The sequence below is a fragment of the Ranitomeya variabilis genome, chromosome 4, assembly GCF_051348905.1.
Source record: "Ranitomeya variabilis isolate aRanVar5 chromosome 4, aRanVar5.hap1, whole genome shotgun sequence".
NCBI classification, from domain to species: Eukaryota; Metazoa; Chordata; class Amphibia; order Anura; family Dendrobatidae; genus Ranitomeya; species Ranitomeya variabilis.
Genome location: NC_135235.1, coordinates 684,846,109 through 684,918,197, shown reverse-complemented (window position 1 = coordinate 684,918,197; position 72,089 = coordinate 684,846,109). Strand labels below are relative to the sequence as shown.

Here is a 72,089-nt window from a genome sequence, read left to right as displayed (position 1 = left end):
CTACATACCGTATGGACACCGAAAGTTGCAAATGCAGCAAGTTTTCCAGAGACACTACTGACTATGAACTAAACCAGGTATACCGATGGCGAGACAGCTCCACTACCAGATGACTACCGTCCCGCAGCCAAAGATCTTCAACGGACGCTTCCACTTCAGGATCGGAGCAGGAAAGGGGTACACTTCCTTCCAACCAGAGTCCTTTTTTAGGACAGAAACGTCGCTTCCCAAGAAGAAGACAAGATGGGGGCGTACACAGAGACAACAATCCAGACAGAATGAGAGTGACGAGGTCCCAGGTAGGGAATCTTTGGTAGTAAACATCTCATCTAGATCCCTGGGCATTGCCGAATTGAATATTTTACAGAAAGGCCTCTCATTCTGTCCCTCCTACAAATGTAAAACATTTGAGCTGGAGATGGACTTGCAACGATTTTTCTGTCTCCTTAGATTAAAAGTACATTTCTCTACCACTCCTCCACATAACCCCGATCCTGTTACCTCTTGCAATACTCTATTACTAATTTAGAGCTGCAAAACAAGAGCAATTTCCGGCCACTCCATGGGTCTCATGCTGTGGAGACGTTCATCAACTTTGTACAAAATTCTTTTTATACCATTTGTGAGGACATGGAAAAGGGGAGACTCTTCTTTCTTTCCAATTTATCTGTTGTTGAACACCAAGCCCTTAGGACACTCCAGAGGGATAGTAATCTCCTAATTAAACCAGCCGACAAGGGGGGTGCCTTGATAGTTATGGACAGATCTAGCTACCTGTCTGAAATTGCCAGGCAACTGGCAGATACATCCATCTATTGTAGACTCACTAAAGACCCTACTCATGACATCCGCAATAAGATCGAGGTTATTTTACTGAATTATGCCCATCTTGGAATCCTTGATTCCAAAACCATGGACTTCCTTAGGAAAAAGAACCCGGTTACAACGGTGTTCTATACTCTACCTAAAATTCACAAGAACCTACAGCACCCGCCCGGCAGGCCCATAGTGGCCTCCACAGAATCCATCCTATCACCAATATCAATTTTTTGGGAGAAAATTCTCACTCCAATGATTCAGAATACACCCTCTTTCCTTCTAGACACTGGGGCATTCCTCAATATCATTCGGAATCTCGACACTGTACCACCCAACACGATCCTGGTCACTATGGATGTTAAAGATTTATATACCTCTATCCCCCACATTGAGGGGATCAATTCAGTTCACCATCTTCTATCCTCATCCAACATGGTAACAGACCAAATAAACCAATGTATAGACCTCCTTACATTGGTACTGTTTAATAATTTCTTTCTCTTCCAGGACAGTTTATTTCTCCAGACCAGGGGGACTGCTATGGGCTGTAATGTAGCGCCCCCCTATGCTAATGCCTACATGGCACACTTCGAGGAATCGGTGATTTACAAACACCCCCTCTTTGTCACAAATGTCCTCCAATGGACACGTTACATAGACGATGTGTTCTGCGTTTGAGGGGGCACATTGGAGTCCCTTAATCTATTTTTCACCATCCTGAACGACTTTTGGCCAGGTATTAAGTTTACCATGAATTATGACGGGCATTCAGTTAGTTTTTTGGACACGATTGTCATTAAAGACTCAGAGAGTCACCTCACCACAGACCTTCACGTAAAGCCCACTGATAGGAACAGCATCCTACACTATCAGAGCTTCCACCCTCCTTCAGTTAAACGTTCCATACCAAGGTCACAGTTCCAACGTGTCAATCGGATCATCTCAGATGATGCGACACGTAGTCAACGTTTACAAGACATGACATCCAAATTCTGTAATAGAGGATATCCCGCCTCAGTATTAAATGGAGAATTAAATCCTCCATCCAGAACTCGTAATACTGATCATAATAAAAGGATACCATTCGTGCATGCGTACCACCCGTTCTCATTTATTCTCCACAAGAACATTAGGAAACATTGGCCGCTGCTATCAACAGCATATCCCAGTATTCCGGAGTTTAAAGTCCCCTTTTTGCCATGTTTCAAAAGACCCCCTAATCTCAGAGACAGCCTAGTCAAGGCGGACATAGGCCCCACACAAACTAAGAGACCACTTTTTTATCCACACCCAAAATGGGAACATTTCCCTGTCTACACTGTGCACAGTGTAGTAATGTACAAAAGGGTAGTACCTTCTGTTAGGGGTCGAGATCCCATCTCTGCACAGGGGGAATCTCGAGCCATCTCCGCTGCGGTCTATCATCCTTCTCCAGCTGCAGTGGAGCCTGCTCAGCGGAGACATCGGTCCCAGCGTCTTGCTCAGTCTGACTCTGTCCAAAGGGTTACTGCTGCTTTTCCAGATTCTGCCATTAAAGCCAGTACTAGGCAGCGGCGAGCAGACGCTTCTGGGACTAAGTCCTGCTTTTCTCGTTCTGAGCATGCCCAGAGTAAGATCTCCAGTGGAGATCGAGGGTCACATGTTCAGATACTGCAGCTAAATCCATTGGTCCTCCAGGAAGGTCCTGAAGGTGCTCAGGCTCTGTAGCAGCCTCTCATTGGTCCTTCTAGGAAGGTCCTGTTCTTGCTGCAGCTATTTAAGGTTCTCATGACCGCACGGCCATGCGCTAGTATTGAATCAGTTTTGTGCATGCGCCAGTGTGGTCACATTTATGTGTGTGTTCAGGGACTCCGCTGAAATAAGCCCCTAGAATGCCGGCACCTCCGGCGAGGAGATTGTGTGTGTGGATCTAGGGCCCCGGCTGAAATAAGCCCCTAGAATACCGGCTTCTCCGGTGAGGAGATTGTATGTGTGCGTGACCACAGACTGCCTTCAGCTCGGCAGTTAGCTGTGTACTCCTGTGGGGTTAACAGGGTACAGCGTCTTGTTTCCGTGTGACTCTGTGAAGTAGCAGAGTTCGCTTAAACCGCCATATAGTGCTGTCATTTGCTAGCAGCAGGTTCCTCCTGCACTGTGGACCCCGGGCTGCGAATGCACCAATAATAACATCTATTTTTACCCGGTGCATTCTGCTAGCCTTAACACCTTCTATCATCCATAATCCGGCAGGAGCTATCAGATCAGAGAATATTACACGTGTGAGGCATCCTTTATGGTATAGACAACACAATCTGTGCGGGACAGAATCTCAAAGCACGAATCGACAATTCGCTGTAAAAACCTTCTTTTACCTATACCGTACCTCTTCCATACACAGAGTCATTCTATTTCCCAATTGAAGTACCAGGTTATCGATTCTGTTCCCCCACCAAGACAGGGAGGTGACAGGGTATCTCTCCTAAAAAAACGTGAAGCGTATTGGATACACACTCTGGAGACACTCACCCCTAAGGGGTTAAATAGAGAATATGACTTGTTAGCATTTACAGTATATAGATTATGTTTGGATTGCATTTTGATTTTGATTTTATGCCATGATCATTAACTGTATTCTCTCTATTCCTTTAGAGTCATCTTTATTGATCTGCAGACACAGCGTTTCACGAGCACCTCCCTGACTTCACTGTCTATCGCACCATGTATGAGATTGAGTCTTCTAGTCACAATGAATATAATGTTATTTTTCCTGCACCTTCTCCACAATGATGTTAGCTGGTCCTTTTATCTCTTGTCGGTGACAGATAGTCCTACACTTTAAGATTATTCACTCCACATTACACAGTGGCCTCTCTACGCCTTTCCGACCTCTCCTTAAAATTTTGATGAAACGTGACACTCTTATACAGGGGTGGATTAAGGGTAGCCAGGGCCCCGGGCTGTTCAGAAACTGTGGGCCCCCCCGGTCATGTGACGGGGGTCATGTGACGGGGGTCATGTGACGGGGGTCATGTGACGGGGGTCATGTGACGGGGTCATGTTATACCCGAACCAGATTATTCCAGAAAAATGGCCGGGCCCTACTCTACTGTAACCTATTCAATATTTGTTAAAATCTGCAATACAATTTAGGTATATTTTGACCAATAATATCACATACAAGGAACAAATACCACCGTGCCATGACCAGACCACAAATTACAACCACAGTGATGGAATAATATCACATACAAGGAACAAATACCACTGCACCATGTCAAGACCACATATTACCACCACTTGGTGACCAAATAGCACATTCAAGGGACAAATACCACAACACCATTTCCAGACCACATATTACCACCACATAGTGACTGAATACTACAATACTGATCAGTAATTAAAAAAAAAAAAAACACAATACTATCACCAAAAGTGCCAGTATTCACAGGAGATCTGTACTTAGTATGCAGTGTCTGTGTAGAGGTAATACAGAGATCACTGGTGGTATTATACACGGGAGCGCTGTATATAATGTATAGGTAATACAGTGATCACTGGTGACATTGTACACAGGACCTCTGTATATAGTATACAGTGTATAGTGTCAGTGTATAGGTAACACTGACTCACCAGTGACGTCTCTAGGTGAAGTCCTTCATCTTTCATCCAGTACAGACCGCCATCATTTCTTCCAGCCAGGACTCGTTTCTGCAGGAAATAACACAGTTATCTCGAGCTCTGCTTGCAGAACACATTACTTAATTTTTCACAACTTCTACATTACACCACATGAAGAAAAAAAGGCGATATAGTGTCACTCTGCACAGTAACAGGACCCCCCCCCCCATTTAAAACAGTATACTCAAAAAATAAAATAAATACATCACTACAGTAATAATATCCCTTAATTAGCCCCTATGGTAATAATATTCCCACACCCTGGCCCCGTGTGTCTCATTCCTGGCTCCAGCCATATGTTCTCCCATCCTGCACTCATGAGTATTCATTCTACCCCATGTGATCTCCCCATCCTGCCCCATCTGTCTCCATCGTATCCATCCTGCCCCATGATCCAGTCCTGCCCCATGTCTTTCATTCTGCCCTGTGTCTCCAATCATGCCCCGTGTCTACATTCTGCCCATGCCTCCAGTCCTGCCCCCAGTGTGTCCAGCAATCTGCCCCAGTGTGTCCAGCATATTATCCCCAGTGTGTCCAGCAATCTGCCCCAGTATGTCCAGCATATTGCCCCAGTATGTCCAGCAATCTGCCCCAGTGTGTCCAGCATTGCCCCCAGACAGTGTCTCCAGCAATCTGCCCCAGTGTCTGACTCCAGCATATTGCCCCCAGTGTGTCCAGCATTGCCCCCAGACAGTGTGTCCAGCAATCTGCCCCAGTGTGTCCAGCAATCTGCCCCAGTGTGTCCAGCATATTACCACCAGTGTGTCCAGCAATCTGCCCCAGTATGTCCAGCATTGCCCCAGTGTGTCCAGCATATTACCACCAGTGTGTCCAGCAATCTGCCCCAGTATGCCCAATTGTTGTCACGGGGAGACTAGGTGGGCGAGAGCTAATACCCTGGGCCCCTGCAATTTCCCTCAGACTAGGGAATTCCTGACTGACCCTCTACCTGAAGTTTACACTGATGGTGTGCATGTCCAGGCCTCGAACCTCACCCTGCCTCCTGTTTCAACCCTAGGCTGAAAACCTCCGCACACCACCCAGTGAATGCAATAAACCAATACCGACAGTAAGCACAGACAAGGATAAAGGAAAATATACACCACGCCGCAGTCACTCAGGAATACACTATAAATGTGCAGGGCAAAATAAATACAAATATAGGAAGGAGTAAATAAGACAAAGGAAAATACACCACCAGCAACAATTCTCCAGCAACCAGCTCTCCACTCCAGACCGAGATAACAACGCACAAGACAGAAGCTAAAATCGGCGACGCCCAATGATCAGGAGAACTATTTAAAGGCAATGGGCATGGCCCAGCTTCCAATCCGAGGATCAGGTAAATTAACCCCGGAACAGCTAGATAAAATCTAGCCGACGCCAATGAGCAAATAGTGGTCAAAAGCGGAATTACCGCTGTCTGTCGGACGACCTGGTCTGAACAGCGTCCGACATGACAATTGTCCAGCATTTCCAACAGTGTGTCCAGCATTGCCCCAGTGTCTCCAGCATTGCCGCAGTGTCTCCAGCATTGCCCCAGTGTATCAAGCATTGCCCCCAGACAGTGTTCAACAATCTGCCCCAGTATGTCCAGCATATTGCCCCAGAGTATCCAGCATTGCCCCCAGTGTGTCCAGCAATCTGTCCCAGTGTCTCCAGCATATTACCCCCAGTGTGTCCAGCAATCTGCCCCAGTATGTCCAGCATTGCCGTCAGTCTGTCCAGCAATCTGCCCCAGTGTCTCCAGCATTGCTCCAGTGTCTCCAGCATTGCCCCAGTGTCTCCAGCATTGCCCCAGTGTCTCCAGCAATCATCTGCCCCAGTGTGTCCAGCAGTCTGCCCTAGTGTGTCCTCCAGCATTGCCCCATTGTGTCCAGCAGTCTGCCCCAGTGTCTCCAGCATTGCCCCAGTGTCTCCAGCAATGCCCCAGTGTCTCCAGCAATCGGCCCCAGTGTCCTCCAGCATTGCCCCAGTGTGTCTAGCAATCTGCCCCAGTGTCTCAAGCATTGCCCTAGTGCCTCCAGCATTGCCCTAGTGTCTCCAGCATTGCCCCGAGTGTGTCCAGCAATCTGCCCCAGTGTCTCCAGCATTGCCCCAGTGTCTCCAGCAATCTACCCCAGTGTGTCCTCCAGCATTGCCCCAGTGTGTCCTCCAGCATTGCCCCAGTGTGTCCAGCAATCTGCCCCAGTGTCTCCAGCATTGCCCCAGTGTCTCCAGCAATCTGCCCCAGTGTCTCCAGCATTGCCTTCAGTGTGTCCAGCATTGCCCCCAGTGTCTCCAGCAATCTGCCCCAGTGTCTCCAGCAATCTGCCCCAGTGTCTCCAGCATTGCCCCAGTGTCTCCAGCATTCTGCCCCAGTGTCTCCAGCATTGTCCCCAGTGTCTCCAGCAATCTGCCCCAGTGTCTCCAACAATCTGCCCCAGTGTCTCCAGCATTGCCCCCAGTGTGTCCACCGTTAGCTTATCAAAAAACAAAACAAAAAACAAACAAACAGAGTCTCCTCACCTGACCAGCGCTCCAGGCGGCGAGCTCCCTCCAGCAGCGCACACTCGCTGGCGACTGACAATGACGTCAGACGCCGGCGACGTGTGCGCTGCGGCCGACTTCAGTTGCCAGCCTCCAAATGGCTGGCGGCTGTTGTTAACTATTGATGTGCGGGCGCATGCCCGCACGTCAATAGGAAACTGCCGCAGCGCCGGAAGGGGCCCGGTGAGCAGATGAGAAGGGGCCCGATGCGGGCCCCCTCTCTCTGCCCACCGGGTCCGGGGGCACATAAATGCCAGCGGGCATTCACAGAACTCGGGCGGATTATCAGAGGGTCAATCTGTGTGGTAGCCCAGGGCCCCCCCACACCACTGGGCCCTGGGCTACCGCCCATATTGACCCTCTGATAATCCGCCCCTGCTCTCATATCCAGCCGTGACCAGACTATGGGTAGAAAGCATTCTGAGCGTCCTCGGAGTGCACCTCTATCTTGATTACATCACATCCGCTCCCAGCACTCACCAGTGCTTACCGGTTCCCGCCGACTTCTGGTCTATGGCGTCTGCACACTCTCCACCCCCCTCCATGTGTATATCATGGAGCACACCGACCGCATACCACAGACAAGCGGTGGAGTCCCCGTCTGCAGCACTACAGCCGGGTAAGACATTGTATGCCATCACTATCACCGCTCCCACTACTTAGCCAAGGAGCCATTACCTTAATAGTACCCTTCTTTCACTACAGGCTGCGCTCATAGCAGCGTCCTTTATTTTGTGCCTTCTTGTAAAGGGGTATGCGACGTACTACACCTGCACTGGTATTTTTACCAGAGTCATGTTTTCTGTCTCCTAACACATTCACCTTTATTCATTTTTTCAGCCATAGACATTACAGTCTGTTAATCAGAGCTAATACTCACCTCACCATTAAACACCATACGGTATGCAGCTTCACTCATTTCTTGCTATTCCTTATGTGACTGTGCCATGATGTATCTACTTCTCTCTGAACCAGGATCCATTATGTTTTTCTGTGCCATGTATCTCGTGTATACACCTCATTTTTTATAATATTTCTTTGATAATTTTGTAACTTACAGTAACTGATGAAGGTCATATGTTCATGACCGAAACGTTTTGCTGTTACTGCACTTCCGCTTGGAATAATAAAAAACCACCTACATATACCAAAAAATTGAGTGCCAGGTTTTGCTTTATATATATCACTAAGGTTTTGGAACCTACCTGGGCACCTTTTTTTTTACAGAGCTGTGCACACGCTTATTTTGATACGAAGGTTCAAACTTGTGACCAATCATGCCCCTCTGAGATGGTTAAGGGAGAAAAAGGGTAAGAATGTCTGGGTGAATAGTTGGTTCTTAGGCCTTTAGAATTTTAGGTTCCATGTAGAACACAGGCCTGGGAAGTTAAAAGGGAACCCAGTTGCCCTCTCCCAAATTCCCTGTTTGGTGTCTGAAGGTGCCAAAGCACCCAGATTTGGGCAGAGGGGGAAAATATGTGACAGGATCACTGGCACAGTATATGAGGGGAGATATGTGTCACGGAGATTGCTTTCCTCCATGATCTAGAAACCCATAATTTTCTTTTTAGCATGCTATGTGCTGAAGGTGTTAATCAGCCATGAGATGGGACGGTTTTCAGGTGAGTGGGTAAGAGATGGGTGGGATGCCTACTCACCATATCTCCATCGCAAGGGTGTGGCTGATGAATTACATGTCCAACCAGTTTTTTTTTTCCTCTGTCTGTGTTATGTGGAGGAAGGAAGCCTCCAGGCTGACACTCATGCGAGAGCTGCTGTATGTGTTGTCCCAGAAGGTGGAAGCCATACTGGGGAGGAGTTTATATGAACTTCAGCCAGAAAGGCTGTTTTCTGATGCAATAAGCCACCCAGTGACTTTAACCAAACGTGTTCCTGTGTCTACCTCAGGGAGCAGCTAAGTGAGTCGACCTTCCACAAATGGGGTTTCGGATGCTGGCAAATGTTCCATGAACACGGGTAGCAGCTGTGGACAAATTATATGTCCTGGTTTAAGGCGACTACAAAGATGGAACAATGGTTGGACAAAATGGAGGAGCTAATTAAGCACCTGATTTTGAGTCAACATCAGTGCCAGTAGTAGCAGTTCTGTGAGCAGCAGCAGGTACAGCAGGAGACAAATAAACTCCTGATGCAGCCGGTCCAACAACAACAGAGGCAGATGGAGCTCTTGCTGGGAGATGTCTGCAGCAGAGAAGCTGCTCTTTCCCTACATCAAGGTGATGACTCATGTGTCTGAAAAGCGGTAAGATGAGCCATGCAAAAGATGACCCCAGGGGATGGGCGGGACGACTACTCACCCTATCTCCACCTCCTCAAGACTGTGGCTGGGGAATTAAATGTCCAGCCAGTTTTATTCCTCTGTGTTGTGTGGAGGAAGGAAGCCTCCAGACTGACCCTCCTGCGAGAGCTGCTATATATGTTGTCCCAGAAGGCATACTGGGGAGGACTTTATATTTACTTTTATATGAGCCAGATAGGTTGTTTTCTGTTACCAGTTTTGTCTGTTTGGTTTATGATGCAATAAACCACCCAGAGACTTTAACCAAATGTTTTCCTGTGTCTACCTCAGGGAGCAGCTAAGTGAGCTGACCTTCCACACCTGCTTGACTGTAAAAGAACTTCAGAAGGATTTAACAGACTTGTGGTACATTGTTCTACTGTTCAGAAACACCTGCACAAATATGGCCTTCATGGAAGAATCATTGTCATGACTCTGGACAGGATGGTGCCGCCTCCATCCTGGTAAGGTCAGGGTTCATTTTAGTCTGCCTCTCTTTGGCTCTGGGGCGGCTATTTAGGCCTCTTTCACACTTCCGTCTTTTAGCTCCTGTCGAAATCCGTCGAGTTTTGAAAAAACAGGATCCTGCAAATTTTTCTGCAGGATCCTGTTTTTTTCCCATAGACTTGAATTAGCGACGGATTGTGACGGATTGCCATCCGTTTCATCCGTCGTACACTGGATCCATTGGAAAATTGCTGTCCGTCGGGCGAAAAAAACGTTTAGAGGAACGTTTTTTCTGCACATCGGAAAATCGCTCAGCGACGGGTCTTGCGCTGCCCGTCGTTGGCTATAATGGAAGCCTATGGACGCAGGATCCATCGGTGACCGTCAAAAACAGGAATCCAGCGACGTATCCCGTTTTTGTATTCTGAGCATGCCCAGAAAGATTTTCTAGTAAGGGGAAAATCTCTATCTCTCATTCTGATGGCCGCCTGCTGACGGAAGTGTGAGAAAAGCCTAAGGCCATGTTCACACAGTGCGTTTTTTACCGTGGAACCGCAGCTTTTTTCCATGCAGGGTACAGTACAATGTACCCTATGGAAAACAGGAACCACTGTGCACACGATCCTGAATTTCCAAAAAAAAGCCGCGCTGAATAGCTGCGGTAAAAAAGAAGGACCATGTCACTTCTTTGTGCAGAACTGCAGCGGTTCTGCACCCATAGACCTCCATTGTGAGGTCAAACCCGCAGTAAAACCCGCAGATCAAAAATATATCTGCGGGTTTTATTGCGGTTTGTGGTGCAGAACCGCTGCAGCAGGAAGTGCGGGGAAGCGGCCGGAAGTGCGTGGGCGGAAGTGCTTGGGCGGAGAGACATGGAGGCGTACCGTCGCATGGGGATCGTGTCGGCCGTTTGATTGATTTGGTATGTGTGTGTGTGTGTGTGTGTGTGTGTGTCCCCATGCGACGCTAGTGCCACCATTGTGCTAAGTCGCCGTATGGGACTACTACTCCCATCCGGTATTAGGATGGGAGAGTTGTCCCTGTGTCCGGCGACTTAGCACAGTTGTAAAGTTACACAAAACACACACACAATACACATACATGACACACAGTACATACAACATATAAAGAGTATATACTCACCAACAGCACACTGGTAGGCGAAGCCCTCGATCCCCTAGATAAAATCCCAAAATAAAAAATCAAATTCATACTCCCTGTCCGCAGAATCCATAAAACGAGTGTCCCACGCCGATCCCCTGCTCTCCGGCGATACACTGCCAGGAGCGAAGCTCCTAGCAGTGTATCGCGTACTGTCCCGGAGTTCAATGGCTCCGGCGTCTCAGTTAACGGCAGTACAGCTGCGTTGAACTTTCCCACGCAGCACTGCCGTTAAGCGAGAGTGCCGGGGTCAATGACCGCCGGTAAACTCGCTCGCGCATGTGCAGTGACACACCGACAGGAACTATGGCTCCTGTCAGTGTGTTATACGTTATATATATGTGTGATACGTGGCACTGAAATACGTGATACGTGGCACTTAAATACGTGATACGTGGCACTGAAATACATGATACGTGGCACTTAAATACGTGATACGTGGCACTTAAATACGTGGCACTTAAATACGTGATACGTGGCACTGAAATACGTGATACGTGGCACTTAAATACGTGATACGTGGCACTGAAATACGTGATACGTGGCACTTAAATACGTGGCAGTTAAATACGTGGCACTTAAATACGTGGCACTGAAATACGTGATACGTGGCACTTAAATACGTGTCACTGAAATACGTGGCACTGAAATACGTGGCACTTTAAATACGTGATACGTGGCACTTAAATACGTGGCACTTAAATACGTGGCACTTAAATACGTGGCACTGAAATACGTGATACGTGGCACTTAAATACGTGGCACTGAAATACGTGGCACTGAAATACGTGGCACTTAAATACGTGGCACTTAAATACGTGGCACTTAAATACGTGGCACTTAGGCTATGTTCACATTTGCGTTGTGCGCCGCAGCGTTGGCGCCGCAACGCACAACGCAAACAAAAACGCCGCAAAACGCATGCACAACGCTGCGTTTTGCGCCGCATGCGTCCTTTTTTTGATTGATTTTGGACGCAGCAAAAATGCAACTTGCTGCGTCCTCTGCGCCTGGAAGCGTGCGCTGCAGTGACGCATGCGGCGCAAAACGCAAGTGCGACGCATGTCCATGCGCCCCCATGTTAAATATAGGGGCGCATGACGCATGCGGCGACGCTGCGGCGCCCGACGTTGCGGCGCAGACCGCAAATGTGAACGTAGACTTAAATAGCTGGATAGAGCTGGATCCGCGGGCTGTGATCTGGCCTACGCTCAGCACTCTGCGGAGCGCTGTCATTCAAAACACGTCCACTCATTTTGGTGTTTAGTCCCAAAATGGAGGATGGAAGAAGAAAAGGGTTGGACAAGGAAATTACATCATTTCTTTTTTTTTTTTCCCCCACTGCAGTTAAAGCTTTATTTGTGTCAAACACAGACAATCTGCAGAGAAAACTGCATAAAAAAAACGCATCAAAAACCGCATCAAAAACCGCATCAAAAACGCACCAAAAACGCACCAAAAACGCACCTGCGTTTTCTGCCAAGAGCTGCGGTTTTAGTCCTCAAAAAAAAGGATTGAAATCAGGAACGTGTGAACATACCCTTAATGTTGGCAGTTCCTGTATTGTGTGTCGGCGATACTTCTGTATACTCGGCTTGTGGTTGCTGACCCAGGTTTACTCGTCCGTAAACTTTGTGCCTCTGTGCTTGTGTGCCTTGCTGTGTATGACTTGGTTCTGTTCCCTGACTTCTGCCTTTGCATTCTGCTTTCTACTGTTCTGTCTCACCTGGTAATCAGACCCTGTGGCCCCTTGTCCCTGTTTACTCTTTGTCTTATCCTTAGGTACTTCGCTCCCTCCTGGCTTTGACCCTTGGCTATCCTTGACTATGTTTTTTCTGTCTGTGCCCTGCACTCTGCGTGTTCTGTATCTTCCCTGCATTCAGTGTGGTGTCTCTGCCCCTGGCAACATGACTGCTCAGTGCCAGGTCCTGCTCACTGCATTAGTTTAAGGTCCTTAAGCTCGGCGTGCTTTGTTTCTGCACTCCCTACATTTATTCACATGCCTCCCCATCAGCGCCCCCTAGGCAGCGCTAGTGACACCTAGGGTGTCACGACAGTCATCAGAAAAAAACCTCTCCTGCGTCCTCACTATAAAATTCATCAACAGAAGTATGCAAAAGAACATCTAAATAAGCCTGATGCATTTTGGAAACAAGTCCTGTGGACCGATGAGGATAAAATAGAACTTTTTGGCCACAATAATCAAAGGTATGTGTGGAGTAAAAATGCACAGAATTTCAGGAAAATAACATCTCGCCAAGATACTTTGAAACGTGCTTAGGGGCGGCACGTTGGGGACCTTACAGTATGTATTACCAGTAAATAATAAGCCGCTGCATTAACTTTGTATTCTGCGCATTTTATGCCTACTGCGGCCTTTGCACTTGCAGCGCTTTATCTGTACATATTGTAGTATAGTGACCTATGTTGTAGCTAGGGCGCGCTGTGTGTGCTCCTTGGGATATGCATGGAGGCATATCTGTTGTGATAATGGTGGTAAAACAGTGACTGGCAGTGTTGTGAATGGCCGATATGTGTCGCAGAGGGAGTCTGCGTGGTAAGTCTGATGCAATGTTGTTGTTCTGGGACCTGTAGTCCCTCAGGAGTGTGTATATCTATGGTATAGTTGCAAGGGAGACTTACTAGGCTAGTGGTGTGAGATGGGTGGGACAATCTAGCCACACATCCACAGTCCCACCTGTGGGAGTGGTTAGTACTATATAATGTGACTGAGGGATGGTCACAGGGGCTCTGAGTGTGGATCTGAATGGTCTATGCTGGAAGGTCCTGGAGAGAGCCCCATGTGTTGGGAGTGTTGGCTCCCTGAAGAGCACATGACAGGGGCTCTGGACCTCGCACAGACCAGACTGTGGAACGGATGGAGATCCGTGTTGTACTAACCGGGGTCAGAGTGAGAATGTCTGTCTGAAGGATACCTCTGTGGAAGAGAGGTATCCGAGAACCTGTGCTGCAATGGCAGGTAACGAATGGAGATTTGTGTTGTACTGACCGGGGTCAGCGTGAAAGGAAGAGAGACACTGTGTATGGGGCACCTCTGAGGCCAAGAGGTGTCCAGGAACCCGTGAAGGTTACCAACGGGTAACGGTCTGAAAACTGTGTGTAATGCTGACCGGGGTCAGAGATGAACTGTGGTAAAGTTGAATATGTCCAGATACTGTTCAAGCTGTTACTAAGTTCCTGTGGATGTGGTTTATGTTGTGCGAAATAAACCTAAGAGACTGTGTTTTTGATAGAAAACCATGCCTGAGTGCATTAATCCCGTGCCAAGCGAGTGTCCCCCAAGACACGTAGTAGGCGCTATGCTACAATATGTATACACTTATGATCATATGCTGCCACTATTAACTTACAAGCAAATAGGGCAATATAGCACTTTATTTGTACATATGTATCTGGTTTCTTGAAAGGTCTTTTGCATAAAAATAGCAACTTTTTGGCTTAATTTAGCCTTTTGATCTATGTGACCATAGCACATCTGAATAGTTTGATTTTTTTTTTAACATAAGCTTATTGTATTCAGATTTAGTGGTTATTGTAATTTTGGACCTTTACTACTGGTTAATAATATGTTTAACTTTGGATCCCCTTATTCCTGCTTTGTTGGTGATATTCTGTAAAATATTTTAAATATTTATTGTTAATTATTAATACATTTATTTACTTGGCATGAGATACTCATTTTCTCCCTTTTTTTGCCTTTATAAGATTGTAGGAGTTTTGGTTTGTAATAGTAGGTATAAAAGATGCCCATGAGAAATTGGATGCCAAAGAAGCACATAATCTATATTTTTAGACTGCAGACGTGAGTGCCGTTAGGTTTAAACAAACGGCTGGATTTAATACTGCAGCTTGACTAATTTTTCCCAGGGTTTAGACTCTGTAAGAATAATTTTATTTGTTATTTTTTGTTAGTCCTAATTATTCCAGTTTTCACCAACAAAATTACCACCATTGTCAGGCTTGCTGGTTTTATTAGTGCGGATTTTGTAATTTACTGTTTAAATATTACAAGGTTTGTCAGTGAATGTTATATTCTTAAATTTCATGTTGTTTCTAAATGGTTAAATATTTGGGGAGTTTCTGATCACTCTCCTGATGTTTTTAATCAATGCACCTGTTTCCTGCATGCCTTTTTGTATGTAACACCAGCTGTGTGGGTCTGTTTTCATACCATGAATAAGACCTGAATGGTCGAAACGTGTGGGTTTGGACCACCAGGGACCCCATTCCCATGATGCATGAAGCTTAACATTGATTTTAAAATACGTCTCCAATAAAATTGATGTTTCAACACCATGAAAATCCACGCTGGAGATCTTACTCTTTTCATCATACTAAGATTGTTATATTATTTGGGAGATAGCTGCCAAGACCTCCATTTGCACTCTCTATAAGGCTATGTGCACACGTTGCAGATTTCCTGCGGATCCGCAGCCTTTTTTCCCGCACAGAAACGCTGCAGATCTGCAAGTGATTTACAGTACAATGTAAATCAATGGGGGAAAAAATGCTGTGCTAATGGTGCGGAAAATTCCACACTGAAAGCGCAGCAGATTCAAAAAAGGACCATGTCATTTCTTTTTGCAGATCTGCAGCGTTTCTGCACCCATTGACTTCCATTGATTCAGTCAAATCTGCAGCAAAACCACAGGATCTGCGGTTTTGCTGCGGAGTTGTGTGCGAGAAACGCTGCAGATTGGGAGGGGGAAGAGTGTGTGGGCAGAGACTGTGTGTGGGAGGCGACTGTGTGTGTCTGTGTGCGTGTGTTTGTGTGTGTCTCTGGTGGTCTGCGGGGCTGTGTGTGTCTGTGTGGGTGCGTGTGGGTGTGTGCGGGGCTGTGTGTGTGGAGGTCTGTATGTAGGCAGTCATCGTCCGATGGGACTACTAGTCCCATCTGGCTATACCTGCTACAGTGACAGGTAGCCGGATGATGGGACAGTATAGTCCCATCATCCGGCTACTGTGTTCAAGTTTAAAAAAAAAACAAACAAAAAAAACAACACATACACACATATACAGTACAGACAGTACATACAACATACAGTACATACTCACCAATCACCTAGTCCCCGAAGCCATCGATCACCTGTAAAAAATATTAAAATAATAAACCAACAGTATACTTTGAGACCCGATGTAATCCATGTAATAACGAGTGTCCCACGACTATCTCCTGTGGAGAGCTGTCACATTGGCAGATGCGACCGCTCTCCACGGGCTCCGGGATACAATGATGGAATGTGTCCTTCCGCACTGTATCCCTCCGCCGCTTAAAGTACTTTTTTCTGGCTGTCTTTTTTTAAACTTTTTCACTTCTATAGGATCAGTGATGGATAGGTGTCTTATTGACTCCTCTCCATTACTAACCGGGCTTGATGTCACCTTACAATACAAAGATGACATTAACCTCTTATTACCCCATATGCCACTGCTACAGGGCAGTGGGAAGAGAGAGGCTAAGTGCCGGAATTGGCGCATCATACAGATGCGCCACTTCTGGTGCAGCTGGATGCTGGTATTTGTAACCGGGGGACAATATCCATGGCCACTCTCTAGGCTATGAATATCAGCCCACAGCTGTCTGCGTAGCCTTTCTGGCTATAAATTATAGGGGGACCCCACATCTTTTTTTGGGGATCCCCCTATTTTAATAGCCAGTAAAGGCTATGCAGACAGCTGTGGCCTGGTATTCATAGCATGGGAAGATCCATGGGTATTACCTGCTTCCCAAGCTATAAACACCGGCCCCCAGTCACCGACTTTCTCACTATGGACTTGAAAATTGCACGGGAGCCCACACTATTTTTTTTCCATTTTTTTTAATTAAACAGATATTGCGTTTAAGGCCGGGGTCACACTTTACGAGAAACTCGCACGAGTCTCGCACATCAATATCCGGCACTGCCGCCGGCACTCGGGACCAGAGTGTGCGGCTGTATGTGTTTCTGTGCAGCTGAATGCTCCGGTCCAAGTGCCGGGCATTGAGGTGCGAGACTCGTGCAAGTTTCCCGTAACGTGTGACCCCGGCCTAACGCAGATTTTTTTCTATCTACAGACAGATCTATATCGATAGATCTATCTAGCGACAGATAGATCTATAGATAGATAGATCTATAGATAGATACATATATGTATAGATACATCTATAGATATAGATAGATATATATCTATAGATATATCTATCTATGTATAATGGAGTGTGGGTTGGACAAATGTTAAAGAGGAGGTTGGACCAGAAATGACATCATAATTCTTTTTTTTTGTTGTTCAATAATAGATCATTATTTAGCTTTCAAAAACGCATACAAATCTGCATGAAAAAAGCACATCAAAAATGCATCACAAACGGATCAAATCCGCACCTGCGTTTTCTGGCAAGAGAGGATAGAATCTGCACAGAAAATTCCACTGGCAAATCTGCAACGTGTGCACATACCCTAAAGAAAACCAATACAAAATTCTGATGTTCTGGTATCATACGCCTGACCTCTTACACAGATTGATCCCCCTACTATCATGTTGGAGTAGTGGATCTGAGGTGGGATCCTATTATCATATTTTTTGGTCCTGTTCAGCGATCATAAGCTTTTGGTAGGAAGTGAGAGTACTAATAAATAAGGTTCTATATGCCGAGGTCGGGTTTGATCCGTTTATATATATATTAAGTATTCATCCTAAGGGGATGAGCAAAAACTCACCAAACTGCTTCTGCATATCCTTACAGCAGCGAAGTGCTTGGTCGCCCTTCACTAGAAACGGGTCTCTCCTCCTTCCTATCAACAGGAATTGTCTAGAATAAATGATATTTACAGAATGGAATTATATGTCGGCTTTTTTGGGGGTGCGGGTGGATGGGTTTGACTCCGTCTGGGCCCCGTGGGATTACTACTGGTCTCAGAGAAATGGTTAGAATTGTCTGGATTACTCAGTTTCTTCTGGAGCCGTTGTCCTTCCCCTTCCCTACCATAAGTGTGTGTGTCCTATCTTTGCCTATGTGAGGTATAATTATATGATACCCAAGAATATTTTCTTATGCCTTTTTTTCTGTTTATTGTTGAATGATTATGGTTAAAGGTTGTTAAGGGTATGGGTGTACCTAGATTACGGTGGAAAAAAATGGAAGTTACTGCACTATCACCCATTTGGGTATTCTAAATAACAGAGGGGCTATCTTTCCAGGTTCTATCTCACGTGGCTTGGTCTTTGTAACCTCACTTCTTTTTTCTATTTTTATGAGATGTCTTTTGAATTTAAATGTATATTGGGACTTAAGTCGTTTTGTTAAAATTTTGAAAACTTTAACAAAAATTTACAGTTAAAAAATTATTTTGATTTATTTTCATTTTAATAATTTTTGGGACATTTTGAATAATTCCCCTTATAGGACATTGTTTGCTTTTTTTCTGATTGAACTGGGTTGGGTATTGCAGGATTTTTAACAGGGATAGAAACCAACCACTGGCTTACGACCAGAATTTCACACTGAAAAAATACATTAAATCCTTCAACTCTGCTTTCAAGGAGCTCACAAAAATGTATCAACATCAAATAAATTTATTCTGGGAAGATCACGGCATGGATCTCACCGCCTGAGAATTTCTTTTACTCCAGGATATAGATACAAGAGCCCTGACCTCCTCACTAGATGGAACAGGGAAACCACAAATAGTTCCTTGAAATTAATGCAGACTAGTTGGCCAGTGCAAAATTTTCACACATTGGTTGTCGGAGGCGCAGGCAATTTCAGGAAAATCAAGCTGGTCAAATGTTAATGTATTTAATGAGATGATGAACACAGAGAGGTATTTATATATGTAGATTGGTAATACAATAAATTGGTTTGATAAGTAGAGGTTGTGGTGCCACTTGCAGGTTATTGTTTTTTTCTGCAGGTTTCTGAAAATGTTTAATCTGTATTTATTGATCAAATCGTGAATGTGTGGTTTGTTTGTGTCTTTCCTTGCTGAAGGGGGCAAGTTTACCTTTCAAATGGTGTATTACTTGTGTGTGGGGTGAAGTAATCACCGAAAAAGCAGTGCATGTTTACAAATGTGTTTGCATATGTGACTCACCATTTGTGTGTGTGAGGCTCACCTGCAGTGAAGTGTGCAATCGTTGAATTTGCCTGAAATAGGCTGGGCAAGCACTTCAGCAAGCTGGAAAGACCCCAAGGCAAATGCCACCTGCAGGTAATTTGACCTTTGAAATGGTGTATCATTTGTGTGTGTCGGTGGAGTATAAACGGAGCAAGTGTGCAATTGAATAGGCAGTGCATGTTTACAAATGTGTTCGCATATGTGACTCACCTGCAGTGAAGTGTGCAATCCTCCAATGTGCCTGAAATTGGCTGGGCAAGCACTTCGGCAAGCTGGAAAGACCCCAAGGCAAATGTTAGGATTTGTTTGTGATGTCTGTAAACAGCTTTGTGGTAGTATGCTTTGGGGTAGTGTGGTGCCACCTGCAGGTCATTTTTCCTTACTGCAAGTTTATGAAAACTAATGTTTAACCCCTTCACCCCCAAGGGTGGTTTGCACGTTAATGACCGGGCCAATTTTTACAATTCTGACCACTGTCCCTTTATGAGGCTATAACTCTGGAACGCTTTGACGGATCTTGGCGATTCTGACATTGTTTTCTCGTGACATATTGTACTTCATGTTAAAGGTAAAATTTATTCGATATAACTTGCGTTTATTTGTGAAAAAAATGGAAATTTGGCGAAAATTTTGAAAATTTTGCAATTTTCCAACTTTGAATTTTTGTGCCCTTAAATCACAGACATATGTCACGCAAAATACTTAATAAGTAACATTTCCCACATGTCTACTTTACATCAGTACAATTTTGGAACCAAAATTTTTTTTTGTGACGGAGTTATAAGGGTTAAAAGTTGACCAGCAATTTCTCATTTTTACAACACCATTTTTTTTTAGGGACCACATCTCATTTGAAGTCATTTTGAGGGGTCTATATGATAGAAAATACTCAAGTGTGACACCATTCTAAAAACTGCACCCCTCAAGGTGCTCAAAACCACATTCAAGAAGTTTATTAACCCTTCAGGTGTTTCACAGGAATTTTTGGAATGTTTAAATAAAAATGAACATTTAACTTTTTTTCACACAAAATTTATTTCAGCTCCAATTTGTTTTATTTTACCAAGGGTAACAGGAGAAAATGGACCCCCAAAGTTGTTGTACAATTTGTCCTGAGTACGATGATACCCCATATGTGGGTGTAAACCATTGTTTAGGCGCATGGCAGAGCTTGGAAGGGAAGGAGCGCCATTTGACTTTTCAATGCAAAATTGACTGGAATTGAGATGGGACGCCATGTTGCGTTTGGAGAGCCCCTGATGTGCCTAAACATTGAAACTCCCTACAAGTGACACCATTTTGGAAAGTAGACCCCCTAAGGAACTTATCTAGATGTGTGGTGAGCACTTTGACCCACCAAGTGCTTCACAGAAGTTTATAATGCAGAGCCGTAAAAATAAAAAATCATATTTTTTCACAAAAATGATCTTTTCGCCCCCAATTTTTTATTTTCCCAAGGGTAAGAGAAGAAATTGGACCCCAAAAAATGTTGTGCAATTTGTCCTGAGTACGCTGATACCCCATATGTGGGTGTAAACCATTGTTTGGGCGCATGGCAGAGCTTGGAAGGGAAGGAGCGCCATTTGACTTTTCAATGCAAAATTGACTGGAATTGAGATGGGACGCCATGTTGCGTTTGGAGAGCCCCTGATGTGCCTAAACATTGAAACTCCCTACAAGTGACACCATTTTGGAAAGTAGACCCCCTAAGGAACTTATCTAGATGTGTGGTGAGCACTTTGACCCACCAAGTGCTTCACAGAAGTTTATAATGCAGAGCCGTAAAAATAAAAAATCATATTTTTTCACAAAAATGATCTTTTCGCCCCCAATTTTTTATTTTCCCAAGGGTAAGAGAAGAAATTGGACCCCAAAAAATGTTGTGCAATTTGTCCTGAGTACGCTGATACCCCATATGTGGGTGTAAACCATTGTTTGGGCGCATGGCAGAGCTTGGAAGGGAAGGAGCGCCATTTGACTTTTCAATGCAAAATTGACTGGAATTGAGATGGGACGCCATGTTGCGTTTGGAGAGCCCCTGATGTGCCTAAACATTGAAACTCCCTACAAGTGACACCATTTTGGAAAGTAGACCCCCTAAGGAACTTATCTAGATGTGTGGTGAGCACTTTGACCCACCAAGTGCTTCACAGAAGTTTATAATGCAGAGCCGTAAAAATAAAAAATCATATTTTTTCACAAAAATGATCTTTTCGCCCCCAATTTTTTATTTTCCCAAGGGTAAGAGAAGAAATTGGACCCCAAAAAATGTTGTGCAATTTGTCCTGAGTACGCTGATACCCCATATGTGGGTGTAAACCATTGTTTGGGCGCATGGCAGAGCTTGGAAGGGAAGGAGCGCCATTTGACTTTTCAATGCAAAATTGACTGGAATTGAGATGGGACGCCATGTTGCGTTTGGAGAGCCCCTGATGTGCCTAAACATTGAAACTCCCTACAAGTGACACCATTTTGGAAAGTAGACCCCCTAAGGAACTTATCTAGATGTGTGGTGAGCACTTTGACCCACCAAGTGCTTCACAGAAGTTTATAATGCAGAGCCGTAAAAATAAAAAATCATATTTTTTCACAAAAATGATCTTTTTGCCCCCAATTTTTTATTTTCCCAAGGGTAAGAGAAGAAATTGGACCCCAAAAAATGTTGTGCAATTTGTCCTGAGTACGCTGATACCCCTTATGTGGGTGTAAACCATTGTTTGGGCGCATGGCAGAGCTTGGAAGGGAAGGAGCGCCATTTGACTTTTCAATGCAAAATTGACTGGAATTGAGATGGGACGCCATGTTGCGTTTGGAGAGCCCCTGATGTGCCTAAACATTGAAACTCCCTACAAGTGACACCATTTTGGAAAGTAGACCCCCTAAGGAACTTATCTAGATGTGTTTTGAGAGCTTTGAACCCCCAAGTGTTTCACTACAGATTATAACGCAGAGCCGTGAAAATAATTTTTTTTTTTTTTTCTCAAAAATGATTTTTTAGCCCCCAGCTTTGTATTTTTACAAGGGTAACAGAATAAATTGGACCCCAAAATTTGTTTTCCAATTTGTCCTGAGTATGCTGATACCCCATATGTGGGGGGGAACCACTGTTTGGGCGCATGACAGAGCTCGGAAGGGAAGGAGCGCCATTTGGAATGCAGACTTAAATGGATTGGTCAGCAGCCGTCACGTTGCATTTGCAGAGCCCCTGATGTACCCAAACAGCACAAACCCCCCACAAGTGACCCCATATTGGAAACTAGACCTCCCAAGGAACTTATCTAGATGTGTTTTGAGAACTTTGAACCCCCAAGTGTTTCACTAAAGTTTATAGCGCAAAGCCGTGAAAATAAAAATTCTTTTTTTTTTTTCACAAAAATGATTTTTTAGCCCCCAGTTTTGTATTTTCACAAGGGTAACAGGATAAATTAGACCCCAAAAGTTGTTGTCCAATTTGTCCTGAGTACGCTGATACCCCATATGTGGGTGTAAACCATTGTTTGGGCGCATGGCAGAGCTTGGAAGGGAAGGAGCGCCATTTGACTTTTCAATGCAAAATTGACTGGAATTGAGATGGGACGCCATGTTGCGTTTGGAGAGCCCCTGATGTGCCTAAACATTGAAACTCCCTACAAGTGACACCATTTTGGAAAGTAGACCCCCTAAGGAACTTATCTAGATGTGTGGTGAGCACTTTGACCCACCAAGTGCTTCACAGAAGTTTATAATGCAGAGCCGTAAAAATAAAAAATCATATTTTTTCACAAAAATGATCTTTTTGCCCCCAATTTTTTATTTTCCCAAGGGTAAGAGAAGAAATTGGACCCCAAAAAATGTTGTGCAATTTGTCCTGAGTACGCTGATACCCCATATGTGGGTGTAAACCATTGTTTGGGCGCATGGCAGAGCTTGGAAGGGAAGGAGCGCCATTTGACTTTTCAATGCAAAATTGACTGGAATTGAGATGGGACGCCATGTTGCGTTTGGAGAGCCCCTGATGTGCCTAAACATTGAAACTCCCTACAAGTGACACCATTTTGGAAAGTAGACCCCCTAAGGAACTTATCTAGATGTGTTTTGAGAGCTTTGAACCCCCAAGTGTTTCACTACAGATTATAACGCAGAGCCGTGAAAATATTTTTTTTTTTTTTTCTCAAAAATGATTTTTTAGCCCCCAGCTTTGTATTTTTACAAGGGTAACAGAATAAATTGGACCCCAAAACTTGTTTTCCAATTTGTCCTGAGTATGCTGATACCCCATATGTGGGGGGGAACCACTGTTTGGGCGCATGACAGAGCTCGGAAGGGAAGGAGCGCCATTTGGAATGCAGACTTAAATGGATTGGTCAGCAGCCGTCACGTTGCATTTGCAGAGCCCCTGATGTACCCAAACAGCACAAACCCCCCACAAGTGACCCCATATTGGAAACTAGACCTCCCAAGGAACTTATCTAGATGTGTTTTGAGAACTTTGAACCCCCAAGTGTTTCACTAAAGTTTATAGCGCAAAGCCGTGAAAATAAAAATTCTTTTTTTTTTTTCACAAAAATGATTTTTTAGCCCCCAGTTTTGTATTTTCACAAGGGTAACAGGATAAATTAGACCCCAAAAGTTGTTGTCCAATTTGTCCTGAGTACGCTGATACCCCATATGTCGGGGGGAACCACTGTTTGGGCGCATGACAGAGCTCGGAAGGGACGGAGCGCCATTTGGAATGCAGCCTTAAATGGATTGGTCTGCAGGCGTCACGTTGCATTTGCAGAGCCCCTGATGTACCCAAACAGTACAAACCCCCCACAAGTGACCCCATATTGGAAACTAGACCTCCCAAGGAACTTATCTAGATGTGTTGTGAGAACTTTGAACCCCCAAGTGTTTCACTACAGTTTATAATGCAGAGCCGTGAAAATAAAACATCTTTTTTTTCCCACAAAAATGATTTTTAGCCCCCCAAATTTTTTTTTCCTAAGGATAACAAGAGAACTTGGACCCCAGAAGTTGTTGTTCAATTTGTCCCGAGTACGCTGATAACACATATGTTGGGGTAAACCCCTTTTTGGGCGCACGGGAGAGCTCGGAAGGGAAGGAGCACTGTTTTACTTTTTCAACGCAGAATTGGCTGGAATTGAGATTGGACGCCATGTCGCGCTTGGAGAGCCCCTGATGTGCCTGGACAGTGGAAACCCCCCAATTCTACCTGAAACCCTAACCCAAACACACCCCTAACCCTAATCCCAACGGTAACCCTAACCACACCCCTAGCCCTGACACACCCATAATTCTAATCCCAACCCTAATCCAAACGTAAATGTAATCCAAACCCTAACCCTAACTTTAGCCCCAACCCTAACTTTAGCCCCAACCCTAACTTTACCTCCAACCCTAGCCCTAACCCTAACCCTACCCCTAACCCTAACCCTAAACGTGACTGAAATACGTGGCACTGAAATACGTGGCACTGAAATACGTGGCACTGAAATACGTGGCACTGAAATACGTGGCACTGAAATACGTGATACGTGGCACTTAAATACGTGGCACTGAAACACGTGGCACTGAAATATGTGGCACTGAAATACGTGGCACTGAAATACGTGGCACTGAAATACGTGGCACTGAAATACGTGGCACTTAAATAAGTGGCACTGAAATATGTGATATGTGGCACTTAAATACGTGGCACTGAAATACGTGGCACTGAAATACGTGGCACTGAAATACGTGGCACTGAAATACGTGGCACTTAAATAAGTGGCACTGAAATATGTGATATGTGGCACTTAAATACGTGGCACTGAAATACGTGGCACTGAAATACGTGGCACTGAAATACGTGATACGTGGCACTGAAACACGTGGCACTGAAATACGTGGCACTGAAATACGTGGCACTGAAATACGTGGCACTGAAATACGTGGCACTGAAATACGTGGCACTGAAATACGTGGCACTTAAATAAGTGGCACTGAAATATGTGATATGTGGCACTTAAATACGTGGCACTGAAATACGTGGCACTGAAATACGTGGCACTGAAATACGTGGCACTGAAATATGTGATACGTGGCACTTAAATACGTGGCACTGAAACACGTGGCACTGAAATACGTGGCACTGAAATACGTGGCACTGAAATACGTGCAACTGAAATACGTGGTACTAAAATATGTGGCACTGAAATACGTGATACGTGGCACTGAAATACGTGGCACTGAAACACGTGGCACTGAAATACGTGATACGTGGCACTGAAATACATGGCACTGAAATACGTGGCACTGAAATACGTGGCACTGAAATACGTGGCACTGAAATACGTGGCACTATGACTGTCAGAAAATGTTCATTAAACGGTTAGGGGTGAGGTTAGGGGTAGAGTTAGGGTTAGGGTTTGGATCCCTTTATCACCTTGATGGTGGTGGGTGGCTTTTCAGTGTGTTTTCTGTTTTTTTCGATAAAAATGCATGCGTTTTTAACGCAAACAAACGCATGTGCTTAAAAACGCAAGAAAATACTGCAGGTTGTATTTCTGAAAATGAACGCATGCAGAAAAAACCCGCATGCGTTTGAAAACGCGACCAAACGCGTACAAAAAAACCGCATGCGTTTTCAATGTTAAATATAGGGAAAAAACGCATGCGTTTTTTTGTGCAAAAAACGCTGCAGACAAAAACGCAAGTGTGAAATCAGCGACGCTTTTTATAGCAAAAAAGTTTTTGCGTCTCCACATTTTGAGACCTATAATTTTTCCACATTTGCTCCACAGAGTCATGTGAGGTCTTGTTTTTTGCGGGACGAGTTGACGTTTTTATTGGTAACATTTTCGGACACGTGACCGTTTTTGATCGCTTTTTATTCCGATTTTTGTGAGGCAGAATGACCAAAAACCTGCTATTCATGAATTTCTTTTGGGAGAGGCGTTTATACCGTTCCGGGTTTGGTAAAATTGATAAAGCAGTTTTATTCGTCGGGTCAGTATGATTACAGCGATATCTCATTTATATCATTTTTTTTATGTTTTGGCGCTTTTATACGATAAAAACTATTTTATAGAAAAAATAATTATTTTGGTATCGCTTTATTCTCAGGACTATAACTTTTTTATTTTTTTGCTGATGATGCTGTATGGCGGCTTGTTTTTTGCGGGACAAGATGACGTTTTCAGCGGTACCATGGATATTTATATCAGTCTTTTTGATCGCGTGTTATTCCACTTTTTGTTCGGCGGTATGGTAATAAAGCGTTGTTTTTTGCCTCGTTTTTTTTTTTTTTTTCTTACGGTGTTTACTGAAGGGGTTAACTAGTGTGGCAGTTTTATAGGTTGGGTCGTTACGGACGTGGCGATACTAAATATGTGTACTTTTATTGGTTTTTTTTTTTTTAATTTAGATAAAGAAATGTATTTATGGGAATAATATATATTTTTTTTTTTCATTATTTTGGAATATTTTTTTTATTTTTTTTTTACACATTTGGAAATTTTTTTTTTTACTTTTTTACTTTGCCCCAGGGGGGGACAATACAGATCGGTGATCTGCCAGTTTGCATAGCACTCTGACAGATCACCGATCTGAGAGAAGTACAGGCTGCTTCACAGTGCCTGCTCTGAGCAGGCGTCTGTGAAGCCACCTCCCTCCCTGCAGGACCCGGATCCGCGGCCATCTTGGATCCGGGTCTGGAGCAGGCAGGGAGGGAGGTAAGACCCTCGCAGCAACGCGATCACATCGCGTTGCTGCGGGGGGCTCAGGGAAGCCCGCAGGGAGCCCTCTCCCTGCGCGATGCTTCCCTGCATCGCCGCCACATCGCGATCATGTTTGATCGCGGTGTGCCGGGGGTTAATGTGCCGGGGGCGGTCCGTGACCGCTCCTGGCACATAGTGCCGGATGTCAGCTGCGATATGCAGCTGACATCCGGCCGCGATCGGCCGCGCTCCCCCGTGAGCGCGGCCGATCGGCTATGACGTACTATCCCGTCGGCGGTCATACGGGCCCACCCCACATGGACGGGATAGTACGTCAAATGTCGGGAAGGGGTTAAACTGTATTTTGTGATCACATTGTGGATGTGTGGTTTGTTTAGCTATTTTCTTGCTGAAGGGGGCAAGTTTACCTTTCAAATAGTGTATCATTTGTGTGTGTGGGTGCAGTATGAACGGAGATACAAAGTGATCACAGAAAAAGAGTGTTTAGAAATAATATATAAGGATTTTATTGGATGAGGAGCGGATTACCCTGTCTAAGTGAAATGAAACTTTCAAGGAACAGGTAAAAATATATAAAAAAAATATTTCTTCAGATCCAGATTTTGCATTCAAGTAACAATTTTTACAAAACACATTGAAGAGATACCAATTTCATTTAAAGCATAAAAAACACAAACAGGGCGCCGTACACACCGGGATCCGTACACACAGGGATCCGTACACACAGGGATCCGTACACACAGTGATCCGTACACACAGGGATCCGTACACACAGGGATCCGTACACACAGGGATCCGTACACACAGGGATCCGTACACACAGGGATCCGTACACACAGGGATCGGTACACACAGGGCTCTGCTCTGCAAACCCCGCTCCTCTCTATACACCTCGTACACACACGGCTCAGCTCCATACACCTCACACACATGACTCCGCTCCGTACACCTCGTACACACACGTCTCTGCTACATCCACACTGTAAACCCCTCCTGACCCCACACATAAACTTCCCCTCATCCAGCACCATGACAACCAGCACAGCAGAGTCCTGCATACACTGAGGCCCCTGATCATGTGACCCCTGACTCCTCCCCTCCTGTGATCTCATCACAGGTCCTGTGCGCACAGAGTAGCCATATATGTGGTGTGCGGCTCTGCAGGTGGAGGTCGGTGCTGGAGGCTCCATTATTCTCTATGTGGAGTGTGGCTCTGCGGGTGGAGGTCGGTGCTGGAGGCTCCATTATTCTCTATGTGGAGTGCGGCTCTGCGGGTGGAGGTCGGTGCTGGAGGCTCCATTATTCTCTATGTGGAGTGCGGCTCTGCGGGTGGAGGTCGGTGCTGGAGGCTCCATTATTCTCTATGTGGAGTGCGGCTCTGCGGGTGGAGGTCGGTGCTGGAGGCCTCATTATTCTCTATGTGGAGTGCGGCTCTGCGGGTGGAGGTCGGTGCTGGAGGCTCCATTATTCTCTATGTGGAGTGCGGCTCTGCGGGTGGAGGTCGGTGCTGGAGGCTCCATTATTCTCTATGTGGAGTGCGGCTCTGCGGGTGGAGGTCGGTGCTGGAGGCCCCATTATTCTCTATGTGGAGTGCGGCTCTGCGGGTGGAGGTCGGTTGTGGAGGCCCCATTATTCTCTATGTGGAGTGCGGCTCTGCGGGTGGAGGTCGGTGCTGGAGGCCCCATTATTCTCTATGTGGAGTGCGTCTCTGCGGGTGGAGGTCGGTGCTGGAGGCCCCATTATTCTCTATGTGGAGTGCGGCTCTGCGGGTGGAGGTCGGTTGTGGAGGCCCCATTATTCTCTATGTGGAGTGCGGCTCTGCGGGTGGAGGTCGGTTGTGGAGGCCCCATTATTCTCTTTGTGGAGTGTGGCTCTGCGGGTGGAGGTAGGTGCTGGAGGCTCCATTATTCTCTATGTGGAGTGCGGCTCTGCGGGTGGAGGTCGGTGCTGGAGGCTCCATTATTCTCTATGTGGAGTGCGGCTCTGCGGGTGGAGGTCGGTGCTGGAGGCTCCATTATTCTCTATGTGGAGTGCGGCTCTGCGGGTGGAGGTCGGTGCTGGAGGCTCCATTATTCTCTATGTGGAGTGCGGCTCTGCGGGTGGAGGTCGGTGCTGGAGGCCCCATTATTCTCTATGTGGAGTGCGGCTCTGCGGGTGGAGGTCGGTTGTGGAGGCCCCATTATTCTCTATGTGGAGTGCGGCTCTGCGGGTGGAGGTCGGTGCTGGAGGCCCCATTATTCTCTATGTGGAGTGCGTCTCTGCGGGTGGAGGTCGGTGCTGGAGGCCCCATTATTCTCTATGTGGAGTGCGGCTCTGCGGGTGGAGGTCGGTTGTGGAGGCCCCATTATTCTCTATGTGGAGTGCGGCTCTGCGGGTGGAGGTCGGTTGTGGAGGCCCCATTATTCTCTTTGTGGAGTGTGGCTCTGCGGGTGGAGGTAGGTGCTGGAGGCTCCATTATTCTCTATGTGGAGTGCGGCTCTGCGGGTGGAGGTCAGTGCTGGAGGCCCCATTATTCTCTATGTGGAGTGCGGCTCTGCGGGTGGAGGTCGGTGCTGGAGGCTCCATTATTCTATATGTGGAGTGCGGCTCTGCGGGTGGAGGTCAGTGCTGGAAGCTCCATTTTCTCCTTCGCCACATTGGGGGACACAGGACCATGGGTGTTATGCTGCTGTCACTAGGAGGCTGACACTAAGTTGAGACAAAAAAGGTTAGCTCCTCCCCTGCAGTATACACCCTCATGCTGGCTTCCAGAGACCCAGTTCAAGCTCAGTGTCCGTAGGAGGCACACTGGATTGAAACCTTTTTATCTCTGGACGAAGGGGCGACTGATTCTTTCATGTTCCGATCTCCCCGAACCAACAACAGGCGAGCACGGGAGTTTTACCTCTCCGTATCCTCTCCTGCGACGTGGGAAGCCACTGCCTGAGCTGACCTTTTTGGGCGACAGGCCCCTTCAAGGGCACCGATCTCCCCTTTACTTACAGACAAGCACTGGTGTGTCACCTCCAGTATCCTCTTCTGCAGCCAGGTCTTATTGCCGGACATCTGCCCTGCCCACCAGGTTTCACCCTCGGCTGTTCAGAGGCACTCTTCCACTGTGGCGTCCGTGCAGCCCCCACTGCATCACCACTGAAAAAGCGGATGGTGGATGGAGGCTCCCCCAACCCTGCACCGTCCTATTTACCCCAGGCACCTTCAGCGGGGTAAGTGCACTAGGGGTCGTTTTTTCTCTGGCGGTCACACGCTTTTTTGGGGGCTCCATAGCGGCAGGGTTCCCACCTTAGCGCCGCGATTCTTTTCCCTGCGGTCCTCCGGCGTGCGCCGGCCGAGGCCAGAAATTTAGTCCCCGGCTTCGTCCTTGTCTAGGCCGCACTCCGGTAGGCTCCGCCCACTTCACACATCATCCCTGCGGCCCCGCCCATGCTTCTCGCTCCCTGCGAGACTACACATCAGACTCTCGGCAGCCATCTTCCTTCGGCAGCACGCAGCGCCGGCCGGCTTTTCTCTTTTCCACGGAGGATCCTTTCTTCTCCCACTCAGCTATTGCGGGGCACAGGACCGGGTAAGGAGACGGCACTATCTGCTTCCCTGCAGCGTTACCCCTCAGCTTCCTCATAGCAGCTTTCTCATTACATTGGGGTACAACATGTCCCAGTCAAGAGGTAAAAAGATTAATAAGGTACATACAATCTTTTTCTCTGCGTGTACCACCTGCCAGGCTCCTCTCCCCAGGCCTCAAAGCTCCCCGCTCTGCCCAGCCTGTGATGCCCAATGTGCCCAGGAGCCCTCCCCCACTACCGACCGCAGTGTTCCTAGCCCCCCTGAGTGGGCCACGTCACTGTCTCAATCCGTGGCTTCGCTAGCTAAGGCGATTGAATCCCTTCATGACCCCTCTGTGGAGCGAGGCGTTCAATTCCCTGGGTTAAGAGACCCCTCTACAACAGGGGAATCATCGGCCAGCAGGGGCCGCTCTCACCCGAAGGAGGTTCGGACTTCCACAAAAATGCTCTCCTGAGCATTCACCACGCCATTCAGTCTCGAGTAGCTCCACTTCTCGCTCACCCTCCCCAGGGGCTCGAAGCGATCATGACTCTGAGTATGAGTCTGAGGCGTCCATGGACCTGGATTCTCCGGAGTTCCGATCAACTGTTGACTCCCTCATTGAGGCTGTCAATCATGCGCTAAAGATTAATGATGACCCTAATTCAGCTCCGGATCACGCAGTCTCCTTCACGAGAAACAAGCGATCCCATAAGGTGTTCGCCTCCCATCCGGATTTCCTAGAGATAGTTCAGAGGCACAGGGAGCGACCGGATAAACGCTTTACGGGTAGATCCTCCGGTATCGCGTTTGGCTACAAAAACGCTGTTATCAGTACCTGACGGGGCATCAATCAAAAATCCCACAGAACGCCAGTTAGATTCTCTGGCGCGCTCAGTGTATGAAGCATCAGGTTCCTCCCTATCTCCTTCCTTCGCTGCGGCATGGGTCGCCAAAGCAATGGGTTTCTGGGCAGATTCTCTTGCACAATCCATTCAGGGCCAGGCTCTTCCATCTGAGGTGGCGGATCTCGCCAAACAAATTGCTATGGAGACAGATTATGTGATGTATGCATCTTTAGACGCAGCAGACTGTGCGGCAACCGCGGCTTCAAACGCCATTACCATCAGGAGAGCTATCTGGCTTAGAGTGGCGTGCGGATTCCTCCTCAAAAAAGTCTCTGATTTCTCTCCCCTTTCAGGGCGGACGCCTGTTTGGAGAAAGATTGGACCAACTTATTTCCGATGCTACAGGGGGAAAAAGCAAGTTTCTCCCTCAACACAGGCCAAAAGCTGCTTTTCAGCGCCAGCAGCATTTTCGTTTTCGCCCCTTTCACGGTGGCCTCTTCTGGTCCAACTCCACAGCATCGTCCAGATCAGAACGATCTACACGCACAGACAGAGACTCTCGGCCTTCTTACAGACCGAACCAGTCATGGCGGGGAAAACCTAGACAACCCAGAACCAGAGGTTCTAGACCTTCAAGATTTCCTTCACAATGACTTGGGGAGAATTCCAGTCGACACCACCGAGGTAGGCGGACGCCTGCTTCTTTTTCGACACGTCTGTCTTTCCGTCATCCACGACGAATGGGTCAGAGACCTGGTGTCTTCTGGTTACAAAATAGAATTCTCCTCCTCCCCTCCAGCTCGGTTTTTTCCCTCTCGTCTCCCAAGTTCGGGAGCTCAGTCTCTCGCTCTTCACTGCGCCATCGAATCCCTCCGCCAAAACGGGGTCATCATTCCGGTTCCGGAACACGAGAGATTTAGAGGTTTTTACTCAAACCTCTTCGTCGTGCCAAAGAAGGACTGGACAGTGCGCCCCATCTTGGACTTGAAGCTCCTAAACAAGCACGTAAAAGTACGGCACTTCCGGATGGAATCCCTCCGGTCGGTCATCTCTTCGTTGGAGAGAGGTGAGTTCCTAGCATCAATAGACATCAAAGATGCTTACCTTCACATCCCAATCTTCCCGCCACATCAAAAGTTCCTCCGTTTCGCCACCCAAGAGGACCATTTTCAATCCACGGCCTTACCCTTCGGTCTTGCCACAGCACCCAGGGTATTCACGAAGGTCATGGCGGCTGTCATGGCCATTCTACACTCCCGGGGAGTGGTCGTGTTGCCATACTTAGATGACCTTCTGGTCAAAGGTCCATCTTTTCATGCCTGCGAGGCAAGTGTCCGCATTACTTTGGATTCCCTTTCGCGCCTGGGCTGGTTAATCAACTTGGACAAGTCCTCCCCTGTTCCCGCTCGAAGGATCTCTTTCCTAGGCATGATTCTAGACACGTCCAAGGGGCTGGTCTTTCTTCCTCGGTCCAAGGCCCAAGCGCTTCAGCAGGGAGCCCGGACGCTTTCTCGCCCAGTCCATTCGGTTTGCCATGAAGATCCTGGGGAAGATGGTGGCCTCAATGGAAGCGATTCCCTTCGCCCAACTGCATCTCTGTCCCTTACAACAAGCTCTACTGGACAATTGGGACAGGAGTCCCTTTACCCTCGACTGGCCATGTCCTCTGTCCCCGCGGACCAGGCAAGCGCTCACGTGGTGGACTTTTGGAATCATCTCTCAACCAGGGGAGGTCTTTTCTCCCGATCCATTGGCTGGTGGTGACCACCGACGCCAGTCTCCTCGGTTGGGGAGCGGTGTTTCTCCACCACACTGCCCAGGGGTGTTGGTCGATTCGGGAGTCGAAACTTCCCATAAACATTCTGGAGATCCGTGCTATCAGGTTTGCCCTGAGACGTTTTCACTCTCTGCTCGCGGGTCACTCATTCAGAATACAGTCGGACAACGTCACAGCTGTGGCGTACATAAACCATCAGGGGGGTACCCGCAGCAGTGCGGCGATGCAGGAGGGCTCACACATTCTCCGTTGGGCCGAGGACAACCACTCCACTCCACCATTTCCGCGGTGCACATTCCGGGTGTCAAGAACTGGGCGGCGGACTTTCTCAGCCGTCAGGGTCTCACCTCGGGAGAGTGGGAACTCCATCCAGAGGTTTTTCATCAAATCTGCCTTCGCTGGGGAACTCCGGACGTGGATCTGATTGCATCCAGGCTGAACGCCAAAGTCCCCAACTTCATAGCGCGTTCTCGGGATCCCCGGGCCGTCGGGGTGGATGCACTGATATTCCCATGTCACTGGTTCCGATTCCCGTACGTGTTCCCTCCACTTCCTCTGTTGCCGAAGGTGATCCGAAAAATCAAGATGGAGGGGGTTCCGGTGATCCTTATCACCCCGGATTGGCCACGTCGCGCATGGTATGCGGAACTCGTTCATCTCGTATCCGACGTTCCCTGGCGGTAACCAGACCGCCTAGATCTGCTGCGCCAAGGACCGATCTACCATCAGAGCTCAGGGGCCCTACGTTTAACGGCTTGGCTGTTGAAACCTGGATCCTAACTCAAGCAGGTTATTTCCACCATGATCAGAGCTCGCAAGACGTCTTCCGCTCGCATCTACCACCGCACCTGGAAAGCCTTCTTCTCATGGTGCAGGCTCTGCGGTCGTCCCTCTCTTGTTTTCTCCATTCCCTCCATTCTGGAATTTCTCCAGTCCGGCTTGGATTCCGGCCTGGCGCTCAGTTCCCTCAAGGGTCAGATTTCAGTGTTATCGGTGTTGTTCCAGCATAAGATTGCTACTAACTCGCAAGTCAGGACCTTTATTCAAGGGGTCTCCCACGTGGTACCCCCCTACAGAATGCCATTAGAGATCTGGGATCTCAATTTGGTCCTGAGCGTCCTTCAGGAATCTCCTTTTGAACCTCTGCAGGATGTCCCACTGTCCATTCTCTCATGGTAGGTGGCCTTCCTTGTGGCAGTAACATCTATCAGGCGCGTCTTGGAGTTGGCCGCACTATCCTGCCGGGCGCCCTTCCTTTCCTTCCACCAGGACAAAGTAGTCTTACGCCCATCTCCGGATTTTCTCCCTAAGGTGGTGTCATCCTTTCACCTTAATGAAGATATCATTCTTCCCTCCTTTTGCCCACAGCCAAAACATAGGGTCGAAAAGGCCCTTCACACCTTGGACGTGGTACGGGCCCTCAGGAGGTACGTTTCTAGGACTGCCCCTTTCCGCAAATCAGATTCCCTCTTTATCCTCCCGGAGGGTCACCTGAAGGGTTCAGCCGCGTCTAAGGCCACGATAGCCAGATGGATCCGATTGGCTATCCAAGAAGCTTATCGGGTCAGGGGCAGGCCTATCCCGGTGGAGGTTAGAGCTCACTCTACTTGGTCAGTTGGTGCTTCCTGGGCCATTCGGCACCAGGCGTTGGCGGAGCAGGTTTGCAAGGCCGCAACATGGTCTAGCCTGCATACTTTCACAAAGCACTACAACGTCCACACTCAATCTTCTGCAGATGCGGCCCTTGGCTGACGTATTATGCAGGCGGCCGTTGTGCATTTATAAGTCAGATGGTACACAGAGTTATTTGGTTGTATTGTTCCCCACCCAGGGACTGCTTTGGGACGTCCCATGGTCCTGTGTCCCCCAATGTGGCGAAGGAGAAATAGGGATTTTTTGTGTACTCACCGTAAAATCCTTTTCTCCGAGACACTCATTGGGGGACACAGCACCCGCCCTGTTAGCCTTTGGCTTGTTACCTTTTTTGGTTATTGACTTTCTCTGACATGTTATACTCTAATGTTATGTTATATACTGTTATTAATCTCCTACTGCTTTTGCACTGAACTGTGTCTCTGGAAGCCAGCATGAGGGTGTATACTGCAGGGGAGGAGCTAACCTTTTTTGTCTCAACTTAGAGTCAGCCTCCTAGTGACAGCAGCATAGCATCCATGGTCCTGTGTCCCCCAATGAGTGGCTCGGAGAAAAGGATTTTACGGTGAGTACACAATAATCCCTATCTTCTCTATGTGGAGTGCGGCTCTGCTGGTGGAGGTCGGTGCTGGAGGCTCCATTATTCTCTATGTGGAGTGCGGCTCTGCTGGTGGAGGTCGGTGCTGGAGGCTCCATTATTCTCTATGTGGAGTGCGGCTCTGCGGGTGGAGGGATGTGGAGATTCCCCATTAGTGGCGCATTAATACTAGAAATATATTGCACAGCCAATTCCCACAAGAAGAATCCTGGAAACACAGAATTAGAAATGATTCTTTCTCCGCAGTTTCTATAGGACTTAATACATTCCTGATTCCGGAGAGTAATAGAAATACGGCAGAAAACAGGAAGAAAGTTCTGAGAAGAAGCTTCATAGAAAGACACTGAAGTTACAGACACCATTTAACCCTTTGGGAGAAAGTGACTCCAGCACTTTACCGTGTAAATCCCACCAGAACTGTAGCAGGTAAAGACACCAATATCCACAGGTGTCCCTTCTAATTGGTGGGAAACTATCACCTCTAATAATCCCCGGACAGTTCTGACAAACACGGAAAAGTGCCCCTTTATGGAGGTGACAGAAAGTCTGTTTAGTCACTTTAGCTTCATAGTATCAGCTCTAATCCAATGGTGAGAGAGCGATTTACCCTGAAGAGTCACAGATTGTGGGGCTGTTATAAAATGTTATATTTAGGGGTTTTTGTGTTGTCTTCTTACAAGAATCACAATGGTTTTGTTCTTTTTCCGCTGATAGATCCAATGACCCAATTATGAAAGACGGGAACCAAGGAAACATATATTACTCTCATAGTACAGGGCCCCCACGCAATATAATATTCCCCCAGTACCTCCATCCGCAATTTTATTTTTGTGTTTTTCACGTAGTATACAGAAGTCAAAGCGAAAATGCTGAAAAACCCATCATATCCAGAGAAACAAAATACTGTACATGGAGACATTGGCATCAAATAACTCATGTCTTGTTGTTCTTACAAACAATCTTTTATAAAAGCCTCAAACTTGTGTGTGAATCAGACCTGAGATCTAACGTGATAGAAGATTACAGTGCGGGGAAAACAGGAAACCTTCATATAGACGGCCGGTGGTGATGGAGTCAGTGATGGACTCTGGACAAATCTGTTTCTAGAGCCGTAGTAGAAGATGAAGATGTCGATGTCGTCCTCATCATGAAGTAGTTATTTCTCCTGTCACGTGTAATGAATATCTCCTGCAGTGTTGCTAATGCCGATTCCAGTGTCGGTAAATGAGACGAGAATTAGCGTTATGGAAGATGAGTCTATGAGAAACATATTCAGCTGCCGACTCCGAGGAAGAAACTGCTTGTTGTCTGTGGCCTAAAATATATAGGTTTTATTAGTAGATGTCAGGGAAAGAAAGGAATGTTGTAAAACATTAAAAAATACCATTGCTGCTTGGGTCCCCGCCAGTCTCTGTATTTCCTGGTTAGTGCCAACAAACTTGTGATTCCTGCAGCCAATCAGTTGCTGAAGTAGTGAGTAACATAGCCAGTGATTGGGAGCATGGAGGAGATGTCTTAGGCCCCTTTCACACATGAGTTTTTTGCCATCAGTCGCAATCCGTCGAATTTTGAAAAAACTGGACCTGGCGACTGATGCCGCCGGATCTGTTTTTTTCCTCATAGACTTCTATTAGCGATGGAATGCGATGGATGTCCTCACGTTTCATCTGTCATTAGCCGGATCCGTCGAAAATTGTTTGTCCAGCGGCCAGAGACACGTGACAAAGTAACGTCTTTTGTGTACGTTGAAAAAATGGACAGTGACTGATCAGTCGCCGTCCGTCGTTTGCTAGAATGGAAGCCTATGGCTCTGGATCCATCAAATGACAGAATCCGGCAACAGATTCCGTTTTTTTAACTGAGCATGCACCGATTCAATTAGCCAGATCCGGTAATTGGATCCTACCAAACAACGGATCCGTCGCATCAGTTTTTCACAATCTGCGATGGATCCGTCGCCAACGGATTGTGACTGATGGCAAAAAACTCATGTGTGAAAGGTGCCTTAGTCAACAATTCAACTTATGTTCCAGTCCGTAAAGACTAGAGAAAACAACATCTACACGTTCTATCTCCTTATGTTTCCCTTATTATCTCCAGTAATTGTATTATCACACAGGATTTTATGATGTTACATCGGCTCATCTTCTCATTCAGGTCTCTACAATATCGGATCCTGTCAGTGAAGATCTTCTATAGAAGATAATTTTCCTGAATTACTGATCAAAGATGAATATGGAAAAGGACAAAATGGCGGAGAGGATAATACACCTCACCCTAGAGATCCTCTTCCGGCTTACTGGAGAGGTGAGAGATTCTGATAACGTCACATTTCATCATTCTTATCTATGGGAATAACAGATGGACAGAACTGGAGAGGTGAGGACTCTGGAAATGTCTGTAGTGAGATTTATTAATGTGTCTCTCCATAACCAGGATTACACAGTAGTGAAGAAGACCTCTAGTGAGCGCTGTCAGGACCCTGTGTCTGAGGGATGGGGAAGACCCCTAAGCCCAATCACGGGGCCTCCACCTCACCCCCTGATACATGAGGACATCAATGACCAGAAGATCCTAGAACTCACCTACAAGATGATTGAGCTGCTGACTGGAGAGGTGACACTGCTGGGACATTATATAGTAACACTATGAAGGGATCGGGGGATGACGGTATCATTGTATGTGTCAGGTTCCTATAAGGTGTCAGGATGTCGCCGTCTATTTCTCCATGGAGGAGTGGGTGTATTTAGAAGGACACAATGATCTGTACAAAGACGTCATGACGGAGGTTCCCCAGCCCCTCACATCACCAGGTAATAGACAGGACTAAATACACATGGCCTATAATTATCTGTATGTCTGTATGTAAATAATTAATTCAGTCCCTGTGTTTCCTCCAGATCTATCCAGTAAGAGGACAACACCAGAGAGATGTCCCCATCCTCTTCTTCCACAGGACTGTAAAATAGAAGACCCCAATGTTCCTCAGGATCTTCAGGTAGATGGAGAGAAGGTGTCATGATATCTCCCCTATGATGTGTAGAAGGCTGTGGTGGTCTTGTGCTCAGTCTTGTTTTATCCGCTAATATTATGTTTTATGCATGTGTGATGAAGAACTGTGGAGATGGCAGGATTAGAGCTGACCATAGATTTCTTTATCAATATTTGACTTTTACAATATTTGTTTCAGGGTGAAGATCAGACCCATATTTATACTACAGAGACATATGTGATGGGTGATGAGCGGTGTAAAGAGGAGATTCCTACATATGACTACCCAGGTGAGTAGGAGCTACTTAATGTAGTGAAGTCACGGAGTCTTCTCAGTTCCCCGCTGTAGCTGCTTCATTGGTGGTATAGTCCGGCCGTATCGCAATTGTGTGATCAACTTTTTGCCACTAAAGCATAACATTTTCCTTCATCCAAAACTGTTCAAATTACTTTGTGAAATTCCTTTTTATATAGAACTTAAAGCTGGAGGATCCACCTACCCCCATGGGTTTAGAAGACTGACCGTTACCTGTCCAGGTCTGTACTCTACAATGCAAAATGACAGCATACATAAAATGTGCTGACTAGTTAGAAAATCACTTGAGAAATATGATGGGCCTGTAAGAGAAAGCGGAGGGTAATGATGCTGTTGGCTTCCAAGAACCCTGATATCTTATTGGATGAATCTACCTTCTCTCCCTTCTGTGCTGCTGAATGTGCTCACATGGTCTCTATAAGACCAGCTACAATTTTTCTGGCCAAACTTCACTTTTATGATCGACATTATCGAGAGCCAAGTGTGAATTTCTGTACAATAACAGTTTACCTTTTATCCTGACTTTTTTCAATTTCTTTTAAACCAGACTAACTTTAAATGGGATAAACTATGAAAATAAACATTACACCTGTGCCATGATATATCTTTAAGCTGTGCATGGCTGATGGCTGTAATATACATTTATTCACAACTTCATCCTTTAACCAATATACATGGATCTGGACTTACACAGGGATCCGTAGGCTTGGGCCACGGTGTTACCTCCTGTTCTGTGATGTGAGCTGGCTTAAGAATGGTCAGGCGAGAGCCAGGAGAACAGAGAAATTACAAAATCAGAAGACACTAGAGTAGTCAGTAAATGTGCCAGGGTCACTACAGGAAACAAATGTACAACCCGAGAGTTTAGCACAGTGGACTGAACCAGAAGAGAACAAGGTTGTATCTGGCAGCTTCTGGCAATATGCTTCACACGTTATTAACTATAACTGTAGAAAATGACATGGACTGCACATCCCAAAATTCATATTTTGATCCAATGCCACTAGACAAAATTACAAACTGAACATGAGGTTCTTAGTTTAAAGAGAATCTGTCGCCTCATTTTAAGTTATTAAACTGGCTCCAGTGTACTGTAAGTGATGCAATGTGCATCACTAACATGTTGTTGTCAGAAAAGCTTCAAATGTTAGGTTTAAAAAAACACTTTAGATCATTACATGATTCACTCACGTACCTGTTCCAGTGGATGCTCTAGTCCGCTGGCCAAACCACATGGACCAGGGCACATACCACTGAAATGCCCATGGGCAGAACACTACTCGCACAACACAGGGTGGGGGTAAAACAGTGTGGCAATTTATTGAACCACCAACGAACAGCATAGAGAACAGTCCCAGCCAAATACCCAAGACCGTGCAGAGTACAATGTCTCACCCTTTGGATACATACCCATTTGCGAGAAAACAACGGACGAGTGTAATTCCCCTTAGAACATCCGTATGACATGCGTATGCAGTGCAATTTTAACATGAGGTGCTACATACAGCAGTTTTCTGTATGTAAAAGCTCATGTTAAAATCGCATTCTAAAATAAATCTATACACCGTTTCAAAACCAAATAATCTTCACACATATTATATGGATAGATTAAAAGCTGGCAGATGCCGCTTACAGTATAGAATAGGATAGTGTGTGTGTGTGTGTGTGTGTGTGTGTGTGTGTGTGTGTGTGTGTGTGTGTGTGTGTGTGTGTATATATATATATATATATATATATATATATATATATATATAATTTGTGGCCCCGGCTGGCCGATCAGCGAAGCGTGGTTCAAATATGGCGCCAGTTCGTGGCCAGACTGCGCCTGTCGCTGATTGGTCGTGCCCGGCCGTCCGCGACCAATGACCGAAGCGGTGTTTAAATCCCGCGCCAATATCGCTGATTGGTCGCAGCCGGCCGGCTGCGACCAAATCAGTGAAGCGTGGTTTAAATCCCGCATCAATTCGCTGCTGGACTGCGTCTGTCACTGATTGGTCGCAGGATGTCGGGGGTTCGGGGTGCTGGATGTTGGGGGTTCGGGGTGCAGGATATAGTACAGCCATGTAGTATACAGCGCAGCCAGACTCGCGAGACCGCTAAGTCATCTGGGTAATTTCGCAATGCATCTCTGGGAACGGAAGCTGGCGGCAGCCTCGCCGCTTGCGCGCATCGGTGGACGGCGGAAGGTGAGAAAAGCACCATTTTTTTATTTATTTATTATTTTTAACATATCTTTTTACTATTGATGCTGCATAGGCGTAGAGTATGGAGGGGGCACTGACTGCAGGGGAGTAGGGAGCGGCCATTTCGCGACCTGACTGTGCCCGTCAATCAGCGACTCGGGATTTCCGTGACAGACAGACAAACACTGAAGTGCCCCTTAGACGATTATATATCGTCTCCAAGTAACCTAAATCGGATTTTTTTTTTCTTGCACCCATTGACTTACATTGGCGAGTCTCATCTGAGAATTGCAGCAATACGAAGCATGCTGCAAATTTTTTTTTTTTTTTTTTCTGTCCAATGTCGGCTGAGAAAAAGCTTGCAAATGAGAATGTCACCTACCAATCCGATTTCTTTAAAAATCTGATTGCACTTGTTCGTTTTTCTCGCAAATGGGTATGAGGCCTTCCGCTGACTTGCTGGGATTAGAGCTGCTTCCAGGGCCGACTACCCCCACCAGTGACAGTCCACATTTGGCGGGCACCCACAGAGAGGAGGTAACAACAAGCTTAGGAAGCTAACCGAGAGCAGTGAGATATGTGGCCCTGTGGATTGAGCGTCTCAACCTGGATTCTTCAAGATTTCTCTGGTGGTTCAGTGATTGTCACAGAAGCAGATTTGGGCTCTTCCAGCTGGGAGCTTAGTTCAAAGATATATGGAGGAGACAGGTTGTGGATGGCTTTGTAGGTCAGTATTAGTAATTTGAACTGGATACGCTGAGGAAATGGGAGCCGGGGAAGAGCTTTGCAGAGGGGAGAAGCAGAGGAGTAGCGAGGAGAGAGATGAATTAGGCAGCAGAGTTTGGGATGGACTGGAGAGGTGCGAGAGTGTTAGCAGGGAGGCCACAGAAAAGGATGTTGCAGTAGTCGAGGCGGGAGATGAGGGCATGCACAAGCATTTTAGTAGATTGAGGGTCGAGGAAAGGACAGATTCTGGAGATATTTTGGAGCTGGAGGTGGAAAGAGCTTGGATGTGTGGTTTGAAGGACAGGGCTGAGTCAAGGGTTACTCCGAGGCAGTGGACTTCTGGTACGGGGGAAAACATGATGTAATTAATTGTGATGGATCAGGTAAGGAAGATCTGTGAGATTGAGGAAAGATGATTTCAGATTTGTCCACATTGAGTTTGAGGAAGCGAGAGGAGAAGTAGGATATGGCTGATGGACACTCTGAGTGTCATCAGCATACAGGTGGTACTGGAATCCATAGCCTGGGACAACTCACAGTCCCAAGTGTATATATTGGGAAGAGTAGGGGTCCTAGAACAGAGCCTTGGGGGACTCCAACAGAGAGAGGGTAGGATGAGGAGGTAGTGTGGGAGACGGTGAATGTGTGGTTGGAAAGGTATGAGGAGATCCAGGATAGGGCGAGGTCTTTGATGCCAAAGGAGGAGTGGATCTGTAGTAGGATGCAGTGGTCAACTGTGTCGAAAGCTGAGGACGGGTCCAGAAGGAAGAGTTTAGAGTATTCTCCGTTCGCTTTGGCTGTAAGTAGGTCGTTAGTAATTTTGGTCAGGGCAGTCTCAGTGGTATGATGGGGAAGGAAACCAGACTGTAGATTGTCAAAAAGCAAGTTAGATGAGAGGTGGGAGGAAAGTTCAGCATGGACGTACTGCTCCAGGAGTTTGGAAGCGAAGGGAAGCAGCGATATTGGGCGATAGCTGGACATAGTGGTTGGGTCGAGGGTTGGCTTTTTAAGGATAGGCTTGATTGTGGCATGTTTTAAAGCCGAAGGGAAGGTACCAGAAATTAGTGATAGGTTGAAGAGATGGGTTAGGGATGGGATACGTGTGGTGGTGAAGTTGGGGAGGAGATGGGATGGGGTCTAGTGCACAAGTGGTGAGGTGTGATTTGGAGAGGAGACAATTATGCTCCCCTTCAGTGATGTTGGAAAGGGAGATTATGCGGTTTGGGCATTGGTCTGGTATACAAAGGGGCTGTGGTGGTTGAACAATAAAGACTTACCTTGTTTGGTCTGTCTTATTTTTGAAGTGTGTGGCAAAGTCCTCAGCAGAGATGAGGGACGTTGGAGGGGGCAGTGGTGAGCGGAGGAGGGAGTTAAAAGTTTTGAATAACTGTTTGACGTTGTAGGAGAGGGGAAAATACAAGGGTTGTGAAGTAGGCTTGTTTAGCAGAGGTGAGGGCAGATTTGAAAGCGAGCCTTGCCTTTTTGAATGCAGTGAAATCATCTTGAGAATTTTTATTCCAACATCGCTCTGCAACCCGGAGCTTTTTAGTGATGTTATTGTGCCAGGGTTGTCTATTGATACATCACACTCTGCCGTGAACGAGAGGGGCGACTGTGTCAATAGCTGATGTGAGAGTGGCATTGTAGAAAGCAGTGGCACTGTCTGTGTCATGGAGGAGGATATGGATGCCAGTGGTAGAATAGAGTCAGAGCGTGTGAGTGTCTAGGTGTGCGAAGTTTCTGCGGGGGAACGCATGTTGCTGGACATGGGTGACAGGTGAGGAGGACAGGGATGAGAAAGTGAGTAGATGGTGGGCAGGGAGAGGGGAGGTGGTGAAGTTAGAGTGCAGAGACGGGTGAAGACCAGGTCTAATGTATGTCCGTCTGTGTGGGTGGCTACAGAGGTCCATTGAGTAAGTCCAAAAGATGAAGTAAGGTACAGAAGTTTGGAGGCTGTTGACTGAAGGGTATCAGTGGGGATGTTGAAGTCACCCATGGTGATAGTGGGAATGTCAGTGGAAAGAAAGTGAAGAAACCAGGTAGAGAATTGGTCAATAAAGGCAGTGTCCGGGCCCGGAGGTTGGTATAAGATGGCCACTTGAAGGTTGGAGGGAGATTAGACGCGGACCGAGTGGACTTCAAAAGAGAGGAGGATAAGGGAGGGCAGAGGTGGGATTGGGTTGAAGGTGCAGTTAGAAGAAAGGAGAAGACCCACTCCTCCACCATGTCTGTTGTGGGGGCGAGGAGTGTGGATGAAATGGAGGCCGGCATAACACAGCGCAGCAGGGGAGGCGGTGTCAGCCATGTTTCTGTGAGGCTGAGAAAGGCAAAATTGCGAGAGAGAAAGAGGTCATGAATCACATGAAGCTTATTGCATATGGAGTGGGCATTCGAGTGCTCCAGAGAGAGGGCACAGGGGGGTGGGCGTAAGAGGCACGGGTTTTACGTTGGAAAGATTGCAGTAGTTCGTTAGGTAGGGAGCAGTAGGAGGGGGTAGTAATGGGGGTGTGACCTGCGGGGATCCAGGATTGGTGGATATGTCGCCAGCAGTAAAGAGAAGCAGAGAAAGGGAGAGAAGGTGGGAGAAAGAGTTGCCGGCTTGTTCTATGTTTTGTTCTGAGATCTGAGGTTGAGAGAGCAGGTCAGGTGGGGAGGTAAGAGGGAAGGAGACATTATTATTTGGTTAGGGGATAGCGAAGGAGAGTGAAGATTAGTGGAGCAAACACTGTAAGGGTGTATGTAAATATGGTGAAGGAGTAAGATGGGTTAATAGAAAAGCTAGTTCCAAGTAATAAGAAGTGCTTACTTGGCAGACATACCCAAAAGAGACAGATACATAGTGTGGGGTCCTGATTCCTGCTGTGACTGCCATTGAAATAACTGCAGCTTCTCGATGTTTAGCTGCAGTGATGCTTTGCTGCAGGACGACGCGTGTCAGAACCCAGACACGTGCTCTCCTGAGAACGCTACTAAAGGACTGACTAGAGGATCAGGTGAGAGGAATTAGTGGGAGCTGGTTTTGGATAAATTAGCACATCAGGGGAGGTTAGATGATCAAAGGTGCTGGGCCTGGCTACATCTATATGCTATAACACCTTGCACCAGATAACATCTCTAATGACCCCAGCATGAATATACAGCAGTGAGTATTGATTATAATGCAAAAAAATGAATTTAGCAAAGATTCAGTAGGCACTGTTATATACCATTATATGAAATGTTGCAGCAGGGTGATATAAACAGCAGATGACTGCAGGCAGAGGTTTTACCATTAAAGGAAGTGTTGCAGGATGATAAACAGCCCAATAGCCAGTATACCATACTGGCTAGCATATTATGAACACCTGTTAAGATTGATCTTCACCCTACAATAGTATAAGAACCAGCACTATATATAATATGGGAATTAACTTGACTAATAATTCATAACTGACAATAGTCAAGAATCCCATTTGAGTAATCTACATCTATCACTGGTTATGACATCACAATGTGATGTTTTTACAAAATAATCTTAAATTTATATGGAATAACAGTTAAATTTAATTACACATTCCCTTTTCTTCTTTTTCTATTATCTACGGGAAGGAACTTTGACCCCCATATTAAACAGGTCATCCATCTCGGCCTTCATCATTGCCAACACTGTTGTGAATTCTGCTCTTGGGCTCCCTCCGGTGGTTGTAAGTGGTAGCGCTGCTGTCTCTGAATCACAGCATTTATCAGGTGTTTTCACTTTTTGCAATTTGGACAGGGCTATTTAGTCTTGCTTCACCCTTTAGTCGGTGCCAGTTGTCCATTGTTCCTGGAGGATTCACATCCCTGCCTGGTCTCTTCTGCTTTGCAGTTCTTTTCAACAAAGATAAGTTCTGGCCTTGATTTTGCTGTCCACATGCTGTGGTCTTATTGTTCAGTTATTTTCCATGTTTTCCAGTCAATATTTGTGGGGGGCTGCCTGTTCTTTGGGGATTTTCTCTGAGGCAAGATCGTTTTCCCTTTTCTATCTCTAGGGGTAATTAGTCCTCCAGCTGTGTCGAGATGTCTAGGGAGCGCTAGGTACATTCCACGGCTACTTCTAGTTGCGGTGTTAGGTTCAGGGTCTGCGGTCAGTACAGGTAACACCTTCTCCAGAGTACGTCCCATGCTGCTCTTAGGCCACCAGATCATAACAGTACAACTGGCCAACAATGAGTTAACCGCATCTCAGAAGAAGGGAAGGAAAGTGCTGAGCCATTTTTTTTTCTGTAGTCTGTTTTGTTTGTTTTTTTTCTCTTCCCCCTTTGCCTCTGGGTGGCTCAGGAGTTCGGCGCTGGTATGGATGTTCAGGGATTGGCTTCTCGTGTGGATCAACTTGCTGCTAGAGTACAGGGTATTTCCGATTATATCGTTCAGACTCCAGTTTTAGAGCCTAGAATTCCAACTCCTGATTTGTTTTTTGGGGATAGGTCCAAATTTCTGAGCTTTAAAAATAACTGTAAACTGTTTTTTTCTCTGAAACCCCGTTCCTCTGGTTATCCCATCCAGCAGGTTAAAATTATTATATCTCTGCTCCGTGGTGACCCCCATGATTGGGCATTTGCCCTGGAACCTGGGAATCCGGCGTTGCATGGGTTATTGTATGACTAACCTAATTCAGTGGATCATGCTGAGAAGACCTTGTTGGCCCTGTCTCAGGGTCAAGAAGCGGCAGAATCATATTGCCAGAAGTTTAGAAAATGGTCTGTACTGACTAAATGGAATGAGGATGCCTTGGCGGCAATCTTCAGAAAGGGTCTTTCTGAATCCGTTAAAGATGTTATGGTGGGGTTGCCTGCTGGTCTGAGTGATTCTATGTCTCTGGCCATTCAGATTGATCAGCACTTGCGCGAGCGCAGAGTTGTGCACACTATGGCATTGTCTTCCGAGCACAGTCCTGAGCCTATGCAGTGTGATAGGATTGTGTCTAGAGCTGAACGACAAGGATTCAGATGTCAGAATAGGTTGTGCTTTTACTGCGGCGATTCTGCTCATGTTATTTCTGATTGCCCTAAGCGTACCAAGAGAATCGCTGGTTCTGTTACCATCAGTACTGTACAACCTAAATTTCTGTTATCTGTGACCCTGATCTGCTCATTATCGTCATTTTCTGTCATGGCATTTGTGGATTCAGGCGCCGTTCTAAATTTAATGGACTTAGAATTTGCCAGACTTTGTGGTTTCCCCTTGCAGCCTTTGCAGAGTCCTATTCCTTTGAGGGGCATTGATGTTACACCGTTGGCTAAAAATAAACCTCAGTTTTGGACACAGCTGACCATGTGCATGGCGCCAGCCCATCAGGAAGATTGTCGTTTTCTGGTGTTGCATAATTTGCATGATGCTATTGTGCTGGGTTTCCCATGGTTACAGGTGCATAATCCGGTATTAGATTGGAAATCTATGTCTGTGACTAGTTGGGGTTGTCAGGGGGGGTTCATGGTGACGTTCCTGTGATGTCAATTGCCTCCTCCCCCTCTTCTGAAATTCCTGAGTTTGTCAGATTTCCAGGATGTTTTCGATGAGCCCAAGTCCAGTTCCCTTCCACCGCATAGGGACTGTGATTGTGCTATTGACTTGATTCCAGGCTGTAAGTTCCCTAAAGGCCGACTTTTCAACCTGTCTGTGCCAGAACATACCGCCATGCGGAGCTATGTGACTAACACCTTCTTGATCCAGGGCGACGGGTGCAATCAGTCTCCCCACATTTCCTGGTGATGGTGAAAGGACCCACCCACATTGCTTGCAGCTTGTTTTTGCATACTGGTACTAGTACTAGAACCTTTGTCAACAGGTAAATTCTCAAGAGTCTGGTAGCACAGTTGTAACAAAGTGTTTGCCTTTCCGGAGATACTTCTAAGTTCCCATGGGTTAAGGCAATGAGATACCGCATCTTTTCCCTAAACTTTTGGATATGCTCCAGAAAAGGAACCTCCTCTGTGGGAAAATTGCCCTCCCAACTTTGTCTTACTAGCTACAACAGCCCTGTTACTTTTCTGCTGTACAACAATTTAAAAAGAGAGAACCGGGTAGAATCCTGCGGCATTTTCCAGTAGGTGCTGGTTTTTCTCCCAGTTTTGGGGGTGGTAGTGGGTGGTACGCATGAGACAGACCTCATGTTTCTCCCAGAGGATTTGAATCTGCTCGCTTTGGAATGGGTCCTCTGGTCAGTCAATACCTCTTGTGGAATCCCTACTTGACTAAAAATGTCCAGCAGAGCTTGAGACATGTGCTCTGCATCTATGGATCATAGGGTAATGATCTCCGGGTACCCGGGGGCAAAGTCGACCAGGGTGAGGATGAACCTCTTTCTGCTGCGGCTGGAGACAGCTAAGTGGCCCACTAAATTGATGGCAGCCCTCCCGAATGGTTCACCTATCAAGGGCATAGATTGTAGCGTGGCACGCAAGGGTGCTCCCCCCCCATTTATTGACAAACCAGACAAGAGGCTCAGTATTTCTGCACCTCTTCAGTGACCCTTTGCCAAAATAAACTATGCAGCAGTCAGGCCCGGGTCTTTCTGACCCCCATATGCTCAGCTACAGGGATGTCATGGGCCAAGCACAGGAGTTGGGGTCGGTACTGCTTGGGCACCATGAGCTGATGGTTACAGGTTTCTCTGGGCAGAATGCGGGCATTTCCCTATATAACAACCATTCTCCCATCTATACACCTCCCACTGATTTCTTTCCCCATGTCGTGCTGCCGATCTGTCTCCCCCCAGTCGATGGGCACAATCTGGTCAGGTGTACTCGCTGCTGTCAGCTCAGAGGAGGATGATGGAGTCTTGGAGTGTGGATTCTTCTCGGGATGTGTGGCAGAAGGATCCACATCAGGGGGCTGTTTGGCTTGGTTACGTGTGATGACTGTGACAAATTGGCTGGACAGTCCTGGTCCTAGGTCATTCCCCAAAATAACAGGTATGGGGAGGCCGTCCATGAGTCCCACTTCGACCTCTCTCTGGTCGGTACCCTAGTTCGGCTGCACATGTGCTAGAGGGATGTCTGAGCAATGACCTCCAGTCAGTGAGATGGTCTCTTGGTGACCTGGTAAGTAGTGTTCTGTTGTGACAATATCTGGGCTGACCAGGGTGATGAAGAACCCAGTGTCCCGAAGTCCGTGGGCATGGATATCACCGACCTTGATAGGCTGGATGTTATTAATATTAATATTATTAAGGTTGAAGGAAGACTGTAAGTCCATCTAGTTTAACCCATAGCCTAACCTAACATGCCCTAACGTGTTGATCCAGAGGAAGGCAAAAAAAACCCATGTGGCAAAGAGTAACTCCACCATGGGGAAAAAAATTCCTTCCCGACTCCACATACGGCAATCAGACTAGTTCCCTGGATCAACGCCTTATCAAGGAATTTAGTGTATATACCCTGTAACATTATACTTTTCCAGAAAGGTATCCAGTCCCCTCTTAAATTTAATTAATGAATCACTCATTACAACATCATACGGCAGAGAGTTCCATAGTCTCACTGCTCTTACAGTAAAGAATCCGCGTCTGTTATTATGCTTAAACCTTCTTTCCTCCAGACGTAGAGGATGCCCCCTTGTCCCTGTCTCAGGTCTATGATTAAAAAGATCATCAGAAAGGTCTTTGTACTGTCCCCTCATATATTTATACATTAAAATAAGATCACCCCTTAGTCTTCGATGTGGTAATGGAAGTTGTCTGGTGTAGGGTGGCCAACCCATTATAGAGAATGGATGGGATATGTCTCTTCCTACGCTCAGGGTGTTTCCCGGGGATAGTGTCCCTCCGTGCCTGTTGGCTTGTTTTGTAGATGTTGACTGGCTGGGCTGGCAGACTGTCTCCAAGCATGGAGCCCCGACCCTGGGGACAATCTTTGGTAACATGTCCAAGCGCCCACATGTACCATGGGTTGGCCAAATCATGGGTACTGTTGGTAACCCTTTGTCCTGGTGGGTTTTCTGCTGGGTAGTGGGATAATCCTGCTTGAGTGACTGATGGCTGATCAAATCTTTGGTTGATTGGTCTTCTGGCATTGGTGGGCATATTGGATCTCCAGTGGGGTCGATTGGCTGTAAACTCTTCAGCTAATTGGGCTACTTGCTCTGGGGTGTCTCTCGTGGTTTTTTGGGGCCATTTTCTAGATAAGCTGCTTGAGCACGATCATGTCCCTAAGGGCAGCAGAACTGTGGGCAGCCCTACCGTCGAGCCAGTGTTTGCAGTGATGCCAGAGTTGACTGCCAAAATATACATAGAAAACCCGTTGGAGAGACAATGTCCGGAGCTTGGTGTGATATCTCTCGGTGGTGATTGTAAAAAGGGCTAGCAGGGTGTCTTTAATAATTCCATAGTCCAGGCAGTCCTAAGGCTCAAGTAACCTGGCAGCATCTGTGCCCAACCAGTCAAAATAGTCCACAGGTATTTAACCCAATGAGCTGTGGGCACCTGGTGCAGACAGCATCAGAGGCTCAAAGTCTTGCAGATGTTCATCGACTTCGGTGTTGGACTTATTAAACACTAGCACATCTCTGTAGTGGAGATGAGTTCATTGTTGGGGGACTATCATGGGGTTTGGATCCGGCGCTGGCAATAGGGGTACTGGAACTTCCAAAACTGATTCCATAACACAAGCCCTTTCCCCACTTCAGGTTCCAGGTCCCAATGCAACCATAAACTCCTGGATTTGGGCTGCTGGGGACTGGGTTGGGAGAATGACAGGACGTGTTTAAAAAAGAAACACAAAAAAAAATACTAAAACCGAAGGGAGCAGGTCCCCACATACAGCACTAATAAATGTAATCAATATATACCATATGGACAGAATGGAGAGTTTACTCCGTAATATGAACAGTAAATGATATACAATTTAAGCAATATAAAGTGCATTGCAAGAAAATTGGTATAATCACCTAAATATTGTTATATGACTTAATATCAAAGGTATAATCAATAACAATTAAGTGCAATATTGCAATCAAAGATAGTGCATAGAGGGGTATGTATGAAGGTATATCTCCATTTAGGTAAAAGGAGGACAAGTAATACTAACCGGAGTTCATGTTGCGTGTGCTGGCACTGCCACCCCACACTCCAACACACATTTCACATATTGCTTTTTCAGGGAGTGGCATTGCATCCCTGTTTTGCAAAGATAGCATTACAATAAACAGTAGGAACTGATATAAAAGGTAAATAACAACCATTCGTCCATTTACAGATATCAACTTTAACCTACAAGAAGAGTCAATACTTCAGGCAACAGTTTATGATTCTGGACCTACTGAACATACATTTGGCACAATTAAGAAGAAATGCTGAGTCCTCACAGGCGCACGCCCTGCAGCCGCTCTGAGTTGGTGGCCACAAGACCTGGCTGTGTGCGATACCTTGTCCCCCTCCACTTTGTGCTCTGGCACATGTGCACATCTGACATGAAGCTGGAGTATTGACATGAAGCTGGATGGTACTACTGGTCCCAGACAGCCTAATCTAGTTCTGACATCTCCATCACCAGCACCGCCTACAAAATTAATATGGCGGCTCATAGTGACATATGCAGATATCACAGGAGCAGATCCCAGAGGAGACAGGACACACCATTTGCAGATGCCCTAAAATGGCAGAAAACCAGAGCAGTAGAAATCCCCATAAAGTGACTCAATTTTGGAAATTATAACCCTCAGCGAATTAATTGTTAGGAGTAGTGACTATTTTCACTGCACGGGCACTTTCTGGAAATTAGCACGCAGTGGATGTTGGAGAGTGAAAATTGCACATTTGCCATTTTATTGCCCAGCACACAGTGCCCAGAATGTGCTCCAGGAGACACGCACCATACATTAAGTGGGTTCTTGTCACTATAGTAATGCCAAATACATCGATGCTAAATGTGGTTTGGTCACACTGCAAGGCTCAGAAGTGAGGGAGGGGATTTGACTTTAGGAGAGCGGATATTGCTGGACTGATATATGGAAGTAATGCTGATTTTCCAGAACCTTTTGAGCACTATGTATGTGGAAACCCAAAAAGAAAAGTTGGAAAATGCCTCACCATGTCGTAAATGTAGCATTGCTCCTTGTTAAAACAGTATGGATCCAATACCATTGACCACCAGAGAAAATTGACAAAAAAAAAAGGATCCACATGGCCGTATGGATAAAAATATGTAACATTATTTCACATGGTTAAAAAAAAAGTTTTCCAGACAATTTCAAAATATTGTCCATTCTGATGTACGTTTCTGGCCGAAGCCCTATGACTAAGGCCTTAGGTCAGAATTGGCAATGTTTTTTAATTGTGTGGACATCTTTTTTAACCATGTGAAATAATGTGGAAATCTCTGTTTTTCCATTAATAGATGATGGAACTGAGTAGGGACTTGTATTTTGTGAGATAACTAGAAGTTTTTATTGGTATTATTTTCGCCTGCATAACATTGTTTTGTTGGCTTTGTTCATTCTGTCTCACAAATATGGGATACAAACAGTTGAACACTACGGTCTACTGATTGATCTTATGAGGTTTTCTATTAGACTGTAAATTCTCATTGTTTTGTGTGAATTATTCAACTTTTTTACATAACTTGCAAACTGAACTGCCTTGCATGTCTTTTTTACTCCATTCAATGTCAGCAAGCAACCCGAATGGTATCTAACTCATTCTATCTCCGGCATTGAATCCTGCATGTATCTAGATTTGTTAGCCATCTTAGCAAGCATTTGTTTTGGTATATTTTGGTGTATAACTATTGAACTTACTTCTGCTTGTTCTTTATGCAGAGTGGTCATATAACTGTTTTCAAAGTGGTTTATGATCCATGTTGGCCTGGACATTTGTTTCTGTTCACTACATTTATCGTGTGCTGCTGTCTCAATTTAGTTCAATTGATTGCTGACGAGAGGAAAAAAAAGGAAGATCTAAGAGTTAGCCTCCTATAAATTTAGATATAGCTTGGGGATGCATTCATGCAGGGGAGCATTCGTGCACATTTAATTGAAGTACATTTATCAAAGTACTGGCAGTTACAACATAGCAGTTAGACAAGTGCAGGAGACAGGTAAGATTTAAAAATCTATTCCCTGTTCATTTGGAACAGAACAAATATTCACCATATGCATTTGTATAATCTATATCCTGGCTGCTGCATTCACTCACATTCACCGCCCTTGCATTAACTCTTAAAACTCCACATCGGCCCCTCTGCCCTTTCCTCTCCTATGTATAGCACTCATGCTCTGTTCACATTGCTTAACAGCGTAGATCCATTCAGTCCAACCATCCAACACAAGAGACGCTCTTACAAATCACTTAACCATCTGCTCACTCTTTCTATCCTCCTTCTCCTAGTCGCAGGAGACATCTCTCCCAACCCCGGCCCCCCATGTTATAGCAAGTCTAACCTCCCAACTGCTACACTCAGAAACCCCTCCAACCTTATTAATATCCCATGCAAGCCTTCTGCCTCTTTCAATTGTGCCCTTTGGAATTCTCGCTCTGTGCGTGTAATAAACTCTCCTTCATCCATGACTTCTTGCTTTCTAATTCTCTTAACCTCCTGGCTCTTACTGAAACCTGGATCCAGCAGTCAGACACTACTGCTGCTGCTATTTCATATGGTGGACTACACTTTTCTAATACCACAAGATCGGACAACAGAGCAGGTGGAGGAGTTGGTCTGCTCCTATTACCCAAATGTACCTTCCAAGTTATCCCCCAAGTACCCTCATTTGTCTTCCCTTCCTTTGAAGTCCATGCTGTCGGACTCTACATCCCCCTTCTCCATGTGAGTGGCGGTGGTGTATCGGCCTCCCGGCCCCTCTCATCAGTTCACTTTGCCACCTAGCTTCCACACTTTGACTCCTGTGACATCCCCACCCTCATCATGGGTGATTTCAACATCCCCATTGCTTTTCCCCTCTCCCCATCTGCTTCTCACCTTTTATCTCTTACCTCCTCTTTCGGCCTCTCGCACCATACTAACTCTCCAACACATGAAGACGGAAACTCCCTCAACTTGGTCTTCTCCCGGCTTTGCTCAGTGGATGATTTCACAAACTCCCTGTTAGGGCTAGCGGAACGCACCGAGTAAATAGAGATGTTTTTATTGATATTGATGCGTTCGCAGCCCGGTAGTCCACCGTGCAGGAGTACCTGCTGCTAGCAAACGGCGGCACTATATGGCGGTATGGACTAACTCAGTTAATTCACCGAGTAGCCGTGAAAGCAAAGAACTGTGCCCTGTTAGACTTCACAGAGAGCAGTCAGTGGTCACGCATGCGCACAAAACTCCTCGCCGGAGGTGGCAGCATTCTAGGGGCTTATTTCAGCCAGGTCCCTGAATATATACAAACACAAACTTCTCGCTGGAGGTGCCAGCATTCTAGGGGCTTATTTCAGCCGGGTCCCTGAACACACTCTCACGTGACCACACTGGCGCAAAGCACATAACAAAGAACAATACTAGCGCATGGCCATGCGAGCCTTAATTAGTTGCAGCACGTACAGGACCTTCCTAGAAGGACCAATGAGAGGCTGCCACAGAGCGTGAGCACCTACAGGACCTTCCAGAAGGACCAATGGCCTTAGCTGCAGTATCTGATCATGTGACCCTCGATCTCCACTGAGAGATCTTACTCTGGGCATGCTCAGAATGAGAAAAGCAGGACTTAGTCCCAGAAGCGTCTGCTCACCGCTGCCCAGCACTGACTTCAATGGCAGGAGCAGGAAAGGCAGCAGTAACTCTTTGTACAGAGTCAGACTAAGCGAGACGCTGGGACCGACGTCTCCGCTCAGCAGGCTCCACTGCGGCAGTAGAAGAATGGGAGACCGCAGTGGAGATGGCCCGAGATTCCCCCTGTGCAGAGGCGGGAACTCGATCCCTAACACTCCCCTTTCCTGCTCTCTGACCACAACCTTCTTTCATTCTCTATCAAGAACTGCCATCACGCTCAGGTCACCCCCACTTTCCACATTTATAGAAACATACAGGCCATTAACACCCAGAAACTTATGAAGAACTTGCAGTCCTCATTGGCCCCTATCTCCTCCATCTCATGTCCTGATTCTGCGCTGAAGCATTACAATGAAACCCTGCAAAGTGCCCTGGATGAAATTGCACCTACTATACATAGAACAACTCGGCACAGAGTTACAGAAGAAGAAGTAATCAGGCTCCTTGCATCTTCTAACCCGACCACTTGCAGCAGTGACCCCATTCTGTCACATCTCCTCCAGTCCCTTTCCCCGGCTGTCATATCTCACCTAACAAAAATATTCAACCTCTCTCTTCTGGTATCTTTCCCTCCTCATTTAAGCATGCCATCATACATCCATTACTTAAACTATCCCTCGACCAAAACTGTGCCGCTAACTATAGACCTGACTCTAATCTTTCCTTAATCTCTAAACTCCTCAAACGCCTGGTCCACTCCCGTCTTATGCGCTATCTCAGATAACTCTCTTCTCGACCCTCTTCAAACTGGTTTCCGTTCTTTACACGCTACTAAAACTGCCCTCACTAAAGTCTCTGATTTACTAACAGCTAAATCTAATGGTCACTACTCCCTGCTAATACTCTTGGATCTCTCCGCAGCATTCGATACTGTGGATCATCAGCTCCTCCTCACTATGCTACACTCCATCGGCCTCAAGGACATCATTCTCTCCTGGTTCTCCTCCTATCTCTCCGACCGCTCCTTCACTGTATCTTTTGCTGGTTCCTCCTCCTCTCACCTTCCCCTTACTTCTGGGGTTCCTCAAGGATCAGTATTGGGCCCCCTCCTCTTCTTTGTTTGTCCAATAGGGGCAGTATACAATCAGTAGATTTGGTTTCCAGTACCATCTCTATTCCGATGACACCCAATTATACACTTCTCCTGATATCACGCCTGCCTTTTTAGAAAACACTAGTGATTGTCTTACCGCTGTCTCTAACATCATGTCCTCCCTCTATCTGAAACTAAACCTGTCAAAAACTGAACTCCTTGTGTTCTCTCCCTCTACTAACCTACCTTTTGCCTGACATTGCTATGTCCGTGTATGGTTCCACCATTACTCCCAAGCAACATGCCCGCTGCCTTGGGGTCATACTTGATTCTGAGCTTTCATTCAAACCCCACATCCGATCACTGGCTCGCTCTTGTTATCTGCATCTCAAAAACATTTCTAAAATTTGCCCTTTTCTTACTTTCGACTCTGCAAAAACTCTTAGGCTATGTGCACACTTTGCGGAATTGCCGCGGAAATTTCCGCGGCAATTCCGCAACTCCCTGCCTCGGGTAAAACGCATGTGGAATTGGCATGTGTACTCCCGCTAAACAGTAGCGTTTTCCAAGCATTCTGCAGCATCGCTTGGAAAAATGATTGACAGAGTGGTCACACTTGTCAAACATAGTGTTTGACAAGTGTGACCAACTTTTTACTATTCATGCTGCCTTTGCAGCATCAATAGTAAAAAGATATAATGTTAAAAATAATAAAAAAAAAAATATCATTCTCACCTTCCGGCGGCCCCTGCAGCATTCTCGATGCTCCCGGCAACTCACATTCCCAGTGATGCCTCGCGACAATGACCCCAGATGACGTAGCATCACGCGAGACCGCTACGTCATCACAGGTCATTGTCACAAGGCATTACTGGCAACGGGAGCTGCCGGGATCATCGCTATGGCCTGGGCTGGATCCGGGGGCCGCCAGAAGGTGAGTATAACAGTTTTTTTTATTTTAATTCTTTTTTTAGGGTCTAGAGGAGAGTCTCCTCATCCACCCTGGCCTGGGTACCAACCGCACATGATCCGCTTACTAGGCGCATGGCCCCATGCGGGAAGTAAGCAGATAAATGCATTCCTTTGTGTGCGGAATCGTCGCGACTCCGCACAAAGAATGAACATGCTGCATATTTTTCCGCAATGCGATTCCACCACGAATTAGCACAGCATTGCGGAATCCCATTGAATTCAATGGGTTGTTTTGTGTATGCGTTTTCACAGCGGAAAAAAACGCGGCAAAACGCATACAATATGCAACATGTGCACCAAGCCTTACTGTTTCACTCATTCGTTCTCGTCTGGAGTATTGTAACTCTCTACTAATCGGCCTCCCTCTTACCAAACTCTCCCCTCTCCAATCTGTGCTAAATGCTGCAGCCAGGATCATATTCCTCACCAATTGTTATACCGATGCCTCCACCTTGTGCCAGTCATTACACTGGTTACCCATCCACTCCAGAATCCAGTACAAAACTATTACCCTCATCCACAAAGCACTCCATGGCTCAGCACCGCCCTACACCTCCTCCCTGGTCTCAGTCTACCACCCTATCCGTGCTCTCCATTCTGCTAATGACCTGAGGTTAACATCCTCAATAATCAGAACCTCCCACTCCCGTCTCCAAGACTTTTCATGTGCTTTGCCAATTCTTTGGAATGCAGTACCCAGGTTAATACAATTAATCCCCAATACCCACAGTTTTAAGCGTGCCCTAAAAACGCATTTGTTCAGACTGGCCTACCGCCTCAACGCATTAACCTAACTATCCCCGTGTGGCCCATTCAAAAAACTTAAACCATAATCCGGTTCCTAGCATCATGTTCTCATGCACTTCATGCAGTTAATAGCCCTCTGTGTCTGTACTGTTACATATTTAGGCTGTTAACTGGTTCATGCAGCTTTACATGAACACCTGATCTTTACACTATGGCTGGTCCGAACAACAAAAGCAATTGTTACCATCCACCTCTTGTGTCTCCCCTTTTTCCTCATAGATTGTAAGCTTGCGAGCAGGGCCCTCATTCCTCTTGGTATCTGTTTTGAACTGTGATTATTGTTATGCTGTAATGTCTATTGTCTGTACAAATCCCCTCTATAATTGTAAAGCGCTGCGGAATATGTTGGTGCTATATAAATACAATTATTCTTATTTCCACAGACAGTTTAACTAGAAATGTTCAAAGATATAATTTTCAAGCATATTGTATTCAAAAATAATAATTGTTGTTTTATCTTAGCAGATGACTGTACCAGGAGATCAGAGGGACAGGTGACATCTTCAATTTTTAAACCAGATGATCTTGAGATCCCACATGATGCAATTGAACTGAATTCCATTACTCCGGATATACCATCATCCCTTCACAGCAAAGATCTTTCATCTGATCCTTTGAAACAGGTCCTGTCTTCTGATTCATTATCGACTACTAAGGAAAATCAAAGTCACAAAAGAGGCATTAAAAAAGAACTGTTCCTTAAGGAAATAAGCCATTTTCGCGTTCAGAATATGGAAATAGTTTTCCCCTCAAAGTCTTTTCTTAAACATCAAAACATTCGCACAGCAGAGAATAGATTTTCTTGTTCAGAGTGTGGGAAATGTTTTAACCAGAAATCAGATATTGTTAGACACCACAGAATTCACACAGGAGAGAAGCCATTTTCATGTTCAGAATGTGGGAAACCTTTTAACCAGAAATCAAATCTTGTTAGTCACCGGAAAATTCACACAGGGAAGAAGTCATTTTCATGTTCAGAATGTGGGAAATGTTTCACAGAGAAATCAAGTCTTATGAAACATCAGAGAAGTCACACAGTGGAGACGTCATTTTCATGTTCAGAATGTCAGAAATGTTTTACAAAGAAATCAAATCTTGTTGCACACCTTCGAACTCACACAGGGGAGAAGCCTTTTTCATGTTTAGAATGTGGAAAATGTTTTACACAGAAATCAAATTTTGTTAAGCACCAAAGAACTCACACAGGTGAGAAGCCATATTCATGTTTAGAATGTGGGAAATGTTTTAACCAGAAATCAGATTTTGTTATACACCAGAGAACCCACACAGGAGAGAAACCTTTCTCCTGTTCATATTGTGGGAAATGTTTTAACCAGAAATCAAATTTTGTGAAGCACCAGAGAACCCACACAGGGGAGAAGCCTTTTTCCTGTTCGGAATGTGGAAAATGTTTCACAGAGAAATCAACTCTTTTTACACATCAGAGAACTCACACAGGCGAGAAGCCATTTTCATGTTCAGAATGTGGAAAATGTTTTATGAAGAATTCATCTCTTATTTGTCACCGGAGAACTCACACAGGGGAGAAGCCTTATAGATGTTCAGAATGTGGGAAATGTTTTAAACAAAAAGCACATCTTGATAGGCATCAGAAAAGTCACACAGGGGAGAAGCCTTTTTCCTGTTCAGAATGTGGAAAATGTTTTGTGAAGAAATCCTCTCTTCTTAGTCACCAGAGCAGTCACACAGGGAAAAAGCCTTTTTTAAATTCTTAATGTGGGAAATGGTTTACTTGTTAAAAAAAAACAAAAAAAAAAAACCACTTTTAGCAAGAAAAAATCTTGCCAATTAGTCTTATAGACTGGAGGTAGCTTCCCGTGGCAAAGGAGAATGTGGCGACAGTGTCCTTCCTGATCCCTGAGAAAACTACTCTCTCTCCTCCGGGGCCACTCTTATCTAACTGAGCAAACAAGTAGAGGAAGGTACCAGGACCTGCACAGAGGCTGCATGTCCTGATTGAGCAGCTGAAGAACTTTCCACCCGACTAGCTCAAGGACCTTTCAGATCCTGTAACCAAGCCCGATCATGAAATGAACCATTTCGTAATGATTTAGACCTCCTGAGTTCAAATTTAACAATTAAAAATTTCCTTATTTTTTGTTTCTATGATACCAAAGCGTTTTCATTTTACTGCTACATATAATGAACGCATATAACTTTGAAACATTATTATTTTTGCAAATATAAAGATGCAGAATATTTTGTTATGCCAATTTTCTGATATTATTTGGAGGAAACTAAGCAACAATTCAAATAACTAAAACCTGTCTAAACACTATTGCGAATTATAAACCGTTACAGAAATTGCACTACAAAATGTGGTTCTTGTGACAAACACGCACCTCGCCACCCTGCCTGATGTCATTATTACATCAGCGAGATCACATAGTACGGTCTCCCCACTTTGAGCAATGTGATGTTCCGCACCCCCTGAGGACACGTAAGGTCAGCTTGGCATAGGTTTACACAGACATCCACTTTCGACACGGGCCAAGGGAAACATGGGGGAGTGAGAGGATGTGGCCAAAGCAGTCATTGACATGGCACCACACTCACCCACAGCCCTAACAGGCTAGAAAGCCCCCTTCACTAGCACAGTATAACAGATTGCTGTCAGACCGGTAGGACTGCTATCAGTTGTTCATTTAGCTATAAACCCGGTCTGTTAACGTAATTATATCTGGACAGAATCCGGCCCCGGTAGCATGGAAAGTTAAGTTGAAAATATGGGCATGTGGATTCTCGGATCGAGATAAGAGTAGACCAAGTATAAATTATATATTTAATCGCCTTAAAGGCACATTACACGAAACACTATACACACATTGGTTATACAGATAAAATGATCAGATATGCAAATACAAATAGTGACAGTACAAACGTATGTAAAAGATGAGTCAGTTACCAGTAGATGAAAGGCCAGGCTTTTGGGGGAGGGGCTGCCACATGGGAGGCCAGTGTTCCCCTCTATCTTTGACTTCTCCCCGCACAATGTGTTATCGCGATCTTACCAGAGGAAAAGCACTAAGCCAAGCTTTACAGGAACATTTAACCCCTGTGGCTCATTTCCTCCTGCCCGCTGGGCTGAACCTCATGCCTGAACAGCTAAAAGTTCTAAAACCTAAGAAGGGTCATAACTCCTTAATGGATCGTCTTAGGCTACTTTCACAGTTGTGTCGGTACTCGACCGTCACAAAGCGTCGGCGTGACGTACCGACGGAAGTGTGTTCTTTCACATTTCCGTCTGCAGTCCCGGGGAGGAAAGAGACCGAGAGAGAGATTTCCTGCTCGGCATGCGCTGTCGGAAAAACAGGATACAACGCACAGAAAAACGTTCCCTTGAATGTTTTTTCCCGACGACGGGCCGCCAAATTCCTACGCAATTAGTGGACGATGTACAAAACGTGTGGCCATACATCACAATGCTTCAATAATACAAGTCTATGGAAAAAAACCCGGTTCCCTGAAAAATTGCCCACAGGAAAATTCCCCACACGGAAAATTCCCCACATGGAAAATTGCCCACACGGAAAATTCCCCACACGGAAATTTGCCCACACGGAAAATTGCCAATTGCAGCATCACAAAGTTTCAGATCTATGATATTTGAGGTGAAAGGTGAGGATGTTCACATGATATGTGATCAACTTGTGATTTACAGCTGACCTAGTGCAAAACTGCAAACATGCTGAAGATATGTGGTCTGTAGCAGTCTGTCATTCTCAGCAATAGATAGATCTAGTCTGCTCTCATCTCTCACTGATTCTGCCTTACTCCTCCCACCAGCCCAGAATAGCAGCACATGCAAAACCAGCAGCAGTGTGATCCAGAGGAGCCATAACTGCTATCAGTACTCACAAAAGAATCACTGTATTATCTGGAGTTACATGGGACTGCAGGTTAGATCTAATATATTATCATCTCAGTGGGTGCCCACCAAAAGCAGGGTGCTGCTGGCTGAGATAGGTGGTCCTGGAAGCCCAGAAGGCACCGCAGAAAGGTGAGATTCTGTCAGAATCTGTCAGAGGACTTCAGTGGCAGTGAATCTGGGGCCTGCACTTCTTTCCCTGTCCACTTATGACTACCAAGAGTAAGAGTGAACAAGACCGTACCTAGTTATGTATCATACACATATACTGCAGGTGCAGGCAGGCATAGGATGGAAGGAAATGCAGAGTGGATTTGAATAAGGGCATGTGCACACATAGAATGGTCCTGTGCGCGTTTTTCCTGTGGAATTACCGCGGTTTTTGTGCAGATTCCACTGCGGTTTTACACCTGCGGTTTTCTATTATGGAGCAGGTGTAAAACCGCTGTGGATTCCGCACAGAGAATTGACATGCTGCAGAATGTAAACCGCTGCGTTTCCACACGTTTTTTTCCGCAGCATGTGCATTGTACAGTACATTGTACTGTAAACGCATGGGAAACCGCTGCGGACCCGCAGCTGCGGAAATGCTGTGGATCCGCAGCAAAATCCGCAGCGTGTGAACATAGCCTAAGGGGCTCTAGGCCCAGACACACCACAATGAGAGTAGAATTATTGTTAGCACAGTGGAATGACAACTCCTAAGAACAGAATCCGTACACTGGGACTAGGGATGAGTGAACCGAACCTGTAGAACCTGGAGAAGTAAACTGGGCCCAGAGACCTTTGTTGAAATCCATTCTGCATTTTCTTTGCTGCCTGTGTTGTGCTGTATTGTATTTCAATGGAGTCCATGGAAGTCAAGGACAATCACCCGGCAGCTAATTATTTGCAGGTGTGCAATGATTGTTTAATAAACTTAAGTTATTGTTGTTATTAGAACTCCTTAATAAACTGTTCTTAATAAACTTGTCGGTAGTTTTTTATGTGGGCAATTTTCGCCAACATTCTCCTGTGCTGCAGAGCATCTCACCTATAATTCTATACTATTCTCTGTTCTGCAAAGCATCTCACGTATACCTGCATAATAGCATAATAGCTGTTCTGCAGAGCATTTAACCTATGATCTTTGCTATTCTGTCCAGCAGAGCATCTCACCTATAATTCTATACTATTCTCTGTTCTGCAAAGCATCTCACGTATACCTGCATACTATCCCCCTGTTCTGCAGAGCATTTAACCTATGATCTTTACTATTCTCTATCCTGCAGAGCAACTCACCTATAATCCTTTATTATTCTTCTGCCCTGCAGAGCATCTCACGTATACCTGCAAACTATCCCCCTGTTCTGTAGAGCATTTAACCTATGATCTTTACTATTCTCTATCCTGCAGAGCAACTCACCTATAATTCTTTATTATTCTTCTGCCCTGCAGAGCATCTCACGTATACCTGCAAACTATCCCCCTGTTCTGCAGAGCATTTAACCTATGATCTTAACTATTCTCTATCCTGCAGAGCAACTCACCTATAATTCTTTATTATTCTTCTGCCCTGCAGAGCATCTCACGTATACCTGCAAACTATCCCCCTGTTCTGCAGAGCATTTAACCTATGATCTTTACTATTCTCTATCCTGCAGAGCGACTCACCTATAATTCTTTATTATTCTTCTGCCCTGCACAGCATCTCACGTATACCTGCATACTCTTCCCCTGTCCTGCAGAGCATTTAACCTATAGGTCTTTGCTATTCTCTGTCCTGCAGAGCATCTCATCTACAATATTATATTCTTCTGCCCTGAAGAGCATCTCACGTATACCTGCATACTATCCCCCTGTACTGCAGAGCATTTAATCTATATCTCTTTGCTATTCTCTGTCCTGCAGAGCATCTCACCTATAATTATATATTCTTCTGCCCTGCAGAGCATCTCACGTATACCTGCATACTATCCCCCTGTCCTACAGAGCATTTAACCTATAATTAAGCCCGTGGGCAATTTTCTGTGGGCATTCTTCACCTTGAACCTCAAATATCATGGATCTGAAACTTTGTGATGCTGCAATTGGCAATTTTCCGTGTGGGCAATTTTCCGTGTGGGCAATTTTCCATGTGGGCAATTTTCCATGTGGGTAATTTTCCATGGGGGCAATTTTCTGTGTGGGCAACGTAAGTGTGAAAGTAGCCTTAGGGAGATGGTTTTGGTGCCTTTGGATCCATCCAGGACCCTGCTACAGGTTGACACTAAACACATTTTTGCTATCTGGTTTCTACTAGCCAATCTGTAAACTCGCCTCCCTGGGGTGCTAGTATTACGGTACTTGAGACCCAAAGCTTTGAAAAATTTTGTGGTCCCTGTAAGATTACTCTTACTGAGTGTATTGGGGGACACTCGCTTGGCGCGGGATTAATGTAGCCAGGCACAACTTTCTAACAAAACAGTCCATGCGGTTTATTAAAAATGCCATAAACCGGGTTATGCAAAGTACATTACTTATAGCTCATAAAACACAACAAGCACCAACAGTCCCTTTGGTACCTGACGGGAGCTCCTGCTCCACCTGCCGACTCCTTTAACAGTCTTCTGGGTAAGCTGCCTAACGGGGATCACCAACTTGCCTGGTCAATACACAGTAGTCAGTCCAGACCTCACCGAAGGATTCCAGCTTCCCCACACAGTAACTGTCACTGGCTCCGCAGATCCCGGTCCTCACCTCGTGCTATTCAGGGATCCGGTCCTCCTCGCAGGACCTCCCAACACCCAGGTAGCCCGGACCCCGCTTGGTGGCCTAGTCCGGGTACTCTTCAGGACGTCCTTCCCCAGCCGGGAACGTCCAATACCCAGGCCACCCGAAGCCAAGTCTCACGGTCTCAGGTGCTTGCAGGACCCTAGTCATTCCTAGGACAATCCAGCACCTTCACCGGTCAGGTCCATACACAGGAACCACACAGGAACCACACAGGACCTACCGGACACACCTCTCAGCTCCACACACAGGGAGCTCACAACCAACACTGACCCACACCCTGGTCACGTTACATACTGGTAACCACTCCCCTGGGTGGGAGTGTCTGTGTGGCTAGTCTGACCCTCCCATCTCTCATGACTAGCCCTGCCAATCTCCCATGAGAACTATACACATAACACAAACTCTTGAGGGACTACAGGTCCCAGCAGACCAACTTACAATCAGATTGACAGTGCAGAGTAACCTCCTCTGCAACACACATATTGGCCATTTACAATCCTGCCAAACTTTCTCTCTTCACCATCACGCCTCCAAGCGCATACTGGGGAGTTCATGCAGCGCCCCCTACCTGTTACAGGGGTTACTGCATCACATATATCACATATCCTGCCCCCCTCTGTTCACACCTGTAGGGTTGAACACCTATCAAACACCTGGAATCTCGAGACAGGTCACGCACACTACCTTGCCCTACCAGTCGAGAAGACCGTCTCAGTCGGTTTTGAGCAACACTCACAATCACACCCTTGTTGGGTTTACCCCGCCCCCAGCGGTCAACACGTAGGCCTTGAGCTTTAGCCCTTAAGTCACAGTCTGTGTCACCAAACCTTTAGTCACCACATTTTCTCTACCAGGTCTCCCACCTAGGTCACTCAACACTGAGTTAACTGAGGAGTTACTGCCTCCCACTCTTCCTTGGCGATCAGCCATTCCACTATTTGGAGGTTCCCTTTTGTTCCCTTTTCCTTGGGAAGAAGGCGGCCGCCATCCTGTGTTCTGCAGCTGTTTATTGACCCGCTGTCTGTACAGTCTTAGCTGCTCTATTTCTTTCAGGTATGTCACGCGATACCCTAGGAGCATCCTGATATTCCTTAGACTCTCCTTGGACCCGACAACAAGGAATGGAACCATCCCATCTTCAGCCATCTGGGCCTCATAATCAGCCGGAATCCTCAGCCTCTTTACACCGGATATATTCACCATCTCCTGCATCACTTTCCCAAATCTACCAATGATCTTCCCCACCAGATTTCTGGGTACTCGCACTGTGTCTTCCACCAAGCCCAGACGACTTTGAGCTTTCCTGGCTTGCTCCAAACGTCGAGTGGCTTCATTATTCCTCAACAGGATCATCTGTTTTGTGCGGAGGCACTGTAGATGCATATCCTTCAGGACAGCTACCCGCTTCACTGTGACCTCCTTAGTCGACAGTATCACCAACTGTTTCGTCTCTAGTGCCCAATGCACACTACACGCTTCTACTGCCTTTTTAAAGGCTTCATGCACACCCTCACCGGTACATGCATCTTGCGCCTCTTCGGGTACATCTATCACACACTTGAAGAGTGGATTCTCACTTTCTTCAGGAACGGATGGCCCCTGTTTTGCCATCGACCTTTCCAACAAGACATCTGCCACAACCGGGTGACTATCTTGTTCGGCTCTTAACGCCCACTCTTCTTCAGCTTTACCCTCTTCCAGACCCCTGGTCAAGATGGGCATTAGCAGATGTGAGCCTTCGCCCCGCATCTTCTTCTCTTGTAGAAGACCACTTACTGCTTCTCTGAGCCCTTTCACATCTTCCCTTAAGGCTTTGTTCACACCTTGCCAGGTTAACAGGTGACCTCTGAGCTCCGAGACTTCCTTCTCCAACTCATTCACCCTGTGCTCAGCCTCTTGTCTCAGGACCCTTTCTCGTTCGACATGTTCTTTCACTGTCTCTTTAATCAGCTCTAATTCAGATGGGTCAGTTTGCTCACCCACACTCTGCCTCTTCAGAGATCTTCCTATCTCTTCACTAACAGGTTCAACCCTCTCTAGGGCTTCAGTAGTGACAACCTTAGCCTCGTCCTGATTCACAGGGACTTTAGAGTACTTCACACACTCCAGGTCTTCCGTATCTCCCATCAAATCTTCACAAGGCGCAACTGGTTCAGCCCCTTTGCCTCTTTTACGTCTTCGGCGACGGGAGGAAGTTTTGCTCCTTATACCAGAGTCAGTCTTACTGCCCTCTTTACCGCCTTCGTCACCGTCTGATTGGGAGTCACCACCACCCGATCTGTAATCCAGGAACCAGCCGTCCCTTTCTAAACAGGTCACAACTTCTGGAATGGCTGCCCCTGCTGTCATGACTTCAGCCTGTGGAGCCCTGTCGTCTCTCTGTGTCAGTACGTCTGATAGCCCAGAGTCATACTCCGCTCCAGCGCCTATTACTGGCCATGACTTGTCATAGTCACCACCCAGAGTACGAAGATCCCGCAAGTCCCTCTCTGTCTGGGTGTCAGCTCCACTTATTTCATCCACCAGACCACTACCAGTCGCATTGTGGCACACTTCAGGTGGCATGTCCGTAAGTTGGGCACGTTTATCATTTTCTTTGGTCCCGCCCACCTTAGGACTGTCAACTCTAGGGGGCGCATTCTCACTAATACTACCACCCTTCCACATAACATCCACAAACACTTCACCCTATTTCCACCAGTCCCACAGTGTCACCAAATCTTGTCCTATAACCATAGGACACGGCAAGCTCGGGACTACAACCACCTCATGGTATGTGGAAACATCAGCTGCAGTAACGGAGAGAGTGGCTGCCTGAAGACATTTAGTGTCCCCAGGTGATACAGAACTTCCTGGCAGGGTTCTCAGTAAAGACGCTTCTCTCCCTGGGTCTAACAACCCCTGCACACGCTCTCCATTCAGCCAAAAAGGACACAGACGTGGCTCCTCACTGATTGCCAGCCAAATAGGACATAGTCGTGACTCCTCACTGATTGCCACCCCTTTTTTGGCTCCACCCCCTTTTTGGACAAGTGCTCTGCTTTTTGACACCACCCCTGTTCGGGATTCAGCCCCCCTTCGGGATTCCACCCCTTCTTGGGCCACTACCCCTGTTCGGGTTACCGCCCCTTTTTGGGACTCCGCCCCCTTTTGGACAACCATCTCCGTTTGGGTCACCGCTCACAATTAGTGATAGTTCCTTCCCTGGGATACACCCTGTGGACTTCCCCACGGCACTCAGACCCCAGTTCACACAATACACTAATGTGACTCTGGCCCTTTAAGAGTCTGCAAAAAAAAAAAAAAAATGTCTCTTTTTTTTTTTTTTTTCCCCCCCGACTCTTCACCAGCACCTGCTGGCACTGCCACAGCTCACGCTGCAGTCACACATAACCGGCAGCAAACCACAAGTCACCGCTGCTGCCGCTGCAGCTCTGGCTGCTACGGAACCTCTCGCTGCAACCGCGGCTACTCTCCACATGGCTCTGCACGGCTCCACCGCTGCCGCTTGTCACCTTCGTGACCCCGCCGAGTCACAGCAGACGCTTGTCACCTTCGTAACCCCGCCGAGTTACAGCTAGACGCTTTTCACCTTCGTGGCTCTGCCACAGCAATTAACTCCACGTGTGCCACCTGGATCGTTGCCAAAATTCTCCACCACATGTAAGATTACTCTTACTGAGTGTATTGGGGGACACTCGCTTGGCGCGGGATTAATGTAGCCAGGCACAACTTTCTAACAAAACAGTCCATGCGGTTTATTAAAAATGCCATAAACCGGGTTATGCAAAGTACATTACTTATAGCTCATAAAACACAACAAGCACCAACAGTCCCTTTGGTACCTGACGGGAGCTCCTGCTCCACCTGCCGACTCCTTTAACAGTCTTCTGGGTAAGCTGCCTAACGGGGATCACCAACTTGCCTGGTCAATACACAGTAGTCAGTCCAGACCTCACCGAAGGACTCCAGCTTCCCCACACAGTAACTGTCACTGGCTCCGCAGATCCCGGTCCTCACCTCGTGCTATTCAGGGATCCGGTCCTCCTCGCAGGACCTCCCAACACCCAGGTAGCCAGGACCCCGCCTGGTGGCCTAGTCCGGGTACTCTTCAGGACGTCCTTCCCCAGCCGGGAACGTCCAATACCCAGGCCACCCGAAGCCAAGTCTCATGGTCTCAGGTGCTTGCAGGACCCTAGTCATTCCTAGGACAATCCAGCACTTTCACCGGTCAGGTCCATACACAGGAACCACACAGGACCTACCGGACACACCTCTCAGCTCCACACACAGGGAGCTCACAACCAACACTGACCCGCACCCTGGTCACGTTACATACTGGTAACCACTCCCCTGGGTGGGAGTGTCTGTGTGGCTAGTCTGACCCTCCCATCTCTCATGACTAGCCCTGCCAATCTCCCATGAGAACTATACACATAACACAAACTCTTGAGGGACTACAGGTCCCAGCAGACCAACTTACAATCAGATTGACAGTGCAGAGTAACCTCCTCTGCAACACACATATTGGCCATTTACAATCCTGCCAAACTTTCTCTCTTCACCATCACGCCTCCAAGCGCATCCTGGGGAGTTCATGCAGCGCCCCCTACCTGTTACAGGGGTTACTGCATCACATATATCACATCCCCCAGTAAATTAAAAAAAACAGTTGGATTAAAAAAGAAAAAACTTAACCCTGCTGTTTTGTTCGCATTTACTATACACTTGTAGTGTTCCAGGTCACTATGACCCGGCTTATTAAACCTTGATTTTAGACACTCTAACTCCATTTTTTTATACTTTTTGCTTACTAGACTGTTTGTGAATGTTTGGTAGTAAAAAAAAAAAGGAAAAATGAACTAGAAATCTTTTTTTTTTGTTTTTATTCTGAAAAAAACAGATCAATGAGCAAAACGAAAATAGAAAACTACACATATTTTGTAAAAAACAAAAACAATCAAATCAAACATTTTGTGATAAAAAAATTAAAGATAATAAACATTACAATGTGAATATATTTACATGATCATATAAATTTACGGATTCTTGCATGAAAAACAATACACATGATTTTTGCATAGAAATGTTTTACAGCCAGAACATGTTATACTCGTCTTGTTGTCACAAGTAGAAGGGCAATAGCTGCATCTTTTTCTTTTGATGCCGGAAGAGGCCATGGGGGTAGAAGCGCTTGTGGAGGACATGGCTTCACTGTCCTGGGCATGTTGACGGACGCTTTGTACCAGGCCTGCTGCTGCTTCTGTTCTTGGTGTAACTTTTCTGTTCTCAATATAAGGCCTAACCAGTGACTTCCCCAGTTCTTCTATAAATAGTCTTCTTTTATGGAGTTTGTTGGGGTTCCAATTGGGATTGATTTCCCTCCACAACACAAAAGAATTATAGGCTGACAAATCCAGAATGTTGTAAAAGAGAATCATTGGCCACCGATTTGATTTTCTTTTGCAGGAATATGTACCAATGGGTTGGTCTAATGTGTCTACACCACCTTTGGTTGCATTGTAGTCCAAGATCATATTTGGTTTTCTATCTTCCCGTGTACTTACTTCATTATCATGGTGGTTAGTACTCATTAGTATGACGTTTTTATTTTTTTTTGGCACATACACAACAACTGTTGTATTTGGAGTAAAGTAAAACATAGAGCTATGTACACTTCTTTTCCCCAAAATACCTTGTGGTAGTTCAGGCTTGTTTCTTCTGATCGTACCCAACATGGTAAGTTATCGCTTTAGTAACATTTGCCCTAGTTGGTATGAAGTAAAAAATTATCACAAGTTACATTTTGACCTTTGAGACCATTCGTCAAATCAAGGACAACTCTCATCCCCTGATTTTTTTCAACTCTTTGTCCTGGTGTTTTGCCAGTATACACCTGTGCATTATAAAGGTAAGAGCTTGTGCTGTCACATAATGCCCATATTTTTATCCCGTACTTCGCTGGCTTGCTTGGTATATACTGACAAAATGGGCACCTACCACGAAATGAAACTAGTTGCTCATCAACGGTTACTGCTTCCCCAACGTTGTACAATTTTGGCAGAATTTCTACCCATTTGTCCCAAATGACTCTAATGGGGGCAAGCTTATCTATACATCTGCGTTCATTTCGATCTATTTTATTATCAAAACGCAATACCCGACAAATGACGTGAAACCTTTGAAGGGACATAGTTCCTCTAAATATTGGTCGACCGCTGTCAGCATTCCATAAAGATTTAGTAGATTCTCCATATGACCTGTATACGCCTGCTAAGAGCAGCAGACCAATAAAAGCATTTAGACCACTCAGGTCTAAATTGTTCCATTTCTCACCGTACACTCGGTGTCCTTCAATGTTACTCATTTGTATGATTATATTTTGGATATTCACATTTATGAATAATGCAAATGCAGATTCAATATTGGATATTCGTGAAATTGCATATCTGGTAGGGCCAGGACTAGCACTTATTATATTTGCAGAGGATCTTCTGCCAGCCTGATCAGGAGGCTGCAAATTCCACCTTATTTCCTTATTTTTAGAAAGGATTTCTTCCGTCTGATTTGTATGGGGATCAGGTTCCTCATCAGTTTCTATTTCGGAGGTTTCTACATTTTTTTCCACCTCACTAATGTAGTCCCCTTCACTCACGTCTTCCACTGGAATGTCATCTGAATCAGAGTTATCCATGAACTCCTCTAATTCAGCTTCACGCCATTTGCGTCGAAGCATCATTTTGAAATGATGTGGTAGACAACACTGTAATAAAAAAACCTTTGTAAGTAAACAATAATAATAAAGTCTGAGAAAAAAAACAGCTTCAAAAACAATAAGAGCTTCTATACTACATCAAAGCATACCAGTGCTCAATATCCAGCAATCTATCATGCTAAGTGTAGAGCAGTGTATCACACAGTAATAACACTAATTACATGTAATAAAATAAAATAAAAGTATTCCTTTACAATATACAATCTATCAATAGAATTGATTAGTAAAAGCATAACAAGCAACATACCTGTAGAAAACAAATATACTGCCTGGAACAGAGATATCCTGGAACAGAGGTATGTACACAGCTGCTCTCCAAAGAAACTGAAAGGTAAGGGTATGTGCACACGTTGCGGATTTCTTGCAGAAATTTCCTGAAGAAAACCGGAAATTTTCTGCAAGAAATCCGCATTTTTTTTTTTGCGTTTTTTTCCCGTTTTTTTTGCGTTTTTTTAGCATTCTGCAAGCGTAATTAGCTTGCAGAATGCTAAAGTTTTCCAAGCGATCTGTAGCATCGCTTGGAAAACTGACTGACAAGTTGGTCACACTTGTCAAACATAGCGTTTGACAAGTGTGACCAACTTGTTACTATAGATGCTGCTTTTGCAGCATCTATAGTAAAAGATAGAACGTTTAAAAATAATAAAAAAAATAAAAAAAATGCTTATACTCACCCGCAGACAGCAGATCTCCTCACCGGCGTCCATTCCTATAGCTGATGTGTGCGCGCAGGGCCTTCCATGACGTCACGGTCACGTGAGCGGTCTCGACCAATCACAGGACAGTGACGTCATTCGGCAAGGTCCTTCACCGCACACCAGCTGCTGCTACAGGAACCGAAGACAGCGTGCAGCACAGAGGCGGGAACACTTCGGGGGCCATCAGAGGGTGAGTATAGGACTATTTTTTATTTTAATTCTTATTTTTTTACCAATTATATGGTGCCCAGTGCGTGGAGGAGAGTCTCCTCTCCTCCACCCTGGGTACCAACCGCACATAATCTGCTTACTTCCCGCATGGTGGGCACAGCCCCGTGCGGGAAGTAAGCAGATCAATGGACCCCTAGGTGTGCGGAATCCCCTGCAATTCCGCATTTTAATGAACATGTTGCTTTTTTTTCCGCGATGCGATTTTTTCGCGGAAAAAAAGTCTACATTTGCACAAAAAATGCGGAATACACTGAAAATAATGGGAGGCATATGTAAGCGTTTTTTTCGCGTTTTTATCACGTTTTTATAGCGAAAAAACGCGAAAAAAATGCGAAAAATACTGAACGTGTGCACATGGCCTTACATGTCTGGGCTAGCATGTGTACTGATAAGAGCAGAGAAGATAAGAACCCCTCTGAAAACAAGCAGATAAGCCAGGAAGACAGACTTACTTAGCAAAAAAAAATTATTTGCAAGACTTTACAGCTCAGCTTTACAAAAAAAAAAGTCTTAGACAGCGCGTTCTGAGCAGTCCCTTCTGCGCATTATATACACGTGTAGTGCACACCTAGTGATCTCTCCGGATGCACTCTACATTTTAGAATAGACTGCGCACCAAAAATAATCAATATAAAGCCATTTTTATGGTGCGCAGATCTCAATGCATACCCCCGGTAGAGCGCGTGTACGACCCCATTGAAATAATTTAGGAAATAAATCAATTGATATACAATAGTAGATGCAATAAATAGACCCAACTGAGGTTATAACTCCTTTATTTCACTGAAAATATGGCCTCACAGCTGTAAAAAACGATGTCGGGTCACTATGACCCGAACAC

The 72,089-nt window shown here is 46.0% G+C and overlaps 1 protein-coding gene across 5 annotated transcripts; it reads left to right on the top strand.

The window, feature by feature from the left end:
• The first annotated feature begins 27,867 nt into the window (after positions 1-27,867).
• Positions 27,868-59,688, top strand: LOC143767598 (uncharacterized). Of its 5 annotated transcripts, none has more exons than XM_077256019.1 (9): positions 27,868-28,012; positions 35,395-35,574; positions 37,306-37,455; positions 37,585-37,764; positions 37,838-37,961; positions 38,049-38,146; positions 38,339-38,429; positions 38,614-38,676; positions 57,364-59,688. In XM_077256019.1, the coding sequence occupies exons 3-9, from the start codon at positions 37,378-37,380 to the stop codon at positions 58,635-58,637; spliced, it is 1,908 nt and encodes a 635-aa protein (XP_077112134.1). In that variant the 5' UTR covers positions 27,868-28,012; positions 35,395-35,574; positions 37,306-37,377; the 3' UTR covers positions 58,638-59,688. The 5 variants fall into 5 exon arrangements, with proteins under 5 accessions (XP_077112134.1, XP_077112135.1, XP_077112136.1 ...); XM_077256020.1 differs by having other exon boundaries at positions 27,869-28,067; positions 57,367-59,687; XM_077256021.1 differs by having other exon boundaries at positions 27,911-28,012; positions 57,367-59,687.
• Positions 59,689-72,089: the final 12,401 nt, after the last annotated feature.

Bases quoted from the DNA above. Each gene is read 5' to 3' on its own strand.
- LOC143767598 (XM_077256019.1), top strand. From the start codon at position 37,378: ATGAATATGGAAAAGGACAAAATGGCGGAGAGGATAATACACCTCACC. The intron at 38,430-38,613 runs GTGAGTAGGAGC...CTTTTTATATAG, and splicing joins TCCTACATATGACTACCCAG to AACTTAAAGCTGGAGGATCC. The intron at 38,677-57,363 runs GTCTGTACTCTA...GTTTTATCTTAG, and splicing joins ACTGACCGTTACCTGTCCAG to CAGATGACTGTACCAGGAGA.